This window comes from Oryctolagus cuniculus, chromosome 19 (genome assembly GCF_051225735.1).
Source record: "Oryctolagus cuniculus isolate XC-2025 breed Fujian yellow rabbit chromosome 19, ASM5122573v1, whole genome shotgun sequence".
NCBI classification, from domain to species: Eukaryota; Metazoa; Chordata; class Mammalia; order Lagomorpha; family Leporidae; genus Oryctolagus; species Oryctolagus cuniculus.
The window spans coordinates 6,839,305-6,905,950 of record NC_142885.1 but is presented as its reverse complement, the minus strand read 5'-3'; the positions used below and the strand labels follow the sequence as shown (position 1 = coordinate 6,905,950).

At 60.6% G+C, this 66,646-nt stretch overlaps 4 protein-coding genes and 1 long non-coding RNA gene across 21 annotated transcripts in view; 4 read left to right on the top strand and 1 right to left on the bottom strand.

Annotated features, from left to right (window-relative positions):
• Positions 1-3,624, top strand: part of ZDHHC4 (zDHHC palmitoyltransferase 4) — a 15,795-nt gene extending 12,171 nt beyond the window's left edge. For 6 of the 14 annotated variants that reach the window (XM_070064352.2, XM_070064349.2, XM_070064350.2 and 3 more), the window contains 2 exons: positions 1,310-1,411; positions 3,299-3,624. In XM_070064352.2, coding sequence (XP_069920453.1) covers positions 1,310-1,411; positions 3,299-3,574 — 378 coding nt within the window. In that variant the 3' untranslated portion in view covers positions 3,575-3,624. The remainder of the gene's footprint in view (positions 1-1,309; positions 1,412-3,298) is intronic. The other 8 variants (XM_070064360.2, XM_070064356.2, XM_070064359.2 and 5 more) reach the window with 2 other exon arrangements.
• A 1,360-nt stretch (positions 3,625-4,984) lies between these two features.
• Positions 4,985-20,216, top strand: INTS15 (integrator complex subunit 15). 2 transcript variants are annotated; one of them, XM_002723360.6, is made up of 6 exons: positions 4,985-5,439; positions 5,578-5,799; positions 9,246-9,411; positions 13,907-14,434; positions 16,362-16,401; positions 19,502-20,216. In XM_002723360.6, exons 1-6 carry the CDS (start codon positions 5,248-5,250, stop codon positions 19,701-19,703), a joined length of 1,350 nt encoding a protein of 449 aa, XP_002723406.1. In that variant the 5' UTR covers positions 4,985-5,247; the 3' UTR covers positions 19,704-20,216. The 2 variants fall into 2 exon arrangements, with proteins under 2 accessions (XP_002723406.1, XP_017194899.1); XM_017339410.4 differs by having other exon boundaries at positions 5,104-5,409.
• A 3,148-nt stretch (positions 20,217-23,364) lies between these two features.
• On the bottom strand, positions 23,365-28,223 carry LOC127488726 (uncharacterized). Of its 2 annotated transcripts, none has more exons than XR_011384530.2 (3): positions 28,002-28,223; positions 27,589-27,813; positions 23,365-27,276 (listed from the first exon to the last, which is right to left on the bottom strand). It is a non-coding gene; the product is annotated as an uncharacterized LOC127488726 (long non-coding RNA). The 2 variants fall into 2 exon arrangements; XR_016225779.1 differs by having other exon boundaries at positions 27,589-27,810.
• Positions 28,224-29,031: 808 nt separating this feature from the next.
• ZNF853 (zinc finger protein 853) lies at positions 29,032-33,822 on the top strand. Of its 2 annotated transcripts, none has more exons than XM_002723095.6 (3): positions 29,032-29,568; positions 30,048-30,171; positions 31,614-33,822. In XM_002723095.6, exons 1-3 carry the CDS (start codon positions 29,557-29,559, stop codon positions 33,008-33,010), a joined length of 1,533 nt encoding a protein of 510 aa, XP_002723141.3. In that variant the 5' UTR covers positions 29,032-29,556; the 3' UTR covers positions 33,011-33,822. The 2 variants fall into 2 exon arrangements, with proteins under 2 accessions (XP_002723141.3, XP_051695015.2); XM_051839055.3 differs by having other exon boundaries at positions 29,328-29,568; positions 30,043-30,171.
• Positions 33,823-42,483: 8,661 nt separating this feature from the next.
• On the top strand, positions 42,484-59,308 carry ZNF316 (zinc finger protein 316). The gene is made up of 7 exons (XM_051839050.3): positions 42,484-42,622; positions 45,444-45,586; positions 45,945-46,213; positions 46,413-46,525; positions 47,211-47,337; positions 47,753-47,866; positions 55,633-59,308. Exons 3-7 carry the CDS (start codon positions 45,973-45,975, stop codon positions 57,945-57,947), a joined length of 2,910 nt encoding a protein of 969 aa, XP_051695010.2. The 5' UTR covers positions 42,484-42,622; positions 45,444-45,586; positions 45,945-45,972; the 3' UTR covers positions 57,948-59,308.
• Positions 59,309-66,646: the final 7,338 nt, after the last annotated feature.

Below are 66,646 nucleotides of genomic sequence, written 5' to 3'. Positions count from 1 at the left end.
GATAGTCAAAACAACTGGGACTGGGCCAGGCTCAAGCCAGGAGCCAGGAACTTCTTCTGGGTCTCCCACGTGGGTGCAGGGGCCCAAGCACTTGGGCCATCTTCCACTGCTTTCCCAGGGCATTAGCAGGGAGCTGGATCAGAGGTGGAGCATCCGGGACTCGAACCAGCATCCATGCGGGATGCCAGCCTTGCAGGTGTGACTTAGCCCACTACGCCACAATGCTCGCTCCAGAACTTCATTGTTTTCTAAAGATGTATTTACTTATTTAAAAGGCAGTTAAAGAGAGAAAGAGATGGATGGAAGATATCCATCCGCTGGTTCACTCCCCAAATGGCCACAGCGGCCGGAGCTGGGCCAGGCCAAACCCAGAAACCTGGATCTCCACCTGGGCCTCCCACGTGGGTGGCAGGGCCCCAAGCGCCCAGACCATCTATCACCCCTTTCCCAGGCGTACTAGCAGGGGGCTGGATCAGATGTGGAGCAGTCAGTATTGGAACTGGCCACCCCCGTATGGGACGCTGGAGTTGTAGGTGGCCATTTAAACTGTATTACAGCGCTAGCCCAGAAGTTCTTTTTTTTTTTTTTTTTTTTTTTTTTTTTTTTTTTTTGACAGGCAGAGTGGACAGTGAGTGAGAGACAGAGAGAAAGGTCTTCCTTTTGCCGTTGGTTCACCCTCCAATGGCCGCCGCTGCAGCCGGCGCACCGCGCTGATCCTGGCAGGAGCCAGGAGCCAGGTGCTTTTTCCTGGTCTCCCATGGGGTGCAGGGCCCAAGCACCTGGGCCATCCTCCACTGCACTCCCTGGCCATAGCAGAGAGCTGGCCTGGAAGAGGGGCAACCGGGACAGAATCCGGTGCCCCAACCGGGACTAGAACCCGGTGTGCCGGCGCCGCAAGGTGGAGGATTAGCCTATTGAGCCACGGCGCCGGCTCAGAAGTTCATTTATTAAAAAAAATAAGCTTATCTTTAAATCAACATTTTCATGAACTTTTTTTAAAAAAAGATTTATTTACTTGAAAGAGTGACAGAGAGGGAGGGAGAGAGATCTTCCATGCTCTGGTTCTTCCCAGTTGGCCACCCAGCCTGAGGTGGTGCAGGCCGAGGCCAGGAGCCGGGATGTCCCTCCCAGCTGCATGGCATGGCCGGGCCCCGAGCACGTGAGCCGTCGTCTCCTACCTTCCCAGCACGTCAGCAGCCGGCCGGGTCAGAGGCAGAGCAGGCAGGATGCAGACGAGCGGTCTGTAGGGGCCGCCGGCCGCGTCGCACGTGGCCTCCCAACACCGGCCTCTTTGTTTCTGTGGCTGAAGGCGTCCTGTGTGGATTCCCCGTGTTTTCGGCGGTTGATGAACATGTGGGTGTTTCCTCTTTCTGGCTGTCTTCGCAGGATGCTGCGAACATTCACGTGCAAGGTTCGCCTTTTTGAGTGAGCACGGGGGAGTGGAACTGGTGAATCCCGGTAACTCTGCACAGCCAGAGGGGCTCCGGGCTGTCTGCTGCGCGTCTGTGCCAGCGGGAGCGAGGGCTGCTGTTTCCTCACCTCCTGGACGTGCTTGCCTCACCTCGGTTGCTCATCACAGTCGTTCTGAGGGCATATGAAGCGGTGTTTTATGGTGTTAATCTCTGTGTGCTGTAGAATGTTTTTTCACGTGCTTATTGGCCATTCGTGTGTCTCCTTGGAGAAATGTCTTTTCAAAAGCTTTGCCCAGGGGCCGCCTTTGTGGTGTAAAGCCGGGTAAAAGCTGCCGTCTGCAGCGCCAGCATCCCATATGGGCACCATTTTCAGTCCCGGCTGCTCCACTTCTGATCCAGCTCTCTGCTGTGGCCTGGGAAAGCAGTGGAAGATGGCCCAAGTCCTTGGGCCCCTGCACCCACGTGGGAGACCCAGAAGAAGCTCCTGGCTCCTGGCTTCTGGCTTCAGATCAGCACAGCTCCAGCCTTTGTGGCTGTTTGGGGAGTGAACCAGCAGATGGAGGACTGGAGCTTTCTCTCTCTCTCTCTCTATAACTGTCTTTCAAATAAATAAAATCTTAAACAAACAAACAAAACAACCAAAAACCATTCCCCAGAGGCAGGCATTGCGACACAGCCGGTTACGCTGTCACTTAGAATGCCCACGTCCCTTGCTGGAAGGCCTGGTTCAGGTCCTGGCTGTTCCACGCTTCTAATCCAGCTTCCTGTTACTGCACTCGGGAGGCAGTGGATGATGGCCCAGTGCTTGGGTTCCTGCCACCCATGGGGGAAACCCAGATGGAGCTCTTGGCTTCAGCCTCTCAAAGCCCCAGCTGTTGTGGCCACTTGGGAAGTGAGCACCCGTGGATGGAAGATCTCTCTCTCTCTCTCTCTCTCTCTCTCTCTCTCTCCTTCTCTCTGTCACTCTGCCTTTCATATAAAGAATCTTTGCCCATTTTACAAATTGGGCTTTTTGACTGTTATTGTTCTTTTTTTTTGATTGTTATTGTTCTAAGAGTCTTTAAATATATTCTAGACACTAGACCCTTATCAGCTATATGATTTTTAAATATTTTCTTCTGTGGGTTGTCATTATTTTTTTTAAAAAAGGCATTAATGAGAGAGAGAGAAAGAGAGAGAGAGTGCTCCCATGCACTGGCTGATTCTCCAAATGCCTGCAGTAGCTGGCTGTGTTCAGGCCAGAGCCACTAGCCTGGAACTCAATCCAGGTCTGCCACATGGGAAGCAAAACATCACCTCCTCCCAGGGTCAGCAGTGGCAGGAGCCAGAGCCAGGACTGACTTGGGAACACTGAGGCTAAGATGCCCCCCCACTCTATTTTGTTACGTGAACAAGATCTACATTTGTTTTTCAGAGCTGCCACACCCTGAGTAACTGTTCCCTCTCCTTCCAGTGCAAACTACAAGCTCTAGGGTTATTCCTAGGCTGCTCGCTACAGCTGGTTTTTGTTTAAGATTTATTTATATGAAAGGTAAAAAAGGAGAGAGAAAGAGATTGCTTCTCCATCCCCTGGCTCGCTCCCCAAATGCCCACACGGCTGGGGCTGGTCCAGGAGTCTGGAGTTCCATCTGGCTCTCCCACGTGGGTGGCAGGGGCCCAGGTGCATCAGCAGGGAGCTGGACTGGAAGTGGGCTTGCCCTGGCGCTCTGATGTGGGATGCCGGGGTTGCCGGTGGCAGCCTAGCCGCACGGGGGCCTTGACTCTGGCTGTGATCTGTGTCCAGTGGGTCTGCTGAGGAGCTGGCCTGGTGTGCGTGGGCAGCACCAGGGCTGGTCCTCGGCGTGCTGCGGTCTGGTGCTGATGCGCTGCCTCCTCTTTGCCCCCAGTCCCTGTTCCTGGCCTTCCCGAAGATCGTCCTGCTGCTGGGGCTCGTGGTGGTGCTCAGCATCCTCCTGGGCGGCTACCTGTGCTTTGTGCTGTACCTGGCCGTCACCAACCAGACCACCTTCGAGTGGTTCCGATGGGACTGGGCGCGGCGCCAACACTGCCCCCTTGTGGCCCAGCCCCGAGTCTACCGCAACATTCACCGCCATGGGCTGTGCAGCAACCTCCGGGAGATATTTCTGCCGGTCGTCCCCGACTGTGAGGGAAAGAAGAAATAGGAACGCGAAGAGTATGGCTGCCTTTTAAATATATTGTACTTTTATTTATACATGTGGATACTAATTTTTTAAGCATTTGGTTTCTTTTTTTTTTTTTTTTAAGATTTATTTATTTATTTATTTGAAAGAGTTACAGAAAGGGAGAGAAAGAAGGAGAAAGGCCTTCCATCCGCTGGTTCACTCCCCCAGATGGCCAATACCATCATCCAGGCCTGCCACGTGGGTAGCAGGGGCCCAAGGACTTGGGCTGTTTTCCCAGGCCATTGTCAGGGAACTGGATCGGAAGTGAGGCAGCCAGGAAACGCAGTGGCACCGGAGGGGACGTCGCAGGCGATGGTTTTACCCACCACACAGTGCCGGCCCCTGCCGTGTGTTTCTAAGTGGACCGTGAGTGCACAGGGACGGAATGCTAGCGTTGACTGAGCTGTGGCCAGGTGCTGGGGCGCACATCTCCCTTGCTACGCGGTTGGACCCGGCTCCTCTGAAATCCTGGGTCAGGGGAAGCCAGAGAGGACTTCTCTGAGGTTCTAAGTGATACTGAGGTCACCGTCACCCCCCCCCCCCCCGGCCTCGGCCTCAGCTCCGTCCCAGAGCCTCGCCGCCCTCCCTTCCTGGTCAGTTAGGCCTCTGAAACCGGGGACCGTCCTGCCTGCCCTCCGCTGGCCTCTGCCAGCCACATTCAAGTCTTTGCTGTCCTGTCTAGAAACGCCAGAGCCCACCTGTCAGTTCAGGGAAGAGAGGTTCACGTGACAGCTACGGCTGGCTGTGCCGAAGCCAGGGGCCCACAGCAGGGTACTTGGTCCAGGGCTTCCACGTGGGTGGCAGGGACTCACGTCCTGGAACCACCACGCCTGCCTTCCAGAGTTTGCCTCAGCAGGAAGCTGGCATCCAGGCTTGCCCGTGTGGGCCGTGGGCGTCCCAAGTGGCCCGACATGCACCCCTAAGTGCTGGGGGTGTTAGGGTGGGAGAGTTTGCAGGGGCAGGAAGCAGGAGGGCTGGACCTGTGGAGCTACGAACAGTAACCCCAGCCCTGGAGGAGCCAGCGCCCCGAGACGCCAGCCTCTGGAGAGGAGTGGGGGACAGGGAAGCCGGGGCCTGGATGGGGAGGCTCTGGCCTGTCGCAGCAGCCAGTGGATTCACAGACGCCCTGTCTAGGTTGGACAGCGTGGGTGGGAGGGCACCCAAGCCAAGGCCCTACCCTACCCTACAGCACGGTGAAATGAAACAGGAGGCCTTGATCGCCGTGCACAGGAAGAAGGCGTTCGCCGGTGTGGGGGACTGCAGGCGCGAAGGCGGGATTCGGGCGGGAAGAGCGGGGCCGAGGCGGGGTCTGCCTCCGGCCGCGCGCCCCTCGCCGGCCCGCCGCCAGGGGGCGCCCTGCCGCGGGCGCGCTCGGGCCGCGGGCTGCGCTTGGGCCGTGCGGGCCGCCGTCGCCGCCCCGGCATTCCGTCGGCGTTCGGCTGCGCGGCGTCGGCTCCCGCGGCTCTGGGCGGCGCCGCACTCGGACCCCCGAGCGCCTGCGGGCCGGCGGCGGCCGCGATGGCCCCCTGAGCGGCCCGGGAGCAGGCAGCGGCGGGCGGGCGGCGCCGCGGCGCAGGCCTGGGGCGCGCCTCTTTGTCTCCACAGGCGTCCGCGGGCGGAAGTGGGGCGCGCGGGGCGCGGGGGGCCGCGCCATGAGCGACATCCGCCACTCGCTGCTGCGCCGCGACGCGCTGAGCGCCGCCAAGGAGGTGCTGTACCACCTGGACATCTACTTCAGCAGCCAGCTGCAGAGCGCGCCGCTGCCCATGGTGGACAAGGGCCCCGTGGAGCTGCTGGAGGAGTTCGTGTTCCAGGTGCCCAAGGAGCGCGGCGCGCAGCCCAAGGTGCGGCTCCGCGGGGCGCCCTCGCCACACCGCCCGGGCCCGGGGCTGCCGCGGGGACCCCGGCCCCCAGGGAGGCGGGGCGGGCGCCGCGGGCCGGGCGCGCCGGTCTCAGAGCTTCTCCCGGATTTGTGTTCGCAGAGGCTGAATTCGCTGCAGGAGCTGCAGCTCCTCGAGATCATGTGCAGTTATTTCCAGGAGCAGACCAAGGACTCGGTGCGCCAGATCATCTTCACCTCCCTTTTCAGCCCTCAAGGGAACAAGGCCGACGACAGCCGGATGAGCCTGCTGGGCAAACTGGTCTCCATGGCCGTGGCCGTGTGCCGGGTCCCGGTGCTGGAGTGCGCGGCCTCCTGGCTGCAGGTACCCGCGCTGCCGTGGGGGGGTGGGGGGCTGGCTCCGAGGGTCGCCGGGAGGGGCTTTGGCGTGCCGCTGGTCCCTGGCGGGGTCTCGGCTCAGGTCTGTTAGCGCGCAGTCCCCCGGTCCCAGTTCGTAGGCGGAGCAAAGCCGCTCGTGCGCAGTGGTGAGGGTTTGTGTGTGTGTGTGTTTTCTTCAAACTTTGTAAAAAGTTGTTTGTTTATTTGAAAGGCAGAGGGAGAGCTCTTCCGTCCGCCAGTTCTCTCCCCAGATGAACCTGGACAGCCAGGAGCCCCCATCCCAGGCTCCCACATGGTTGGCAGGGGCCCATTTTCGGCTGCCTTTGCAGAAGCAATGGCAGGAAGTGGAGCAGCCGGGCCGCCGGCATCCCATGTGGGCGCAGGTTCAAGTCCCGGCTGCTCCACTTCCCATCCAGCTCTCTGCTGTGGCCTGGGAAAGCAGTGGAAGATGGCCCAAGTCCTTGGGCCCCTGCACCTGTGTGGGAGACCCCAAGGAAGCTCCTGGCTCCTGGCTTCAGTTGGACCCAGCTCTGGCCATTGCGGCCATCTGGGGAGTGAACCAGTGGACAGAAGACCTCCCTCCCTATCTCTTTTTTTTTTTTTTTTTTTTTTTTTTGACAGGCAGAGTGGACAGTGAGAGAGAGAGACACAGAGAAAAGTCTTGCTTTGCCGTTGGTTCACCCTCCAATAGCCGCCGCGGCCAGTGCGCTGCGGCTGGCGCACCGCGCTGATCCGATGGCAGGAGCCAGGTACTTATCCTGGTCTCCCATGGGGTGCAGGGCCCAAGCACTTGGGCCATCCTCCACTGCTTTCCCAGGCCACAGCAGAGAGCTCGCCTGGAAGAGGGGCAACTGGGACAGAATCCGGCGCCCCAACCGGGACTAGAACCCGGTGTGCCGGCGCCGCAAGGTGGAGGATTAGCCTAGTGAGCTGTGGCGCCGGCCCCTCCCTCTCTCTCTCTCTCTCTCTCTGCCTCTGCCTCTCTGTAACTCTGCCTTTCAGATAATTAAATAAGTCGTTAAAAAATAAACCAGCACTGCGTATGGAATGCTGGCACCACGGCCTGGGAGCTAACCTGCCCTGCCACAGTGCTGGCTCCCTGAGGTTTTATTTATTTATTTATTTTAATGAATAAGAAAAAGGGGGGAAAGAATGGCTTACTTTTCAGGACAAGGAGATAACATTTTTCTGAGTTAAAAATGATGAGGTAGGATTTTGAAAGCATTATGCATGCCGGCTCACAGATGGGACTTTGAACAAAGTTTTGTGTTTGAAAGGCATAGCAGTAGGGGTGGGGAGGGGAGGGTGTCCGTGTCTCATCTGCTGATTTGCTCCCCAGGTGCCTGCAACAGCCCCGGGCTGGGACAGGCTTAAGCCAGAGGCTCTGTCTGGGTCTCCCGTGGGTGGCAGAGACAGGTTCTTGAGCCATCACCTGCTGCCTCCCAGGGTGCGCATTAGCAGGGAGCGGAGGTGAGGCAGAGGCAGGACTCAGCCCCAGGCAGTCGGCCGCAGGATGCCCTTGTCCCGAGTGGCTGCCTAGCCTCCTGTGCCACAGTGCCAGGGCTTTTTGGGAAGATCACTTTTTTGAGAAGATTCATTTTACTTATTTGAAAGGTAGAGTTCTAGAGAGAGAGAGAGATAGAGAGAGAGAGAGGTCTTCCATCCACTGGTTCACTCCCCCAAATGGCCACAGTGACTGGAACTGGGCCAGTCTGAAGCCAGGAGCCAGGAGCTGCTTCTGGGTCTCCCACATGAGTGGCAGGAGCTCAGACACTTGGCCATCTTTTGCGGCTTTCCCAGGCGCATCAACAGGGGCTGGATCAGAAGCGGAGCAGCCGGGACACGCACTGGTGCCCCTATGGGGTGCTGGTGCTGCAGGTAGTGGCTTTCCCTGCTACACCACAGTGCCGGCCCCAGGAAGAGGACTGTATATCAGATTGTGACGGTGCTTACCAGTCACTAGAGGGGTGTTGGGTTCTGGTTAGGTCAGTGAGCGGGTGCGTTGTTTTGCATTCGATCTGCGGTTGTACGGCTGACGGCTCTTTCAACACACGTCAAAGGAAAACACAGAGATTGACGGACGGTTGAGTGCTAGGTGGTATTTTGGGTGGATTTGCTTTGTTTTGCTTTTTTGCTGCCCAAAGTCTGAAAAATTGTTAATCCACCTCTAGTGATCATTAACCAACATTTTTTACTAATCTCATATCAGCCAAGCTAACAGGATTTCCATAGTTTCTTAAGGTTCTTCATTCCCAAGGACTCAGGTCTTTTCTTAAAGATTGGTTCCTATTTTTTAAATTTTGTTCTATTTATTTGAGAGACAGAGCGAGATCTGCCATCTGCTGCTTCACTCACCGAATCAGGAAGCTGGAATAGGGGAGGAGCTAGGACGCAGACCCCGACACCTATGGGGGTACAGGTGTCCCATTGGTGTCTTTTTTTTTATGATTTATGTATTTATTTGAAAGAGTTACACAGAGAGAGGAAGAGACAGAGAGAGGGAGGGAGGGAGGGAGGTCTTCCATCCCACTGGTTCACTCCCCGAAATGGCTGTAACTGCTGGGGCCGAAACCAGGAAACAGGAGCTTCCTCTGGGTCTCCCATGTGGGCACAGGGGCTCAAGCACTGGGTCATCCTTCGCTGATTTCCCAGGGGCCTTAGCAGGCCGCTGGATTGGAAGAGGAGCAGCCACGTCATGAACCAGCACCCATATGGGATGCCGGCATCTCAGGTGGTGCGTTACATGCTGTGCCAAAACACTGCCCCCCACAACCCCTTTTAAAGTTGTATTTAGTTGTTTGAAAGGCAGTTACGGAGAGGAAAGAGGGAGGGAGAGGTAAAGTGACATACAGATACATTGAGTCTGCTGGTTCATTCCTCATTTGGCTGCAACAGCCAGAGCTGGGCCAGGCCAAAGCCAGGAGCCTGTACCTCCATCTGGGCCTCCCATGTGGGTGGCAGGGCCCAGGCCGCCTTTGCCACCTTCCACTGTTTTTGCCAGTGGATTAGCAGGGAGCTGGATCAGAGGTGGAGCTGCCGAGACTCCAGCTGGGGCTCATGTGGGACGCCGGCATTGCAGGCAGCGGCTTTACCCATTGCGTCACGGTGCCAGCCCCAGCAGTGCCAGCCCCAGCAGATGTCTTATGTAAAGGGGGAGATAGTGAGTGTCTCGGGCTACTGAGCCCTGCCCCTGTGGCACGAGAGCAGTCCAGGCAGGGGCAAGCACCTGTGCACGGCCGTGTCTCCGTGAAACTGTTCACAAAAGAGGGTGGTGGGGCGGATTTGTTCTGTGGGCTGTAGGTGGGAGTACTCGGTCAGCGTCCGTTCCACCCTTGGAAGTGGTGGCTCGGCCAGGTCTGGTGGCGCTCACCGTGTACGTCGCTCTGTGGGCTCGGGACACCTGCAGTTACGTGCACTGTGGCTTCTTCCCAGCGAACGCCCGTGGTCTACTGTGTGAGGTTGGCCAAGGCCCTGGTGGACGACTACTGCTGCCTGGTGCCGGGCTCCGTGCAGACGCTGAAGCAGGTCTTCAGTGCCAGCCCTCGCTTCTGCTGCCAGTTCATCACGTCCGTCACCGCTCTCTACGACCTGTCCTCAGGTAAACTGTCGGTTTGTTTTTTAAAGAAGTCACTTACTTTTTTTGAAAGGCAGAATTACAGTGAGTGAGTGAGAGAGAGAGAGATCTTCCAACCAAATGGCCACAGTGGCTAGGACTGGGCCAGGCTGAAACCAGGAGCCTGGAACTCCATCCAGGTCTCCCGTGTTAGGGGTTAGAGATCTAAGCATTTGAGCCGTTTTCCACTGGTTTCCAAGGTGCTTTAGCAGGGAGCTGGGTGGGAAGTGGAGCAGCCGGGACTCGAACCTGTGCCTATGTGGGATGTTGGCCTCTAGGGCAGCGACTTAACCTGGTGTGACAACACCGGCCCCTAGGCAAACTAGTTAATATGTTCTTGTGCTTAAACAAGCTTCAGTTACTTGCCAGTTTCATTATTTTGGGGGGGAGAGTGGAAGGCAGAGAGACAGATCTCCCATCTGCTGATTCACTCGCAAATGCCCACAGTGGCTGAGGCTGGTCTAGGGCTAAAAATGGGAACCAGAAACTCAACCCAGGTCTCCCACATGTGTGGCAGGGACCCCGCTGTGCTCTCAGAGCCTGCATTAGCAGGAAGCTGGCGTCGGGGCTAGGGCCGGGTAGCAGACGCGGGCGCTGTGGTGTGCGCTGTGGCTGTCCTAATCTCTGCCGTAACGGCTGGGCCAGACGCCCGCCCCGCTGGAGCGTTGTTTCCTGCTGAGTACTCCGGTGAGATGTCAAGTGAGCGCATTGGCCTTTTGTCTTCCAAAATGTTTAATCTTAGCTGAAAACGAAAGTGTGTTCTACCTGGACGCATGCTCTCCTTGGTCGTCCCCACTGCCCGAGGCGGACGGTGGGGGCAGCAGGCAGCCCAGAGCGCCAGGTCTGGGGTCTGTCAGGATTGTGCCTCTCCCTGAAGCACGCGGCTGGCTTTGTTACTCCACGATTTTGATTCTGGAAACTTGAGAAAAGGCGTGGGAACACCACAACATCTGCAGGTTCTCCCCTGGATTAGTAATGCTGTGCCCGGTGTTCTTTCTCTTCCTACATACACAGTCACGCACACACACTGTTTCGCCAAGCTGTTGAGAATTTGTTGTTGTCATTTACAAATAGGTAAGAGAGTATCTGCTGAGGGCAGCGTGTTTTTTGTTTGTTTGTTTGTTTGTTTTTTTTTTTTTTTTTGACGGGCAGAGTTAGAAACAGAGAGAAAGATCTTCCTTTCCGTTGGTTCACCCCGCCAAATGGCTGCTATGTCTGGTGCACTGCGCCAATCCGAAGCCAGGAGCCAGGAGCTTCCTCCTGGTCTCCCATGCAGGTGCAGGGCCCAAGCACTTGGGCCATCCTCCACTGCCTTCCCAGGCCACAGCAGAGAGCTAGACTAGAAGAGGAGCGACCGGGACAGAACCAGCACCCCAACCGGGACTAGAACTCGGGGTACTGGCTCTGCAGGCAGAGGATTAGCCTAGTGAGCCGTGGTGCCGGCCAGCATGTTCGTACCCAACGGAGAAATTCTGAATACCGTTGTCTCACATGGACCTGTATTCACAGTTCCCTGATTGTTCGAGAAAGTCTTTTCTAGTCTTTTTTGTACTGTGGAGAATCAGATTTTAGGGTCCAGTGGAATGGTCCTTGTCTCTCTCTCTCTCTGTTGTTTATTCTGTTTCTTTAGATTTATTTCTTTGAAAGGCGAGTGGTGAGATCTTGCATCTGGTGGTTCACTCCCCACAGGGCTGCAGTGGCCAGGGTGGCGCTAAGCTGAAGCCCTGAGCAGAGTCGTCGGAGCCTCCCCTAAGCGGGTAGGATCCCGAGCACTGGGGCCGTTTCCCTCTGCCTTCCCAGGGGCGTTAGCGGGAGCTGGACTGGAAGGGCAGCTGTGGGGATAGAGCCGCCGCTCAGACGTGGGATGCCACATCGCAAGCAGCGGCCTCCCCTGCCGCGCCACAGCACCAGCCCCCGGCTCTGGTGTCTTTAAGTCCAGACCAGCTCCCCGCTGCTGGAAAGAAATCTCGCACGACACGGACTCCTGAGGCTCTCAGGCCTGGCGTTCCGCAGGCGCCCCTCTGTTGGGATTTGTGCCATTATCTCCCCTGCCAGGGTCCGAGGTCAGCCCCTTTGGTGACAGGACCGCAGAGGTGCCGCCGCGTCTTGGGTGCCTTGCGCTAGGAGGCGTGTGCGAGTCGTGTGCAGCAGGATGCCTGCAGAGCTCCGTGGGGCAGCATCGGGTAGAGGCAGCACTTGGCCCACCTCCCTGTCGAGCAGCTGGTCCCTCTGGGCAGACTCCGGTGACACAGACCGGTGGAAGTCAACTTCCACCGGTCTGTGTCACCAAACTGGGGGAAGGGATCGGGACCCGCACCCCCTGTACTCTGCTGCCCGCCTTCCTCTTCCAGGGCTGGGCTCTCAGGAGCGTGGCTTTCAAGTGCCCTGAGCGTGTGTGTCCTCATGGGATCCCACAGCCAGGCGGTGGGCATTTGCCCCGTGGGGACGTCAGGGCCTGATGGGCAGTGCTCTGACCCTGCTCTCCCGCTGTGCCTCAGGTCCCTCCTGCCTTGCCCTTGGCCCTCGCTGCCGGAGACCTGACACGGAGTTTCTCGCGCTGGGCGGAAGCAGATTTGGGAGCCGTCCACAACCGTTTCTGCTTTGTTCAGCCCCAGTGGTGGTCTCCCAGCAGCCCCCTCGTTGTGTTGTAACCTCGAAGGTTAGAAAGCAAGTGCACCCGATGTTGCTGGGCTGGTTCCCAGGAGTGTGCCTGGAGCAGAAGCAGATGCTGGGGCCGGCCTGTCCTGCAGAGGTTTCCTAAGAGCTGTTCCTGGCGGAGAGCAGCACTCAGACCTTTCGTTTTCCAGTAGGAAAGATTTTTTATTTATTTGAGAGGCAGAGTAACAGGTAGAGGGAGAGACAGAGATCTTCCATGTGCTGGTTCACTCCCCGTATGGCCCCATTGGCCAGAGCTGGGCCAATCCGAAGCCAGGAACTAGGAGCTTCATCCGGTCTCCCACATGGGTGCAGGGGCCCAAACACTTGGCCATCTTCCACTGCTTTCCCAGGCCATTAGCAGGGAGCTGGATTGGAAGTGAAGCAGCTAGGACTCGAACCTACAGCTAGGATGCCAGCGCTGCAGGCAGAGGCTTAACTTGCTATCAGCCCCAGTAGGAAAGATTTAAATGAACCCAGTTCTGGGCCACATAGTAGCCTTCCGTGTCACCAGGAATTGGCCTTAACACGGAGGCCAGGTGAATTAGCCTGTGAGCAGGGTTCCTACTCGGGGACGCCACCAGCGTGGCCAGTGGTTCTGAGGGCTCTTGTCTGAGGCCGATGCGCCTCCTGTGGCAACAGCCACAGGACTTCTACCAGGAGAGCGTTCCTGGGAGTCTGTGCCTTCGAAACCTCAGGGAGGAAGACGCTTGCGCAACCACACGGAGCCACCTCCTGCCCGAACAGAGCCGAGAGCACGGATCTCTCAGGGCCGTGCTGGAAATTGGGGATCTGTCACGCACACGCCCGGCCACGTGGGCACACACTGCCTCCGGCTCTCGGATACACCTCGGCGTGGACCTGGTTACACAGGATGGAGGGTTGTGAGCCTCGCGTTACCCAAACAAAAGCAGCTCGGGAATCAAGGGGCTGGAATTGGCAGGTCGAGGTCACGGACCACGGCTGCCACCTGCCGAGCCGTCGGTTCCCGGCCCCAGGCAGGAGCAGCCTCGGTGCTGAAACACGCAGCGGGAGTAACCTCAGGGAGAAAGATCTGACGGGAAGCTTCCTGGGCCTGGTTTTGAGGCACCCATCACCCTGGAAGAGGTTCCGTCAGCCTTAGCTTTCCCGTGTGCTGCGGGCGGGGAGTGGTGCACAGCCCGAGAGACGAGGCTGGGCCCCCACACCCATGCTCATAGCCAGCCTCAGGGCCCTGCCTGCTGATGCCAGCGTGAGCAGCGTGGCCTGGAGGTTTCGAGGCCTACCACATGCCTTTGATGAGTCCGGGGGAGGTTACTTAGTGCCACTGTGCCTCAGTTCCCTTGTTCTTTAGGAGTCAGCGGTGGGGTTGCTTGGGGATTGAGTCAGTGTAGGAGTGAGACCAATGCCCAGGCGGTTGTGAACGCAGAGCAAGCGTCAGCATTTGTTACCGTGTTCTGTTACCGTTGCCTGGGTAGGCAGGGGTCTGGCTGTTGCCAACATGAGAGTCTCCGCCGTGGGCCTGGGGCCGACAGGCGCCTGGCAGGGCCTCGCTGCCCCGAAGGCCCCTGAGCTCTCACCGTCCAGGCAGGAGGCCTGCTCACCAGGAAAGGAGCGAAGTGGTCTTGAACACGAACAGCAGAGCTGAGCTTACGCTGACAACAGGGAAGGCATTCTTTTCGAAGTTCAGTGGAATCCTCGGGAACTGCTGAGCCCCCGTGGCTCCCTGATGGTCCGGGGCCCGGGGAGGTGGCGGGGGCGAGGACGGGAGCCCCCTGAGTGGGGGCGCTGGGAGCACCGCTCCTGTTCTGGCGGGGCCACTTCTCACTTCCCCCATTTTTTGCAGATGACCTCGTCCCACCCATGGACTTGCTTGAAATGATTGTCAGCTGGATTTTTGAGGACCCGAGGTTGATTCTCATCACCTTTTTAAATACCCCGATTGCAGCCAATCTGCCAATAGGATTTTTAGAGCTGACCCCGCTCATCGGGTTGATCCGCTGGTGCGTGAAGGCCCCGCTGGCTTACAAGAGGAAGCGGAAGCCCTCCCTGCCCAACGGCCACGTCAGCAGCAGGGCTGCCAAGGACTCGGGCGCAGGCATGGACAGAGACTGCCACCTCTTGTACTCGAAGCTGCACCTCAGCGTCCTGCAGGTGCTCCTGACGCTGCAGCTGCACCTGACGGAGAAGAACCTGTACGGGCGCCTGGGGCTCATCCTCTTCGACCACATGGTCCCGCTCGTGGAGGAGGTCAGCAGACTGGCCGACGAACTGAACCCCCTCAACGCCTCCCAGGAGATCGAGCTTGCGCTGGACCGGCTGGCGCAGGCTCTGCAGGTGGCCATGGCCTCCGGAGCACTGCTGTGCACGCGAGGTGAGTGGCCGCCCGAGCGGAAGCCACGGGACACCTCCCAGAGTGCCTGTCCCCTGCCCCTCCGCGCTCTCCCGTCAGTCCCGACAGACGGCCTCCTGTTCTCCAGAGAGTGACCTGGCCTCCCTCTCGAGGAGTCTTGTTTCTGCCAGTCCTTTGTTTTCTTTCCTTTTTAAGATCTACTTTTATTTGAAAGGCAGGGTTTCAGAGAGAGATTTTTCCTTCTGCTGGTTCAGTCCCCAGATGGCCGCGGTGGCCGGGGCCAGGCCAGGCCAAAGCCAGGTCTCCCAGTAGGGTGCAGGGGCTCAAGCCCATGGGCCATCTCCTGCTGCTTCCCTGGGCCCATTAGCAGGGAGCTGGTAGGAAATGGAGCAGCCAGATGGGATGCGGGCCCTGCAGGCGGCAGCGTAACCTCCCATGCCACAACGCCAGCCGCTTCTGCAGTCCTTTCTATGGAGGTGCGATTCACAGGTTTCAGTGCAAAGTTTAATACTCAAAAAGTTACTTAACTTTTATGTGTATGTTTGAGAGACAGTTCCTTTCTGCTGGCTCACTCCCCAGCCTGCAGAAAACGGCACTGGGCAGGCCAAAGCCGGGAGATGGGAACTCAACCCAGGGGTCCTGTGTGTACCAGCAGGAAGCCAGGGTGAGGACCGGAGCCGAGGACTGAACCCAGACACCGACATGAAACCAGTTGTCTTCAGCACGGTGCTGAACACCTGCCTTTTCTTTCCTTTCCTTTTTTTTTTTTTTTTTTTTTTCATTTTAATTTGGATTTTATTTTAATCTCTCTGAAAGGCAGAGAGACAGAAGCAGAGGTGGTCCATCTACCGGCTCACTCCTCAGATGCCTGCAGCAGCCCAGACTGGGCCAGGCTGGAAGGAGGTCCTTCCTGGTCTCCTGCCCATGGGCGGCAGGGACCCAAGCGCTTGAGCCGTTGCTTGCTGCCTGCCGGGGTGCGCATTGGCAGGACGGGAGCCGGGACTTGAAGCCAGGGGCTCTGAGGTGGGGTGCGGGCGTCCCAAGTGTTACCCTAACCACGGAACCAGACACTGCCCCGTAAGGTGGTTTTTTGTCCCTCTCCTCAGATTGGTTGATTTTCTCATCTGTTGGAAAGGCAGTGACAGAGATCTTGCATTTGCTGCCCCACTCCCCAGAGGGCTGCAGCAGGTGGTGCTGGGCCAGGCTGAAGCCAGGAGTCTGTGACTCCATCCAGTCCCCCCATGTGGGTGGCAGGGAAGTGTCTGGACCCTCCTCTACTGCCTCCCCAGATGCGTTAGCAGGGCGCTGGATCGGGAGCAGAGCAGCCGGACTTGAATCGGCATCCAGCGTGGGATGTGGGCACCCCAAGCGGAGGCTTTACCCACTGCACCACAGCACCCACCCCTGACCTGTTCGTTTTGATGGGTGTGTGCACCCACACAACGTGCCCTGAGAGTTCCTTATTTCTCTTGTATCTAACGCTTGAACCGTTCCCCAGAGGAAGTGGGTGCTGATGACACGCTCATGTTTGCCACCTTCTTTTCTTTATGTTAAGATTGATTTCTCTATTTGAAAGAGTTACACAGAGAAAGTGATGTGCCATCTGCTGGTTCACTCCCCAGATGGCCACAGCAGCCAGGGCTGGGCCAGGCTGAAGCCAAGAGCCAGGAGTAGGGGCCCAGGCATGTGGGCCATCCTCTGCTGCTTTGCCAGGCGTGTTAGCAGGGAGCTGGATTGGAAGTGGAGCAGCCAGGTCTGGAACTGCCTCCTGTATGGGACGCTGGCGTCACAGGTGGTGGCTTAATCCAGTGTGGCACGGCGCCGGCCCAGAGGAAGCTGCTCTCTGAAGGGCGCTAGGAGAACCGGATGGGCTGCTGCTGCTCGAGCACCCTAGGCAAGCTCGGCCGCGTGCAGGCTCCCCCGTAACTGCACTTCTCCTTGATTGCAGATGACCTGAGGACCCTGTGCTCCAGGCTGCCCCACAACAAGTGAGTGCCCGTCACAACCTCTGTCGCGCTGGCTTTGCCGGGCCTGTGGGGAGCTGCAAGCGGGCGAGGGGCCCTGTGTCCTGGTTTCCTGGGGGAGGCTAGTCTGCAGGGTCTGGAGCTGCAGTCTGAGGCTGCGTGGCCAAGGGAGAGGAAAGCAGGAAGGCGGACCCTCGGGAGGGAGGCACCGTGGAGGCCTGGTCCCGCAGCCAAGTCCAGGGACAAAGCGGTGTGCTCCCCGTGTCGCCAGGCTGGCTGAGCGGCTGGCGTGCTTCCTGCAGCGCTGAGGGCTGTCCGTGACATCCTGGGTCCCTGCTCTTTAGGGAGGCGCTGCACCTCTGTAGGTGGGACCACCCAGGTTCTGAGCGCCTCTGATCGGCTGAGGCACGTGGGTGTTCACGTCTCCCCCTTCCCCGCTGTGTAAACTGGGGGGCACCAGTGTTGCCGGCCTCATGGGTGGTCTGTGCACTTCTCGGCACAGTCCCTGCCTCACAGGACCCCGTAACCCAGTCTGTCCATCGTCCTGGCCTTGCTGCTTCCTGTCTGTGACCTCGGCACGTTCCCTACCTCCTGCTGTCTCCATTTTCTCACCCTAAAAATCAAGAAGATCACAGAACCCACTTCCTGTCCCCCCTGCCTCACCCTACTTCCCACGGGATGAGTTTCGTGAGGGTGAAACCGCAGGAAGCACGTGAAAGGAAGAGTATTAGGTATACATTTAGTGTCTCATAAGTGCTGGCTTCTGTCGCCAGTGCCGTTCTGATAATCCCAGAGTTTGATTTCTACGACTCTGTCCTTAGAAAGGCAGCCAAGAGGTGGCACATGCGCAGGACAAGTTTCAGACAAACGCAGTCTGACCAGTAGCACAGGGGGCCTTGGGGTGGGCTGGGGCCTCTGCAGTCACTGGACCCCGGGCCAGGAAGCGCGGGTGTGGACCGGGCTGATGCAGATGGAAGCAGCGAGTCACCGATCGCGTTCCTGCGCTCTTCGGCTCTTCGCGCCTTTCCTCAGCGGAGCATGCCATGAGGTCGCAGGGCCGGGGCTGGCAGTGTGGACAGGGCGGGGTCGGAGCCAGCTCGCTCCCGCGTGGACGCTGCTGGGGGCGCGGCAGCAGGCAGGACTGGAGGCCAGGTGTGGCTGGGTGCTGACTTACAACAGGCGGAGCGGCGTCCTTGCATCCCGGTGTCCCGGCAGGAGACCCTGTCAGACTGCAGAGAAGGGCAGCCTGGTCGTGTCTGGGTGAACGTGCGGGTGTGGCCATGCGGGCGCAGCCGTGGCTCGGGATGCCGGGTCCACAGGACGGACAGGTCTGGGGCCCTCGCCGGGCCCTTGCCATCTTTCCCTGGCACCTGAGGACCTGCGCAGTCTGAGCTGCACTCACCCCGCCCCCCCCCCCCCGCCCCATTCGCTGGGATCCCTTTGCGATGTTCCCCGTCTGGGCCACAGCCTTGGCTGCGTGTTTTGTGTGCAGTAGCAAGGGATGACTCTGAATCAGTCGTAGTCCCTTCTGGGATGTGTCCCAGGGCCCTGCTGGGCTCGGGGGGCTGTGGCTGTCCCTTTCAGGAAGCTACGGCTGCCTCTGGACAGGCTTCAGGGCCCAGCTCCCAGGGTCAGGCCCAGTGCCGGGGTTTGGGGCGGGCAGGACTAGAGCACCTGGCGTTGCCCCCGGGTTTCCAGCTCCTCTGTGTCCCCTCGTGTTCCTGGCGGGACCGGGAGCGTCTGGAGTTGCTTTCTCTCTGCAAGGGTGCGCAGGTTCAAACACCTGTGCACCTCTGTGGCGCCTCGGGTTCGTGAAGCTCTGATGACCTCTTTACCCAGCGTCGCACAAATTACGAGGCTCGGAAGAGCTGTGGGCCGCTGAAACGCCTCAGCTTCCATCACGCCTCCGTTCGCTGTGCACGAGGCCCTCCTGTGGGCCCTGTGTATGGGAGAGGGTGGAGTCAGTCTGTGGTGGAGCACAGGGTCTACTGAGGGGTGAAGTGGCCCAGAGGGCCACCCCGCTATGGGGCAGGGAGTGAGGAGCGAGCACCGGGGCGGGCTGGGCTCTGGCAGCCGGGGTTTGCTGGTCGGGGAAGCCCGTGTCCACGCTCCTGCTCAGGAGCAGCCGGGCCGAGGTCCTGGAGCAAGGTCAGGACTGGGCTGAGCGCAGCTGTTCACCTGCGGCAGTCACCGAGGGCCCGGAAGACGGGCAGGGGGTCTGTGTCCTGAAGAGGGTGGCTTGGACGTGGTCCGAACAAAGGCCAGGCCTTGGCCAGCTGACTACCTGGGGCTGTGGGAGGGGGTGGTGGGCTCGGGGGAGAGCTGCGGGTGAGGAGGAGGGGCTCTGCTGATCTTCTGGGTCGGGGGCACTCTAAGGAGTCTCAGAAGGTCGCAGCGGTGGAAGGTGACGAGGATTCAGGCCGCAGGAGGACTGGAGCGGTGGGGGCTCTCGTGCTGCCCTGAGCGAGGCCGGGCGTGAGAGGGGCGTTGCCGGGGCCGCGTGGCTGTTCACGGAGACCCCGGGGCCAGGTGGGGTGGGGACGCCGTGGCCCAAGCATGCAAGGCTGTGAGCAGAGGGTTTGCGGCCCCGGGGCGGGGCTCAGAAGAGGGGCCCCCATAGATCAGTAGGGGCGGGCAGCCTGTACCTGATTGCTGGTTTCAGGGTCATTTGAAAGGTCAGCATCTGAGGCTTTGCTTCCATCTGTGAGCAGAGTCAGCCGAAGCGGAACCAAAAGCTGACCTGCCGTGGGCCAGGTTCCTGGGCCAGCTGTGGGGCCCCTGCAGCCAGGGCCCAGCCCGCTCTCTGCCCATCGTCACCGGGGGCCCGGCCTTTCCCTCGCTGGTCCCTCCTCTCTGGCTCTGCCTAGGTCCTGGGCCAAATTCTGATGGCCCGGGTGACCTCAGCCGCCAGCCCCCTCCCCCCGCTGTCCTGGGAACCCACATAGCCCGTGCCTCCACAGGGATCTCTCCTGGCCCCGGGGTGTGTGAGGGGCCCTGGGGCACGTGTGTGCAGGTGGCTGTGAGGGCAGGGCTGGCCCCGGCCCTCCGCCTCGTGTCTGCAGAGGGGCAGGTGTACAGAGCACTCTTGGGCAGGGGTGGTGCTAACCTTTCTGCTTGTTTGCAGCCTGCTCCAGCTGGTCATCTCGGGCCCAGTGCAGCAGTCACCGCATACGGCGCTGCCCCCTGGCTTCTACCCTCACATCCACACGCCCCCGCTGGGCTATGGGGCCGTGCCCGCCCACCCCGCTGCCCACCCCGGCCTTCCCACGCACCCCGGGCACACCTTCATCTCAGGTGTGACATTTCCATTCAGGCCCATCCGCTAAGGCGGACCCCGAGAGCTGCCAAGCGCCGCCAAGCGGCAGCGTGCCTTCTGTGCCTGGGTCGGAGGAAGCTTCCGGAGAAAGGGGAGGACCAAGCCCACAGAAGATGACCTGAGGGGGCAGCCAGGTGGGCCCTCCTCGCCGGCAGAACTGCCTTGGTGCACAGCTTCCAAGCTGCCAGGTGCCTCCTACCTGGTGGCGGGGCAAGAATCCAGATGGGACGGGTGGAGGAAGTGCACAGCCTTTGGCACCGATGCCGAGTCCGTGGGCCTGTGCTCAGACACTCTGAGCCTGTGCCACGAGGAGTGCTGGCACGAGCAGCCGCCTCGGGAACGCGACACGTCCCTGCCAGGAACACCGGCGCCGTCTGCGGCCCCCCGAGCTCGGAGCTGGAGCCCTGGCTGCTCAGGGACACCCGTCGGGATTTCCCCGTCACCTGCGGAAGGAACTGCTCTGTTTTATTGGAGGTCTCTAAATTCTCCTTTCATATGTTCAAATAAATTTTTCTAAACCGTTTCATAGACTCCGTGGAATGAATTTTCACACTGCGTGTGAGCTCAGGGGTTTCGCATGTCTTTCCACAGAAGCCCTGAGTCTGTGCTAGCGCCCAGGGCAGCCCCGTTTGTCCACAGCCCTCAGGAGTGTGCCTGGGAGGCCTGTGCCTGCTGTGAGCTCTCGTTGTGGGAGGAAGGAATGAGCAGCAGCCTTCACACCGGCTCCCTGGGCAGCAGCAAGGTGGCGCCTCCAGGGGGAAGAGTGTCCCATGGGGACGACCTGGTCACCTGGTGCTGTACCCACCGTTGTGGACCGGGCCAGACCAGACCAGGTGGCCTCCCAGAGTCTCCTCAGAGATGGCGTGCGTGTGTGGAGCCTGGAGTTTCAGGCTGCCCTAGGTCAGGAGCGCGAGGTGGGGCAGTGGCATATGAGGCTGTCCTTGCTGGGCAGGGGCCCCATTCCCTTTCTCGGATGTGAGCCCGTGGCTCTTCCAGGGCTGGAGCATCACCCGGGTCCCCTCAGCCTCTGCGAGGAACCTTTGCTTTAAAGATTATTTGCAAGGCAGAGAGAAGACAGAGACAGCTCTTCCATCTGCTGGTTCACTCCCCACATGGCTGCAACGGCCAGAGCTGGGCCTGATCCGAAGCCAGGAGCTTCTTCCAGGTCTCCCACATGGGTGGCAGGGACCCAAGGACTTGGGCCATCTTCCACTGCTTTCCCAGGAAGCTGGATTGGAAGAGGAGCAGCCAGGACTCAAATCAGCACTCAGATGGGATTCCAGCACTGTAGGCGGTAGCTTAACCTGCACCGGCCCCTGGGAATCTTCAAAAATAGTGCTTTAGAGGGCCACAGCTATAAAGGAACATTGCTTTGAGTTTGAGTTCGCTATCCCTGATTGTACATGTTTCCTGTTAAGGTGTAAGCCCGCTGCGGTCAGATCAGGAACTGCAGGGAACCCACAGGGGCCAGCCTGGGCTCAGGTCTGGGCGTTGACCTCTGGTACCAAGGGCTTCAAGACAGACCTGCAGTGCAGCCGCCACCAAGCATCTCCATGAATGCATGAACGCGTTAGCTTAGAAAAAGCGTTGCAGGAAGTAAAGCCGTGGGAGCCACATGGCTCTCGCGGGTCTCTGGGCAGCGTGAGTGACGGCCCACTGAAAACGGGCGTCACAGCCAGCGATGGCTGCCGTTCATCAAGTCTTCTCCCTTACGAACAGTGGAAGTGATGTGTTCGGTCATGACCACGCTAAGTGTTTTACGTACACTGGAAGTGGATAGATGGGGGGAGTGTTGAGTGGTTAATACGCCCACGTCCCACATCACAGTGCCTGGGTTCAGTCTCTGACGCTGGCTCCTGACTCCAGCCTCCGTGCTAACATGCACCCTTGGGAGTCAGCAATGTTGGCTCCTGCCACCTACATGGGGGACGCAGACTGATCTGGCTTCAGCCTGCCCCAGCCCCAGTCATCGTGGGCATCTGGGTAGTGAATCAGCAGGTAGTCTCTCTGCCTCTCAAATAAGTTAATTTAAAAATGTTGGTATATGAGAAAATGTGATATACAAGGTCAATGATGGCTACCCAGCATGCCTAAACGACTACAGGTTAATCCAACGACCAGTCAGGAGATGGGCGGGGGGGGGGGGGGGGGGAGGTTGGCGCAGCAGGCTGAGCCTCCCGCTGTGGCGCTGGGTCAAAGATGTTTGATGCAGGTTTGTTTGTTTTTAAAATTTATTTATTTGAAGGAGTTACACAGACACAGAACTTCCACCCACTAGTTCACTCCCCAGATGGCCACAATGGCCGGGGCATGGGCCTGGACAAAGCCAGGAGCTTCATCCGGGTCTCCCACGTAGGTGCAGGGGCCCAGGGACTTGGGCCATCTTCCGCTGCTTTCCCAGGCGCATTAGCAGGGAGCTGGATGGGAAGTGGAGCATCTGGGACATGGACCAGTGTCCATGTGGGATGCTGGCATTGCAGGCAGTGGCTTTATCCACTATGCCACAATGCCAGCCCCACATACCCAATTCATTTAAATTATAATACAGTAATTTTTTGTATACTCAGGGTGTAATCACCATCATTGTCTGTCTTAGAATTTCTTGTCAGCCCCAAAAGAAACCCCACACCCATTAGCACTCACTGCCCCTTCTGGCGACCACTAACCTTTTTGTCTCCTTGGTGATTGACATTTCCTAGCATTATATGGCTTTGCACTGGCCTTGCTTCACTTAGCATGTCAAGGTTCATCCACGGGATAGCCTGTCCCAATACATGACGCCTAGGACCAGTGTGGTGGTGCTCCCCAAATGGCCACGATGGCTGGAGCTGGGACAATCCAGAGCCAGGAGCCAACCAGGAGACTTCTTGCTGGGTCTCCCATGTGGGTGCAGGGGCCCAAGGACTTGGGCCATCTTCTACTGCTTTCCCAGGAGCATTAGCAGGGAGCTGGATCAGAAGTGGAACAGCTGAGATTCAAACTGGTGCCCACGTGGGATGCCAGTGTGACAAGCAGAGACTTAACCTACTATGCCACAGCGCCGACCCCAAATATATAAATCTTACAAAAAGGATTCTGTTTTGTAATGGCCAAGTGGTTTGTCCATTTAGCAGGTGACAGACATTGGGGTTGTTTGCCCTTTTTGGCTCTTAGGAATACTGCCACTGTAAACACCTGTCGCTCCCCGTCTTCGTGGAGGAACGACACAGGACCCTGCGCTGTTCTTTTGTCTGCTCGGCCCTCCCCGGGTTTGCTGCTGGTTCTTCCCGGGTTGGCTGCCGACCCTTCCACCTCCGTGGAAGGGCAGTTCCCCCTGCCACTTTCCCCACTTCCGCGGGGGAGCGGCACACCGCCGGCCGGCTCTCTCGGGGGCTGCACAGGTGTTCCCTCAGATAGATGTTCCCCTTAGATGTTCCTGGTGCATGCCGTCTCTCTCCTCCTTTATAGTCCTCTTCCACCAATCCCAACTCTGCTACCCACACGCCGAGTACGCTGCTCTCCTCCAATCAGGAGCAGGTCCTGCTGTTTATTGGTTGAACTGGAGGCAGCTGTGTAGAAGCTGTTTCCTCCTCTCCCAGCACCATATTGTGGGAGAGCAGATGCATAGAATAAGTCTTAATTCCAGTAACTTAGTCTAGTCCGGGTTGCTCCCAGTTGCTCCCCACAAACACCCATGTGCAAGTTTTTGTGTGGACGTGTTTTCAGTTCCCTTAGGATGGACACACACACATGGTTGGTAGTTTTGTTTTGACAAGGAAAGTCCAGAAACGACTAACCATCCAGGGTCTCGTCAGCCAGCCACGAACCCACTGCACAACGCCAACCCCTGGGTTTTCTTTTCCTTCCTCCCTCCCTCCCTTCCTTTCTTTCCTTTTCCTTTTTCCAATATAAAAGAGTTTGAAAGAGTTACAGATGGAAGTAAAGAGAGAAGGGGAGAGAGTGTGCTTGCACCCGCTGGTTCCCACCCCCACCCCCCAAATAGCCACAACATAGCCAGGAGCCTGGAACTCCATCCGGCTCTCCCACACGGGTGGCAGGAGACTTGGGCCATTCCCAGGCACATTAGCAGGGAGCCGTGTTGGAAATGGAGCTGCCAGGACTCGAACCAGCAACGATACTGGCTATGGGATGCTGGCATTGCAGGCGGCGTCTTCACCCATGTCACCACAGCGCCCCGCGTTTCCTTCATGAGAGCACATCTGGAGACCACAGTGCTGCAGGTCAGGATAGTGGTGGAGGTTGGGGAACATCGTGTGTACGATACCAAGATTCATGGAGCAATACCACAGAAAGACCTTTGTCCTGCGCTACCTTTGATGGAAGGGGACAGTAGAGATGCCCACATCCCATATCATTGTACCTGGATTCAAGTCCTGGTCCTGGCTCCCGACCATAGCTTCATGTCAACGTGCACCCTGGGAGGCACAGTGATGGCTCAAGTATTTGGGTCCTTGCCACCCACATGGGGAGACCGGGACTGAGTTCCCAGCCTGGCTGCTACAGGAATTTGAGGAGTGAACCAATGAATCATTGCACTCTCTTTCTCTGCCTCTAAAATTTAGAAAAGCAGGGGCCAGCATTGTGGCGTAGCAGGCAAAGCTGCTACCTGCAATGCCAGCATCCCATATGGGCGCAGGTTCGAGTCCCGGCTGCTCCACTTCTGACCCAGCTCCCTGCTGGCCTAGGAAACCAGTGGAAGATGGCTCAAGTACCACGCCCACGTGGAGACCCGGAAGAAGCTCCTAGCTTCAGCCTGGCCCAGTCCCAGCTGTTGCAGCCATCGTGGGAGTGAAACACCCACCCCTACACACAACCAGTCTCCCTCTCTCTTTGTAGCTCTTTCAAATAAATAATCTTTAAAAAAAATAATTTTAAAAAGCCAAAGGAAAAAAATGGGGGAGGATGAAGGGAATATGAATCGAAGGGAAGGAAGACAGAAGGTGAGCAGGACAGCACTGTCTCTGTGGCAGGCACCCCCACTCCCGATGAAGGCCCTGGTGTCCGTGTAGCGCCTCTGGTGGGGCCGTAGGTCTGCTGAAGCCTGGACTGCACCTGCCTCCCGTTCATGCTGGCGAAGTCCTGCGCTCCCTGTACTTTATAAGGAGACGAGGTCATTGCAGATGTGACAAGATTAAAGATGAGGTCAGTAGGCGTTTGGCACAGGGGTTCACATCCTGCTTGGGACCCCACATATCAGAGTGTCTGGGTTCGAGTCCTGGCTCCACTTCTGATTCCAGCTTCCTGCTAACATGGACCCTGGGAGGCAGCGGAAGACGGCTCCAGTACTTGGATCTCTGCCACCCACGAGGGAGACCTGGATTGAGTTCTGGGCTTCTGGTTTCAACCTGGCCCAGCTCCAGCTGTTACAGGCATTCGAGGAGTGAACCAGTAGAGAGGACATTTCTTTCTGTGTCTCTATGTTTGAAATAAATAAGCTTTTGAAAAGACAAGGTCAGAGGCAGCATTGTGGTACCACAGGTTACAAAGCCACCTGCAATGCCTACATCCCATATGATGGCTGGTTCCTATCCAGGCTGATTCACTTCCAATCCGCACGCACCCTGCTAAGGCACCTGGGAAAGCTGCAGAAGATGGCCCCAAAGCGTGGGCCACTGAAACCTACGTGGGAGATCCAGATGGAGTTTTGGACTCCTGGCTTCAGCCTGGCCCTGCCCCAGTCCCAGCCATTGTGGCCATTTGGGGAGCAAACCAGCAGATGGAAGATCTCTCTCTCTCTCTCTCTCTCTCTCTAGCTCTGACTTTCAAATAAATTAAAAAAAAAAAAAACCACAAGATTCTTAGGGTGAGCCTTAACCCCTTATGCTTGGTATTGCTCTACAAAGGGACGGTCTGGACGCAGACACAGCAGGGAGAGGGTCATGTGAGGCTGAAGGCAGGGGTCAGCCAAGGCTTCTCCCAGCCAGGGACGGCCCAGAAGCTGGGGAGAGGCCTGGGACGGGTCCTTCTCTCCTTTAGAATTCCAGGGGGGAGGGCACTCAGGCGTGAACACGAAGAATTTTTAGACATGAGGGGGTGTGAGGCTTCTCTACAGAACTCAAAAGGACATGCGTGTTACGTGTCAACACCCATCTCTGTATGCCGGGAAAGAGAAAGTGAGGTTTGCCAAGACTGGCGCACATAGCTGTGCAGCCCAAAAAGTGCTGGGACCTCCATGTCACCAAGCAAGCTGGCAACCCAGATGGCCCTCGGGTGATGCTGTGCCTGTCTGCAGGTCTGAGCGCCGGGGGAGCCGGTGGTGTGGGTCGGAAAGCCAACAGGCTGGACCCCCAAGCACCCACGTCTGAAGCGTGAGAGGACCCGTGTCCCCACCCGAGTGGTCAGGGCCCAGGAGTTCCCTCTGCCTCTGCCTCCCTGTTGGATTCAGGTCTTTCTTTGGTGGGGTGAGGCCCACCCACAATAAAAAGGGCTGTCTGCTTTATTCAGACCCCTGACTAAAGTGGGAGTCTGTCCAGGACAACGTTGGGCCAAATGTCTGGGCACCCCACGGCCCAATCCCGTCGATACATACGTGAACTACTGCATGGAGGGTTCCCCAATGCACTCGCCATACACCTTTTCCCAGAGGGAAACTAAAGGGTCCACTCCAGCACCACACAGAGCAGGGCAACCAATGCCACCAGCGGCATTTCATCCCAGCGGCTCAGCCCCGTTCCTAACACAGGGGCCAGGGCTCTGCCCTGCACCTTACAGTCACTCTGTGTTCCAGGTGTTGCTGGCTTGCTGCCTCTCGACGCCATCCCCAGCCTTCCACACTCTCCTCCGCACTAGAGCAGGATGGAAGACGGCAAACTACACTTGCCAGACTCCCTTGCTAGCTGGCAGCTGGCTGGATCCTGCTGGCAGGGAGCTTGAGGGTCCGGATGGGAGAGGAAACATTTCCCGCTTCTGGTGGTACCTCCAGAGCTGGCGACTGAACCCGGACTCACAGGTCCTGAGAGGCCACGGCAGCCGCAGTGACCGTGGGTGGCTCGCTGCATCGTCATCGCCGCCTTTAGCTCCGCTAGCCCTGGGGAATACCGCTTCCCTTTCTCCTTGGTGATGCCCTGCCCATTCCCCTGTAGCCAATGTTTGCTTATCAGGTGAGCTCTTCTCCCTCCCTGTCTGCACTTTGTGGGGCTCCGCTAACTCACTGTTGCAAAATCGGGAATGAATTTCCTCCAAGGCAGGAGAGGAGCCAGACGGAGGTGGACCAGCCGCTGCCAAGTGCCTTGGCTCACTCACAGTCCACTGCCCAGAGGACCACGCGGCCCTAATCTCACCATACGGAAGACTGGAAGATACCACGGGGCACCTGCACATCTGGTGAGCCCTGGAGGTCTCTGTCACAATGCGGCCATCCAGAGGGGGCAGAGAGAACAGCCTGACAGGGTGGCCGGGGAGGCCCCGGCTGGCTGGCGAAGGGCTGGGCAGCAGCCATCCAGTTTGGACCCAGACAAAGCAGGTGCCAGAGGGAAGTCCCCAGGAAGCAAAATGCTACGAGATTTCCGAGCGGTCTGGGTGGAAAGTCGGTCCCCGGGTGCTTCCAGAGCCAGCAGAGGAGCCGGAAGTCTCACTCAGGGATTCTGTGAACAGATCAAAGCCGGTGAAAAAAAGGAAAAAAAAAAAAGAGTGATGAACTCCTTTAGGAAAAGAAGTAAACTAATTTAAAAAACCCACTTCTCGGGGCTCAGCAGGGGGTGCTATTTACATAGATGCGGCTGTGGAAACTATAAACAGGGATTAACCAAAACTGCGATAAAACAGCATCACCAGCTGGTTAACTGCGGGGTTAGGGGCACGATCCCCAACCTCACCTTAGCCAGCAGCTCCCAGGCCACACAGTCAGGGGCTCCCGTGACGCACCCAGCTTTGCTCCTTCCCTGGGATGGGCTCACCGAATCCAGAAGAGCACCCTGGCTAGGGCAACCATTTCCCGGCGAAATATGCAGGTCTGGTCCAGCCACGCTCCACGGAGGAAACCAGAGGGTCCGGCTGTGTGTAGGGGGGTGGGGGGTGTTCCTGGTTTTCACCGAGTGGAAGCCAGCGCCTGGGAATCCATCACCACGTGGGAGGCCGGTGCATCTTCATCCGGTTCCATTCCACAGACATTACACACGCTGCTGGGTTGGAGAGGGAAGGAGGAAGGCGCACATGAGAGACAACTGGGTTGCTAGGTCTGAAAAAGGAGAGGCCGGAGGATGGGTACCTGCTGTTGGAAAGAAGCCAGCAGGGGACGGGATTCCAGGAGCCGGTGGAGGGACAGCTCTGCGGGGGCGGGGGGGGGGGTCCCAGGAAGGGACGCACTTACCCTTGGTCCGCTCACATCTCCTTGTCCTCCTTGCCTGCAGGCTGCCGGCTCCAGGGCACAGGTGGAAGGCAGGGATGCGCCTCAAGGTACCCTCGGCTGTTCCAAAGTCAAGTTCTCCCCGCCGCACCTGTTGCCGGGGTGAGCCCCTTCCCGGCCCTCTGCCACCACGGGCAGGCTTTTCAGGCAGGGGCGAGAGGGGAAAGAAAGGCCGACCTTCGGCTCCTGTGGGGGCCAGGGTTGGAGGGGCGCGGGCTGTGACCCCACCTCCCCCACCCATCCCCCATCGCCCCCGGCTTTGGTGGACGGATCTCAGGGGTCTGTGCCCTGAGGGCTACTGCCAAGCAAGAGAGATAGCCAGGTAAGACCTTCCTGGGAGGAGACCCCTGGCGCCGGCAGGCAAAGAGAAAGCAGCCCGTGGGGAAAGGGATCTGCGGGAGCGCGCAGCTGGAGGGGGCCGGACCTGGGACCCCGGGGCGGGGGGGGGCCGGAGGGACGCAGCGGGGGCTCGGAGAGGGACCAACCCAGCTCCATCCGTGCGCCAGGGCCGCCCTCACGGCCTGCTTGATACATTGGGGTCACAGCCTATCCCCAGGGGTGGCGCAAATTCGCCGCCCGTCTGCCCTGGACACACCAGGGATCCAAGATGCGAGCCAAGCGGCGCCCAGGAGGGGCCTCATTAACGGAGTGTCATTCAACTCGGACCCGGGCCAGAGACTTCAGACGCCGTGCCTTGCCTTCCAGGAGAGGTGGCCGGTCCCGCCGGGAGCTCCATACCCGCGCGCGAGGAGCTCCAGTCGCTGGCTGGGGCGCACGCACCGGGGATGCGGCACCGCGCGTTGCGGCCGGCCCTGGACGCGCGCGGGGCTCCGCGTCTTGCGCCCGCGCCCGGGTGCGCGGCCGGCCCGGGAAGGGTTAAGCCCACCGAGCTGGCGGCGGGCGGCCTAGAGCGGCGGCGGCAACGGCGGCGGCGGCGGGGGCCGGGGCGCGGGGGCGCGGCGGGCGCAGGGGCGGGGGACAGGATGCGGATGCCGGGGGGACTTCCTGTGCCGGCCCCGCGCCCCCGCCCCCGGCCCGGCCCGCTGCCCGCACGGACACGCGCGCGGGCGGGCGGGCGAGCGAACGGGGGACCCGGCCCGGCCGCGGCGCCCGCCCCGCGCCCCGGCCCGCCCGGCCCGCCCTGGCAGCCCGCGGGTTGCGGGCACCTGTGGCCGCCCGGACCTCGCACCGTCCGCGTCTGCCCTCAGCCAGGGACCCCCGGCCGCCTTCCCACGGGAGACGGCCAGGGCCCCGCTGCGCACCATGGTCCGGCCGGGCGCGCGCTGAGCCCCCCGCGCCGCCCGGGAGTCTCCGCCAACTTGGGCTCGGGAACTCCGCTCGGCCCCGGGCGACTTCGGCAGCCCTGACGGCGCAGACAGGCCCGCGGGTGGCCCCGCGCCTCCCCGGCTCTTTGTGGATGGAGGCGCCTCCGGACGCAGCGGGCTGAGCACCTGGCCTGCGCCGCGCGGCCCCTGCGGACCACACCTCCCCGGCGCAGGCGCTGCCCCGCGTGCGGGAGATGCGGTACCAGGTGAGGCCCGGGACCGCGGCATCTCTGTCAGGAGGGTTTGAGCGGGATTGCGAGACCTGGAGGCAGCCTGTTTGGGGGGCGCGAGTGGACTGGACATGGGGCCACCTCTCCAGGCGCCAGGCCCCACAGCGGTGCCGTCGTGCAGGGTTATGGTACTCTGGACACCTGTCGTCCTCGCGGCCCAGCTGACACCTGACCCCCATCACCACCACAGCCTGGGAGCTATGGAATCGGACCCAAGGGCTCCCCCAAATGTCCCTTCTGTGACCCCATCCCCCTTCCTCCTGATCCCCGATTCCCAGTGCCCCAATCAGAGAAGCAGCCTTGGCCCTGGGCAGGACCCCAGGGCCAGGCCACCCTGGCCGCTCCTTCCCTAGCTATGGACGCGCTGCCCAGCAGGGGTGGAGCAGCCGGCTCTGGGTGGTCTGAGGCAGAGGTGGGGGGGTCTCTGAACAGCTCTCTTCTTGCTCTCAGCACAGCCGGCTCCTCAGGGTCCTGGTCTGACCGCCAGGATGGAGCTGGGGCCGGCAGCTGCCACCGAGACCTTCGTGCTGGAGTTGCAGTGCCTGGAAGACGGCGGCCCCAGGCCTGACACTCTCACAGGTGAGGGCCCCCAGGGAGGGTCCTTGGACGGCCGGAGGCCCAGGGTGGTGGGTGGCGGCCACTGGCACCAGCTGGCTGCCTTTGTGGAACACAGCCAGATCTGCTAGCAGTCCCGACATCGGCACGCACGCTGGCTGGGACGTGCTGCTGTGTGTCCCCAGCAGCCAGGTGGCCTCCACCGTCCTCCTACCTGGCCCTGGCTCCCGGCTCACTCACTGCACCTTTTTTAAGATGCATTTGTTTAAAATGCTGCAGTGGCTGCTCCGGGAAGCCACAGTGGCTGTATGGGACAGGTTTTCACAGTGGGCTTCATCCCCCGCCTGATGACCCCTGCTGGTGTGTCTTGAAAAAGATGCTCCCTGACACCTTGGCCTCACCCAGGGATTTTAGGAATATTTTCTTCTCAAAGCAAATTGTATCCATGTCGCTATCGGTTGGTTTTGTTAGATTAGGTTAGGTCAGGTCGATACACTCTCTGGAAAAGTGACCAGAGAGCAAATACTGAGAATAGGGCACTCTGGGAAGAAGAGATGTTGAAGTCAGACCTGAACGTGGAGAATTGGGATTTTCTGATAGCGCAGGATGGATAGTTGCAAGAAGCCGAACGTGGGCGTGGTGTGGGAAGGGAGCCATCCCAACAGAGCCACTGCCGGTCGGGGCGGGGCTCACTCCCTGCTCTGGCCTCCCTTTGCGGGAGCGAAGCTGCAGTCTCCCCAGATGTTGAGCGGAGGCGCTGGGTCAGTCCTTCCCACGGCCGAGTGAGGACCGGCAGTGCCGCCAGCCCCTGGCTGTTGCATTCGGAGCTGGATGCGTCCCTGTGGTTTCCTGGCTGCTCTTCCGTTTGCACGCTAACTCCTGACCTGCAGGGAGAGGGCCTTTTCAGGTTCCTGCTGTGCCAGGGACCTTCCTGTCCTGCTGAAGCGGAGGGTGTGGGTGTCCGTCAGCTGTGCCCCAGGGCCGGTGGAGTGACAGCTGCCCACCCACAGCCTCTGCAGATCTGGTGGTCACACCAGCACATCCTAGAGGAGTTCTCCTCTGATGGACAGAGAAGGGGTTGCATTCACTGAAGGTGTGAACTCATCCCAGGGTGACAGTTCACTGCCACCCCCTGGATGGCGACTAAGCATGAGAGACTGCCTGGGGAATGATGTTGGGGAGCCCCAGGCACCCAGTCTGGTGTCACTGCCCAGATCGGAATGTGACGCTTGTGTCCAGGGCGAGGTGACCACCAGGCCCTGAGCCAGCCTCCTTTCTCAGGCATTGTACACTCTACCATGCAACCGTGCTTGCTTGACCTGGCGCCTGCGGGTCCCTGCCGAGAGCAGGTCAGTGCAGCTTTGCGTGGCTGTAGCTGGGCATGGTGAGGGGCAAGTCCTGAGGGTCTGGGCCGGATGGCTGCCTGTAGATCCTTCTCTCCTGGCTTTCTGCCCTTTCCACTACAGGTGGCAGCCATGGGAGTGAGAGTCAGGAGCGGGAAGAGACTCAGGAGGGGAGCAGCAGCCTCCAGCGGCCAGCAGGGGCCAGTGAGATCCCTGAGGAGGCCCAGCCAGGACAACAGCAGCAGCCTGAGAACCCTCTAGTAGGACATCTGCCAGAATTGCACCCACAGCAGCAGCAGCAGCAAGACGGGCGCCAGCAACAGCCGCAAGTGGGAATGCAACCGCTGTTGGGGCAGCAGGCACACTTACAGCAGCACCAGCAGTTATTGCAACAGCAGCAGGAACACGCCCAGCAGCACCGAGTGCACGAGCAGCAGTTATTGCTACACCAGCAGCTGTTGCAACAGCAGCAGGCACAGATGCAGCAGCTGCAGCCCCCTCCACTGCAGCCGGGGGAGGAGGAGGAGGAGGAGGAGGTGGAGCTGGAGCTCATGCCGGTGGACCTGGCTTCGGAGCAGGAGCAGGAGCAGGCGCGGCAGCGGGAGGAGCTGGAGCGGCAGCAGGAGCAGCGGCAGCTGCAGCTCAAACTGCAGGAGCAGCTGCAGCAGCTGGAGCAGCAGCTGGAGCAGCAGCAGCGGTTGGAGCAGCAGCAGCAGCTGGAGCAGCAGGAGGTGCAGCTGGAGCTGACCCCTGTGGAGCTGGGTGCCCAGCCCCAGGAGCTGCAGCTGGAGCTGACCCCCGTGCAGCCCGAGCTGCAACTGGAGCTGGTGCCCGCCGCGGGGGGCGGCGCAGCGGCGGTCCCAGGGGCTCCGGCGGCAGTGGTGGTGGCCCCTCCTGGCTACGTGGTGCTGCAGGAGCTCGTGGTGCTGCCGGCCGTGGCCACGTCGGCCGTCGTGGCCATTCCGGGCCCGGCCGGCAGTGCGGCGCTGACCCCCGCACGGCAGCGGCGGCGGCGGCGTGCCAGAGACCGGCCGACCATCTGCGGGGAGTGTGGCAAGGGCTTCAGCCGCAGCACGGACCTGGTGCGGCACCAGGCCACGCACACCGGCGAGCGGCCGCACCGCTGCGGCGAGTGCGGCAAGGGCTTCTCGCAGCACTCCAACCTGGTGACGCACCAGCGCATCCACACGGGCGAGAAGCCGTACGCCTGCTCCTACTGCGCCAAGCGCTTCAGCGAGAGCTCGGCGCTCGTGCAGCACCAGCGCACGCACACCGGCGAGCGGCCCTACGCCTGCGCCGACTGCGGCAAACGGTTCAGCGTCTCCTCCAACCTGCTGCGCCACCGGCGCACGCACTCGGGCGAGCGCCCCTACGTGTGCGAGGACTGCGGCGAGCGCTTCCGCCACAAGGTGCAGATCCGCCGCCACGAGCGCCAGCTGCACGGAGCGGGCCGCTCGCGGGGCCTTGGCCTGCGCTCGCAGCCGGCGGGGAGCGGGGCATCGGGGGGCAAGGCGCCCTGACGCCCCGACGGCTCGCGGTCTCTGCAAGCTACCCTAGAATGCGTGTCAGTTCCCGGGTTCCCCTGAGAGAAGTACCAAGTTCGTAGCCACGCCTGGAACCACCCAGAGGGCAGGTGCTGGGGAGGGTGGGGGAGCCGAAGCTGATGGTGGGACGCACCTGCAAACACACGAGCCAGGCGCTGTGCTGCAGAACCCAGCAGGTGCACGCAGTTCTGCAGGGCCTGGGAACAGGTGCAAATGCACACTAGGATGTCCGCTCTGGGTGGAAGGTGAGACCTTCCCCGCAGGGGAGCCTAAGGTTCCCGGCTTCTCTTTCTGTTCCCAGGCCCATGGGGCCCCTTAGCATCCTCCAAGGTAATAGCCTGTGGCTGGATCTGTGAGTGCGCGGTCTAAGAGCCGTCCCACCCCCACCACACCCAGCCCAGCCTCCTCAGAGGCCACCCAGGGGCTCACGCTGAAACCCAGGGGCACAGGGCTCTTCTGGCTGTGGCTGGGGAGGGGTCTGTCGGAGCAGACCGTAGTCTAAGGAGAGAATCCGGGGGCAGTAGGAATGGCCTTTATCACGTTGACCAAATCGTCCTGGGCATGGGCTGTTGAACAGCAAGGGCCGCCCCCTGGCTTCAGAGGAGGTGGGGCCCTGCAAGAGGCCACCGCCCCAACCCGCAGCCCCAAGCACTTCCCACGCGTACTGCCTGGTGTCGGGGTCTCACCATCCCCCCCGCCTCCCTGCTGCTCCGCTAACACGGCCTGCCACACTTCACACACGTGTTGGTGAGTGAGAACCGGAAAACGAACAATAAAACAGAAACGCCACATCCTGGCCTCGAGTCGTCTCTGCCTGGTCTCCACGTCCCGCCTCCAGGGTCTTTCCTTCCCGCCCGGGGCCTGTGGCTGGGGTACAGCCCAGACCCGAGCAGCCGGGCGCTCACGGACACCTCAGTGTCGTCCTTGTGTCTCTCCCTCTGTCCACTTTTGCTTCCAGCAGTCCACAACGTCAGCTGTTCTTGGAGGATGCCCTTGGCTGCCGGAGTCCCTGGGACCCTCCCCTGGGAGAGCCAGGTGCTCCCTGTGGGTGCCTTCGCCACAGGAGGGAGGTGGCAGGCCCGGCTGGCTCTCCTGCTTCTGCCCTGGCCGGCCCGAGTGCCTGGGAGTTTGCAGGACAGCCTGTCTGGGCGTTTGCTTCCTGTGTCCCCTGTCCCTGTGTCTTGCTCCGGCACCCCTGGGAATAAGCCCTAAGCAGACTGTTCTTCCTGTGAGATCTGCCTCTCAGGAGCCCGCCTGAAGACTGGCGGTGTGGGCTGTCACGGTGGGATATTGATATGGGTCCCTGTGGGTCCCTGCGAGTGGTGGGCATCTCACACCACCAGACTTGAGGACGCCAAGGCGCCTGTCAGAGCGGGAGCATGACTGCATCTCACCAGAAACGGGCAGGTGGAGACCTGGGAGGCCACTGTCGTCCTCCCCAGTGGGAAATGACCGCTTCCGTCCCAGTTTGCAGGTCCGGGCTGGTTCCCGGGTCTCCTGAGGGAGCGGAGCAGGGGGAACTTGGAACTGGCACTGTGGTGGGGAATGACGCAGGAGCTCCAAGTCGTGGTCTGTCCTGCGGCGCCACAATGCCGGTTCTTCCTGGCAGAACAGGGGTGGACCAGAGATGCTAGCAGGTGGGATACGAGGGAAGGTGTTGCAGACGGAAGTCACGGTGTGCAAGGGCACAGGGCTGGGTAGAGGTGGGCGAGGGGCAGGGAGGGGGAGGTGGGAACCTCCGGTTGGCTGGGAGGTGGGTGCACCGAGAGACCCGGGCAGATTAGAGGTGTGCCAGGCAGGGGCTGGAGTTTGTAGAAGTGCATGGTTTTCTAGCTGGGGATGTGAGTACTTCCTGTTTCCTTCACCTGCACTGTGAGGTGAGTATCTCTTATCTGAGAAGCTCAGGACCAGACGTGTTTAGGATTTTGCATTTTTCCAGCGTTTGAAATATTTGCACTTAGATAATGAGACACCTTGAAGATGGTGTGGATGGGAAGAGAGAGAGAGTGCTTCCATCCACTAGCTCATTCCCCAGATGGCTGCGATGGCCAGGGCTGGGCCAGGCCAGAGCCGGGGGCCACAGAGAGGGCACAGCTCTGGGAAGAGGAGGCACCTGGCTCTCAGCAGCCTGGCTCTCCCAGGGGAAAACACAATGGGAGGGAGAAAGGGCAAGGGGAGGGGGAGGGGACTCACAAAGTTACTAAGAGTGTAACTGGTTTTATTTTTTCATGTCATTATCATATTTGCAAGCTTTTGCAACAGTTAGGGGTAGGTGTGGTTTTTGCAAGGGTGCTGGGGAAGGCTCCAGGTTTGATGCGTTAGGGACTTGGGCGAGGCAGAAGAGTCCACAGGCAAAGTCCTGCCCCCTCCCGCTGATGTGTTTAATTAGAGCAACAGTGGCTGGGCTTTTAAAAAGTGTATTGATTTGGGGCCAGCACCGCGGCTCAATAGGCTAATCCTCCGCCTTGCGGCACCGGCACACTGGGTTCTAGTCCCGGTCAGGGCGCCGGATTCTGTCCCGGTTGCCCCTCTTCCAGGCCAGCTCTCTGCTGTGGCTAGGGAGTGCAGTGGAGGATGGCCCAAGTGCTTGGGCCCTGCACCCCACGGGAGACCAGGAGAAGCACCTGGCTCCTGCCTTCGGATCAGCGCGGTGCGCTGGCCGCAGCGCACCAGCCGGGGCGGCCATTGGAGGGTGAACCAACGGCAAAGGAAGACCTTTCTCTCTGTCTCTCTCTCTCACTATCCACTCTGCCTGTCAAAAAAAAAAGTGTATTGATTTGAAGTAAAAGTGTTTTTAAATTTATTTTCATTTTATTTGACAAGCAGACCAGCAGAGAGAGAAAGGGAGACAGCATCTGCCTGCTCACTCCCCAAATCCAATGGCTGAGACTGCACTGGGGCTGAAGCTGGGTGCTGGCAATGCCATCCAGGTCTCCCGCAGAGGTGAACAGGAACCCTGTTGTCACCCAGAGTGACATCATCCTGCCTCCCTCGGTCTGCCTTAGCCAGCTGGAGTCAGGAGCTAGAAACTGAGCCCAGGAACTCCAATGAAGGATAGAGCTGTCTTTTATCATTATTTATTTAAAGGTGTATTTATTTATTTGAAAGAGTTACAGAGAGGCAGAGGCAGAGAGAGAGAGAGAGAAGTCTTCCACCTGCTGATTCAGTCCCTAAATGGCCACAACGGCCAGAGTTGGGCCGATCCAAAGCCAGGAGCTTCTTCCCTCCCGGTCTCCCACACAGGTGCAGGGGCCCAAGCACTTGGGCCATCTTCTACTGCTTTCCCAGGCCATAGCAGAGAGCTGGATCAGAGGTGGAGCAGTGGGACTTGAACTGGAGCCCATATAGGGTGCTGGAGCTGCAGGTGGAGGCTTAGCCCACTATGCCACAGCGCCAGCCCCCCAGTGCCTTCTGTTTCAGCTGACTATGGCTGTGTAAGGAGCTACCCCCCAAACCCCGGCTTAAAACAACAGGTACTGTGTTCTCACGGGTCTGCACGTTGCCCAGGTCCAGCTTGGTGGTTCCTCGGCTCCATGTGACATTAGCTGGGGCTGTGTCCCCTGAGGACCCGGTGTACAGTGACATCTGTTCATCATAGATGACTCTGGTGGTCACCAGGGAGCTCAGTGGGGCTCCCCTCTCCGTGTGGCCTGGGCACCTCTCAGAAGAGGGGCTGAGGAAGCAACTCTCCTTCTGTGGTCCAGCCTTGGCAGGTGTGTAAGGTCACTTCTGCCACATCTCAGTTATAAACTAAGTCCCAGCGCCAGCCCAGTCCTAGCACTCAGTGGCAGGAATAGAAAATGATTTTCTGCCTTTTTTTTTTTTTTAGACAACCAGTCTTTCGGAGATGGAGCCAGGCGGGGTAGAGAGGTATATTCATACAGCAGAACTCAGCAGGAGCCCCCGTCCTGGTTCCTGGCCTGCCTACCTGCCTGGCACCTGCTGGGATGCTCGTCTACACCTCAGCCGCCTGTGGCTCCCCGACAGGGAACGGGCTGTGGCAGGAGAGAGCATCGGGGGGCACGAGGGATTCTGTGAGGCCCAGGATGGCCCCGGTGGGAGCATCGGCCCAGATCCACCCCCGCACATGCTGCCCCCAGGGACTGGCCTCTCGGCTGGGTAGAGCTCATTCCCACTCAGCTCTTAGGACCTACTCAGCCCTTGCCCCCTGCATGAAGCCCTCCTGGGCTCCTGCCGAGCTCCCACGCCAGGAACTGGCCAAGGAGCCTAGCACAGAAGGGTGCAGACCCATTTCCCCGCCCCTCGGCTGCATGCCACCATAAAGAAAATCAGAAGCAGACAGGTGCAAAAGCAGGTTTTATCCAGCAGCTATTGCGACGGTTCCATGGAGAACTGGGCTTGCTATGGACACAACATGGACAAATGGGCATTTATAGCCACGTAGGTGGGGGTGGGTGTTTAGTGGCTGGAAGAATACTAAGTGTGTGTGGGGGGGTTCTGGTTAAGCAGACCCAGCAGGATTCTCGGTGAAGGCAGGCCAGGTATCTCAGGCCGGGGGAGACAGGACTGGATCAGATATTGAGGGTGCGGATTCCGGCTGAACCGACTGGACAGGACGTCTGCTGTCACTGGGCAGTGCCAACGGGGGCAGGGGAGCTCAGAGGTTGCAGCTGAGCTGGGGAGAGGAAGAGGCTGAACTCCAGGCCAGCAGAGAGAGAACTCCTGTCCTTAGCCCCTCATGCAGGCCCAACCCCACCCACGCCTGCTTCCCTGCAGTTGGTTGCAAGGACCTGTGTGGCCCCTTTAAAAAAAATTTTTTTATAATAACCGATCCACACTGGGTTTTTTTTTTTTTAATGCTTGATTCTTATTTGAAAGAGAGAGAGAAACAGATCTTCCATCCTCTGGCTCACTCCCCAAATGGCTACAACGACCCAGGCTGGGCCAGGCTGAATCCAGGAGCCAGGAACTCCATCAGGGCTTCCCACGTGGGTGGCAGGGATCTAAGCACTTGGGCCGTCCTCTGCTGCTTCCCCAGGAGCATTAGCAGGCAGCTGGATCAGAAGCAGAGCCGCCGGGACTGACCTCTGCTCTGCTATGGAATACTGGGGTTGCAGGCAGAGGCTTAACCTGTTGCGTTGGGGGTCTCTCACGTGGCCACTTTTGTCCTCTGACTGCACCCAGGTTGGAGAGAGTGACCTGCTCCTCTCTCTGTCCCTGATGCCGCAGCCTCAATGAGCCCTCACTCCCAGCATGCCCTGGGGCTGGCTGGGCTGGACACTGCCCCCCAGGGAACATGGGCATCCCAGGGAGGGGCTCTCTCTGGGAGGACAGTGGGCAGAAGATATTCTCTTTTCCCACTGTGGTGTCGGAGGTCACAGAATCAGGCCACAGGATCCATCCTCCCACAAGCGTGGATGGCCAGGTTCTTGATGAACTGTGTACAGTTCCCAGTTCCACAGCTTAACCTGGCTCACCTCCACCTGGCTCACCTTGGCAGCACTTGGAGGGTGCCCTGCACCCACCTGACTCAGGGCTCTGGGGCTCGCTCACTGCCCCCAGACCAGTCGGCCACACAGCATGGAACTCAAGCTGAGACAGGAGGGGCTGCTGTTTCTCTCTGGGCCCAGCCCACCTGTGTCAGCTACCCCTCAGTGCCCCGGGGTGGGGCGAGTGGCTGTGTCCACTATGGGGTCTGTTGTGTTCCTGCTCTCTAGGGGTGCACAGGCTGGGGTGGGCTGCTAAGCTCCCATTCCCTGGCCTGCGGCTGGGCAGCAGGTGCCCAGTCCCCAGCAGGGCCAGCTGCCTGTCTCTGTCCCTCCCCAGGATGCCTGGAGCCCTTGGCAAGCGAGGTAGGGGGTGTTGTCTGCTTCCAGTGCTGGGTGTGGGTATCCCCGAGTTCTCTTGCCTGAAGCTCCTTGGATTTCCTGTCTATCAGACGCCCCGCAGGGAGGAGGGCCATTGGCAGGATTTGGTCATTATCTGGATCACAATCCTTGATGTCAAAGTGGCCCCAGTGCCACCCCATCCCCAGCCACCTGTTCCATGGATAACTCCTCGTGTCTACCTTTATGACTGTTTATAACCAACGTCTGAGCTTTCAACGCTCAGCTGCTGGCCCCTGGGCTGTGCTGGGTTGTGGTGGGCCTTCTGCTCTGGCTGGTCCCCTTCTTGCTGACACCCCTCCCCCTGCACAGCCTGGGACCCCAGTTGAAAGCTGGGATTGCCTGAGTTTTTTTCTTTTTTCAAGATTTACTTACTTATTTGAAAGTCAGAGTTACAGAAAGAGAGGGAGAGACCGAGATCTTCCATCTGCCGCTTCACTCCCCAGATGGCCACAATGGCCAGAGCTGGGCCAGGCTGAAGTCGGGAGCCAGGAACCTCACCCAGGTCTCTCACATGGGCGGCAGGTTCTCAGACACTTGGGCCATCGTCCACTGCTTTTCCCAGGCCATTTGCAGAGAGCTGGATTAGCAGTGGAGCGGCCGGGACTCAAACCAGCACCCATATGGGATGCTAGGTTTCAGACAGCTGCTTCACCTGCTATGCCACAGTGCCAGCTCCCTGAGCTATATTTTTTCATAATAAAAATATTTGTTTGAAGAGCAATGTGACAAAGAGATAGCTTCCATCTGCTGGTTCACTCCTTTAATAGCTGCAATGACCTAGCCTGGGCCAGGCTGCAGCCAGGAGCCAGGAACTCCATGTTGGTCTCCCACATGGGTGGGACTTGGACCATTTTCTGCTGCCTTTGCTGGCACGCTAACAGGGAGCTGGATCAGAAGTGGAGCAGGTGGGACTCAGACCATCACTCTGATGCAGGGGTGGGTATGCACCCCAATACCAGCCCCAGGGCCGGAGTTCTTCAGAGAACTGGGGAGTGAGTTCAGGCCTTAGCGGAGCACAGGAATGCGTCATGTACGAACACAGGCCCTACTGGGAATGATGGAATAGCAATGTGTATATACATGTGGCTAGAAATCCTGGGGTAATAGGCTACAGGCCTTGGAGGGAAGGTGGGCTATAGTTCTGGTCCCCAAGAAGCCACAGGAAATGGTGGCCAGAGAGGGTCAATGGCCAGGACATGCCTGGGACCACGACACTCAGGAAACTGGCCACATCGCACCTTCAGGAGTGTCCTGCTGCCCCAAAGCATCACAAGACGGATGTGCAGAAAAGGGGAGAGGTGAGCATGGACCCTGGGTTCCCCCACGAGAAGGGGCCAGCCAGGCTGGGGCCCTGCCGTGGTCCAGCCAAGGCAGCCGGTCCTGACCCCTGGCAGCTCTCCGGGCTTGGGTGGCCAGAGGCTCAGACCCTGGTGACTTCCAGCACTGTCCTGAGCAGGTACAAAGGTGATCACTGGCCTGGGGTGCCGGGGGTGGGGGATTGTGTGCTGAGGCTCAGCCAATCCAAGGCCCTTGGCAAGACCCACACCCCAGCATGGGCCGGTGGAGGCAGACCTGATGGGAGGAGTCGGGTGGAGTGGGACTGCATCCTATGCCTCCTAGCAAGCAGTGGAGGTTTGGTTTTCTCAGAACAGTGGTGGACCCACCTGAGCACACCTGGCTCTGGGAGTCTCAGGTGTGGAGCAGGGGAGGGCACCTCGGGGGCGGCAGAGCCTTGTCCCTGTTGCGGCCATGCCGTGACCTTGGCTCCTGAGCAAGGGCTTTGGGGCCTCTGCCTGTCACGGGGCAGCAGCAGGGAGAGCTGGCCCTCAGGGGTGGTGAGTGGGGGAAGCCTGGTGGTCCCTGCAGAGAAGGAAGGAGAGAAATCAAGTCTTGGATTAGGGACCAGGTGAGGACAGGCCAAGGGGAGGTGCTAGGGTGGTGCGGGGTCCTCGCCCAACCAGGTGGGGTTCTGAGGCCAGGGTGGAGACGCTGATTCGGGTTGTCCTCTACCTGCCTCTGGGCCCTGGGAGACCGACCCCTGAGGACCCCCACCCCCCTGACGTTCCTTATTACAGGCAGATTTGACCAGAGGGCAGCACAGACAGGTGACGCCAGGGCGCTTACCCCAGCCCGGCCCTGCCATAGCACAACTCCCACCTGCTGGACCCCATCTCCCGTCCTCCACCTTCCAGTCGCTTCCATCGACCTGGCTGGCACTGTTCCTGGCTGTCAATCACCCCTCAGTCAGAGGCCTTCCTTGGAGCCACCTGTGACGAACGTTACTTCCTGCTGCACCTGTCAGGTAGGGTGGGGGAAAGGCCGAAGCTAGGAATCCAGGATTCAAAAGCTCAGATAGATAGCCCCAGGACCAGATGGGACCTCGCTCGGGAGGTGGGCTCGGAGAATGGCACAGCCCACGGAGGTCAGTCCCTCCTCAGGTCTTCCCTCCTGGTGCCCTACACATCTAGGACTTCGTGTTGGTAGACTTCTGATTTTTCAATTTTCTAAACATAAGTTAATTATTAACTAAGAGATATATAAGAACAGTAAGAGATAGGGGTCGGCGTCTGCAATGCCAGTATCCCATACGGGTTCCGGTTCTCATGTGCCTGGGAAAAGCAGTCAAAGATGGCCCAAGTCCTTGGACCCCCACCACCCACGTGGGAGTCCCTGGCTCCTGGCTTCCGCCTGGCCCAATCCTGGGGAGTGAACCAGCAGATGGAAGCTCGCTCACTCTGTGTGTGTGTGTGACTCTTTCAAATAAAATCCTAACCAAACCAACCAACAAACGAAACAAGAAGCAAGCACAATTACTCTGATGGTTGGATTCAGCCCTTGGCTCCAGCCAAGTTCTGGGCAGAGAGGAGGTGTGCCAGGCCGGTGTGAAGCCACCTCCTTGGGGTTGCCGCCCTGTCCGGAGGGTCCAAGGCAGAGGGATGCCCCAGAAAAGAGCTGAGAACAACGGTACACGCAGGGTGGGGGCCCGGTGCTCAGCAGCAGACCCCAGCCGCGCGCCTGGGGGTGCAGGCAGACAGGTTCCCACCACCCCCTCACTTCTGTCTCAACCCGCAGAGCCCTTCCCCTCCGCGGTCCGACGCCTGCCTAAGACCCCACCTCCAGCGCGAGCTCCGCAACTCCAGGCCCCGGCTGCCCCCCAGCCCCCGACTCAGCCCCCAGGACCTGCACGGGACCTGCACGCCCCGGCGGCCCCTGGCGAAGCTGCAGGCGTCTGGCCGCACCTGCACCCTCACCTGCGACCGATCGCTCCCCTCACCGCCCACCCAGGCACGGCCAAGCTACACACGCCGGCTGGACCCGCCCACGGGTCCCAGTGGGGGTCTGCATCTCCCTCCGCTGCCCCGGGGGCCGGTCCCTGAGGACGGGCGGGATGCGGCCGGAGCCGGACCCGCCTCTCCGCAGGCTCTCCCCGGACACCGCTGAACTCCCGGGACGCCTCGGGGTGGGCGCAGGGTCGTGGCGGGGTCCAGAGTCCAAGGAACCCCGTCCCGGCTGAGCAGACGACCACCCCCGCCCAGCCCGAGCACCCCCAGCTCGGCCGCGTGACCGGAAGTTCCCCCCCGTGGGTGCGGGCGGGGCGGGGCCGGCCAGCGGCACTTCCGGTGCCCACGCGCCGCCGCCGCCGCCGCGCAGCTCCCGGGCCGTCACTTTGTGTAGCGCGGGGCCCCTCAGCGGCCCGCAGGCCACGGCCCGGCCTGGCCCGGCTTGCTCGGCGCGCGCGGTGAGTGGGGCGCGCGTGGCCGGGGCGGCGGCGCGGGAGGCAGGTGCGGGGCGGGCCCGGCCGACCCTCGACGCTGGGCGCGGGAGGCCGCGGCGCGCGGCGGGGTCGGGGCCTGGCAGGACCACAGCCCCGCGCGGGCCGGGCTTTGGGAGGCGGCGCCCACGCCCCGCGCGCCTCGTGGACCGCCTACGCGGGGCCAGCGCGTCCACACCGGGCTGGGAGCCCTGGGGCCGGGCCGGCCCCGCCGCGAGGAGTGGGCGGGCCGCGGGGACCACGCGCGACGCCCCGGGAGGTGTCGGTCACCTCCTCCTTGGCCGCAGGGGAAGGTGCAGGAGCGTGGCCGCCCCTCGGGACACACCCATCCAGGAGGGGCTGTCGCCGTGGGTGGTGGAGGGCGATAAACCCCTGGAGGGAGGTGGGAGGGGGGGTCTGGGCTTGGCGCCCCCACCACCTGCTTTGTGACCTTGGAGGGGGTAGTCTCGTCCAAGGCGTCCCTTCTCAGCGCTGGGCAGCCCTGCTGGGTCTTCTGCGTGGAGGTGCCTGGGTAACCCATCACTGGGGTTGGTGGGGCCTCGCTGCTCCCTGGGGCAGCAGGGGTGGGAGAGGGGCCGCCTTTGGTGGAGGTACCAGGAGGGTCCGGGCCCCCAGCTCTGCCTGTGTGGAGAGCCCTTGGCAGTTGATTGGATCCAACAAGTGTTGGCAGGCCTGGGGAGCTGGCTGGGGCGGTGGTGAGGAGGTTGCCATGGGACATCCCGGAAGGCACAGACCCAGGAGGGTGGGGGGAGCGAAATCCACGGAGGGACAGCGGGGGTGGTGGTGGTCAGGGAAGGAGGCCTCCCTGGGGGACGTGAGGTCAGGGTGGCCACCCGCAGGAAGAGGGGACTGGGTACAAGTGTACCCACCGCCTGCATCCCCACTTCTTGGCCTTCCCTGGACTTGGGGTTTGCGTTGAGTTTCTGACATTCTCAAACACTGCCGCGGAAGCGCCTGTAGGGTTACACCCTGGAGTGCCGGGGCCCAGCAGGAATGCACGTCTATGGTGACCCAGGGTTTTGTGTACGCGGAGCTGCGTGCCTGACCTGACCTCTGTGGCCTCAGACCTGCAGCTGGTGCTGCAGGGGTGGTGAGCCAAGTGGGTCTCTGGGGGGCTCGGGACGTTGGGCCTCGGGCAGCAGACGGCCCAGGGCCCGAGCTGACCTGCTCCCGGTCTTCTCTACTGACTCCCGGGTCTGTGCCACTCTGCTGGCCTCTGGTGACCCCTGGGGGCTGAGAGGGAGGCTTGGAAGAACACTTTTCCCGGCGTCGTCTTCGGAGGCACAGACTCTCCACTGCTTCTCGATGCTGTGGTCAGCCTGTTGTGGACTGTCAACGGCAGTGGGGAAAAAAAAATCTCATGTCCACTGCGGTGACCTGTAGGTGCCTGGGTAACCCATCACTGGGGTTGGTGAGCCATTTTTAAAGTAAGCGTTGGCATGTTTACTTGGCGGGGGCATTCAGACTGGAGCAGAGAAGGGTCCAGAAGGATCCGAGAAAACATTCTGGTGCTGTGAGCGCACAGCACAGGGAGCCGTGGGGAAGGGGCTGGGGTGGGGAAGGGGCTGCCTCAAGGAAGAAGAAAGGGGAGGGAGTGCCGGGGAGGGAGAATGGCATGAGCAAAGGTCCTGGGGTAGGGCCGGCGCCGCGGCTCACTAGGCTAATCCTCCGCCTTGCGGCGGCGGCACACCGGGTTCTAGTCCCGGTCGGGGCGCCGGATTCTGTCCCGGTTGCCCCTCTTCCAGGCCAGCTCTCTGCTGTGGCCAGGGAGTGCAGTGGAGGATGGCCCAGGTGCTTGGGCCCTGCACCCCATGGGAGACCAGGAAAAGCACCTGGCTCCTGGCTCCTGCCATCGGGTCAGCGCAGTGCGCCGGCCGCGGCGCGCTGGCCGGGGCGGCCATTGGAGGGTGAACCAACGGCAAAGGAAGACCTTTCTCTCTGTCTCTCTCTCTCACTGTCCACTCTGCCTGTCAAAAAAAAAAAAAAAAAAAAGGTCCTGGGGTAGGACAGGCAGGGAGCCGCCGCCATGACACTCTTCTGTCGGGTCTTCCCGGATGGCAGCTTGGCCTGTGGGAGTCTGAAGTTGCTGCTGCCCCAGGTGGTGGCCAGGCAGGAGACAGCTGGGCTCGGCATGAACGTGCAGCCGGAGGCACAAGCGACAAAGCCGGGGCTTGGAGGCGGCTCGGGCGGCACCGGAGCTGCTTCTGTCCGGCAGGCATCTGCACTCACCGGAGAGCTGTGGCGGCTGGGGAGGGAGGGAGGCCTCTGGGGAGCCAGGCTGGCTGCGGGGCTCCAGGGTTCGCACCTGCAGCCCCAGGATTCTGGGGTGGGCTTGGCTGGCTTTGGAAATGGGCTCGTTCAGGTCTGAGACACTGGCGAGGTGGGTGCTGGGGACGGCCCTCCAGAGCCTCAGAAGCAGACCCATCAGCAACTCCACGGGGCAGGGGAAGGCTGTGTAGCTGGCAGGGAGGAGGCGGCCCCAGGCCTGCACGTGCCCATCCCACTTGGGTCCACAGCCCTGGGCCCTGGGCTGGCCAGCAGGGTGGCTGGGTCCCCCTCTGAGTCCCTGTGGTTGGCGCGTGGGACCCTGGGAGCCCCTGGGGCTTCACTTCAGCCCTTAGGGTCCTCTGATCACCACAGGTAAAGTTGTGCCACCTGTGCTGGTATGGCAGGGAGCCAGGGTCCCGTGACCTGCTGAGCTTTCCCCGCGTGCCCTGAACTGAGCAGGGGCCCAGAGCAGACGGGAGGGAGCTGCCCGCTCATGGCCTCTTCTCGCCCTGTCTGGCAGGAAGGAACCTGCTCTGGTCTCATCTTTGACCTCAAGAGACCCTCGTCTTGAAGCCTCCCCATCCCGCGCTGAGCTTCCCAAATGCCGCCAGCCTGAGGCCTCCCAGGAGCCCTTCGCCCTGGTCCATGTGTGTTGAGGCCTGGGTAAGCATCTCTGTTCTCTGGACCGAGTGGGCCGTGCCAGCCCTGGCCGCTGTGTCGCTCAGACTCAGTGCCGCCCCTTGAGGATGGAGACTTGGGGATTCATACCCCACGCACCCCAGAGAGAACAGCTCCTCCCAGGCGTGAGGCGAGAGAGCTGAGGCCACGTCCCAGGGCACATGGGGATGGGCTCTCGGTGTGGAGGTGGGAAGAGCCCCCCGCCCTGCCTCAGCCCCAGGGTCTTCAGTCCCAGGTGGCAGGATGAGTCCTGCCTCCCTCCCAAGCCCATGGGAGCCACTGGGGGGCCCTGTGTCGCCGGCAGCACCCATCAGCACCCCATCACCAGGCCCGTGTGTTTCAGGCCAAGCGCAGGCTCGCACCCCAGGACGATGGCCGCCCTTCACACCACTCCCGAAGCCCCAGCCGCCCAGCTGCAGAGGGCAGAGGACGGGGCGGAGTGCCATCCTGACCAGGAGGAGGAGGAGGACGAGGACGAGGAAGAGGACGAGGAAGAGGAGGACGAGGAGGACGTGGAGGAGGTGCTGGCAGAGGAGCGGAGCTCGGCAGCGGGCAACCGAGAGCAGCCTGGCCGTGGTGGTGATGCCAGGTCCTCAGTTCTTCAGGGGGAGGGTAAGAAAAGGAGCCAGCCCCCCCGGGAGGAAGTGAGGGGAACCTGGCTGGGACATGGCCAGGCCAGGCCGACGGAGCTGGCTGGGCACCAGGGCCCCGGTTTTGAAATGAGGCAGCACCCTGGAGCCCTGGCCCTGCTGGCTGGCTGGCTAGGCTGGGTGCTGGCGGGCAGCTGCCCCTGAGAGATCTTTCCCCTCAGCCCTGCAGGCCCCCCGGGGTCCAGCGGCTCCTGGGGATGAGGACCTGGAGGACGAAGAGGAGGAGGAGGAGGAGGAGGATGACGAGGATGGTTTCCCGACAGCCGAGTCTCAGGTGAACCGCTCTTCCTTGTTTGGCGCTCAGGTAGTCTGGGCAGGGATTCCCCATGGAGCCTCGGCCCCTGCCGTCGCGGAGGCCTGTGTGGGCAGTCGGCACTGGCATCCTCGGGCCAGGCCGGGCTCTGAGTCGGGATGGGCTGCGGGAAGCCCCAGGCCCAGGGTCAGGCTCTGCTTTCCTGGGGCTGACCCTGCCAAGGCCCCTGGGTTGTCCTGATGCTCGTGGCTGCTGGCCACTCAGCTGCACTGTGTACAGTGAAGTCAGAGGCCCAGCTCCCCCCCGGGCCAGGCTGCTCCCCAGGGCCTGCCTGCTGCTGCCCGGTCAGATCGGGCTTCTGTGCCCCCAGGGAGTTCATCAATGGCACCGTCCACCCGGGAGGGGGCCCTCCTGCTGCTGCGTTGGCTGTGGCACTTGCCTGGGCCACACTGAGGAGCAGGAGGGGTACAGGCTTGGGCCTTGTTGTCTCCCGACCTGGCCTTGGACGAGCTGGGCTGTCCACGCTCCCTCAGCCCAAGCCCCTGCCTCCGGGGCTGTGGCCGGGCCTGAAGCCCCCAGTCCCATTGGCCACGTGTAGACCGTTTGCTAATGGGGCACGGGGCGTTGCAGGGTCTCCGCGTGTCCTCACTGACTGTGCCTGCGCCCCTGGGGCGGCTGAGGGCAGTGTTGGCTTCTGTGTTTCCAGGGGCTGGTGACCTTTGAGGATGTGGCTGTGTACTTCTCCCTCGAGGAGTGGGCGAGGCTGGACGCAAGTCAGCGGGGCCTCTACCAGGAGGTCATGCAGGAGAACTATGGGATCCTGGTGTCCCTGGGTAAGGGGTGCAGGGGCCACCGGGGGCCCCAGGGTCTTAGAGAGGGTGGGTGCTAGAGCTAGCCCACTCCCAGAGGGGACCTGGGACCTCCCTACTTTCAGGGTGGGCCCCATGTGGCCCGGCCACGCCCAGAGCCAGGTGGGCACGTCCGTGGAGCTGCCGGTCCAGCTCTGGTCTGGGTGCTGTGCAGTCTCCAGAAGCCTCCAGGGTGAGGAGGGAGGTGAGGCGTGAGCCTCCCTCCGGTGAAGGTGTGGGGAGGGGCTTGGCAGGAGGGCGCAGGCTCCCGGGGAGGGGCCAGGTGAGGGGGGCTGGCCCCGGGAAGGGTGGGAGAGGAGAGGAAGCAGGCACGGGTGGGGACAGCAGGGGTCCGCTGTGACGGCCGCCCAGCAGCTGCTGCTGCTCTTCCTCCGGGCAGGCTACCCCATCCCCAAGCCGGATCTGATCTTTCGGCTGGAGCAAGGGGAAGAACCGTGGGTCCCAGATAGCCCCCGGCCTGACGAGGGAGACATCGTCACTGGCGTCTACACAGGTGAGCATGCGAAGGATGTTTTTTAAAGAATTTATTTATGTATTTGAAAGGCAGAGCTGCAGGGGGAGAGAGAGAGACAGAGACAGAGATCTTCCATCCCCGATTCACTCCCCAAATGGCCAGAGCTGAGCTAATCGAGAGCCAGGAGCCAGGAGCTTCTTCCATGTCTCCCACGTGGATGAAAGGGGCCCAGGCACTTGGGCCATCTCCTGCTTTCCCCAGGTGCATTAGCAGGGAGCTGGATTGGAAGTGGAGCAGCTGGGACCTGAACCGGCGCCCCTATGGGATGCCGGCTGCACAGGCGGCAGCTTTACCAGCTGTGCCACTGCGCCGGCCTCGAGATGCAATTTTGTGGGGTTTGTGCCAATGGTTTCTTGGAGCAGCTGTCAGACTGTGGCCTCCACCTGGGCTCTCTGCAGACACGGGTCCTGTCCCTCCACGTGCTGCCTGTCACAGTCTCAGTGCTGGCAGACTGGGGCACAGGCCCAGTGGTGCAGACAGGCCGGCCATCGGTGCTAAGCCCGGCCTTCACCTTGTAGCTCCTCTTGGGCCTGGCTCTGTAGAAGCCTGTGGCTGAGAGATTCTCAGAGGACCCTAAAAATGATTGTCCGTCCCCACTGTGAAGTCGGGGGTTCTTTTTGTGGGGGGAGGGCCGGTTGTCCACTTGTGGCTTAGAGCCAGGGCGAGGCCGCAGGGGCCCGAGCTGTGCGGTGGCGGAGCGTGTGCGCCCTCTGAGCCAGTCCTCGGCTCCTGCAGCCCTTGGGCCCTCTCAGTCTCCTCTGCGCTCCCCAGGAGGCCCCGGGGCAAGCCTCTGACCTGTGGGCAGGTGGGGGCTTTCTGGAGAAGAGGTTTGGGAGTGATGTGTACAGAGGCATCTGGGGTGAGTTTCTCTGGGGGCTTTGGGGCTCGCTGTTAAGTCTGAGCCCCCCTTTATGACCTGGAGTAGGAGGAATGGGGGTGCAGCCCGTGGGCCGGCTGCAGGCCTTGGTCTCGAGTCGCTCGGCGCTGCCCGGTGCGCCACAGGCTCAGGGACCCCCTCGGAGTGTTTGGAGCGGGAGGGCTCTTAGGGGCCAGAGACGCTGATGCCGCCTCCAGGTGAGGCTGGGGTGCCGGTGATGTTTCTCAGAGCACCTCAGGAGGTACGCCCTGTTTGTAGTGGGCTCACCCAGGGAAGCCAGGGGGAGGGGGACCTGGGTCTCGGCCGGCCGAGCTCCTGCTGTGTGGTCGAGCCCTGCCTGTTTTCCACGCCTCGTGGGGTGTCCTGGAGCTGAGCCCGAGGCAGTGCCACGGGCCTGCTGCGTCTGGCTGGGGACTGCGAGCTCCCTGAGGGGCCAGCTGGCCCTGCGCCCCCAGCTGGGCTTCCCCTGTGCCAGTCACAGTCTTGGGGCTGGCGAGGCTGGCGTGCACCCGGAGCAGGCAGAGACTCGGGGGTGTGCTGGAAGGGGATGCAGCTGCAGAGGCTGGGGCAGCTGGAGCCATGCGAGCCCCTGGGGCGTCCTTGGCTGCGAGGCCCCTCCCCCACTGCGCCCTGTGTCTGTGCGTTCCTTTCTGTTCAGCTGAGGCCCATGAGTATACAGGGGCTGGGGGACAGGCGTGCACTGTGCCGAGGCTGGTGGGGTAGCCTCGCTACATGCAGGGGTATCCCTGCCTCGCACTCCCTGATGACCGACTCAGCCGCATTCCGCCACTCAGCTGCCAGCGCCTCCTGGATGCCCCCGGCAGCCCCTTGCTGCCCCTGGCCCACTGGTGCTTGTTCCCCGCTCACTGCTGCGACCCTCCCCCTCCTTAGCTGGCTGGGATGGCAGGGTCTCTGCTCCTTGTGAGTGCCCCTGGCCAGTCCCGCCCCAGGTTGATCTCTGCTCACTGCTCGCCTCCAGCTCCTGGCCAGGGCTTTAAGTGCCGCGTCCCTCCTTGTGCGCCCAGCCCAGCCCTGGTCTTGTCTTCCTGGCTGCGTCCTTGACATCCCCGCCGCCCCCTGCTGCGTGCCAGAGCAGCCCGTGTCCCTGCCCTTCCCGCCCCACGGCCCGGTCTGGCATCAGGCTGTCAGGCCCATGGCCAGGTACCCCTGCGCTGTCAGCCGCCTTGCCCTGGAGGGGCTTCCTTATGTGAGGCCCCTCTCACCTCCTCCCTCCCACCTGCCTCAGGGCCTTTGTGCTTGCTCGCGCTCTGCTGGGGATGGGTGTGCCCCCCCTGCGGCCTGCTCAGGTCCTGGGTCTCCGTGGGCGGCTCAGGTCCTGGGTCTCCGTGGAGTCACGCATTCTCTGTCTTGACTTCAGGAGCTGCAGCCTGCGTGTGGTCACTCCAGGATAGTCACGGCATCTGCCGCTCTCGCTGCAGCCAGAAGGGAGCCGGCCTCCGCGGTTGCCTCCTGGGCTCCTGCCCTTGCCCCCAGCAGAGTTGCGCTCTGTAAGAGCAGGCACGGGTCATGTTCGCTCTGCTCCCGCATGGCGCACCAGGCTGTGCGGGCAGGAGGAGCCTGGTGCCGCACTGCGACTCCCGCTCGCCTGCTGCCGCTCTTCTGAAAGTAGAGGACGCTCGGGGTCCAGCCCGCTTAGTCAAGGGCGTGAGGCCCCGCCGGTCAGTAGCCAGCCCAGCCAGGAATGGGGCGACGGCTGCTCGGGAGCGGCTGGCACCAGCCTGCTGCCCTGGCTCTCACAGACAGCCCGAGGCGCCCCTTCGCTGTGCCGTGCCCAGAGGGGACCTTGTATGTCACCAGGTCCTCCTCTTCTCATCCTGGCCCGGGACAGGGCGTTTGGGTCCTGAATCGTCCTTGTGCTTGGGAGGGGAGGGGGAAGCCTTATGTGGCAGAGCAGTGGGGTGAGGACTGACAGGTGGGTGGGTGCATGTGGCGGGGCGGGTCCTGGACTCTCCTTCCTGCGTGGTCAGTGGGTGGTGTTCACCGCACAGCACACAGAGGAGGCCCTTCGGAGGTGACTGCCAGTGACAAGAGGCAGGTCCTTCACACAGCCCTGCCCACCTGGCGGGAAGGGACGGCCACTGAAGCCGGTGGATTTGGGCGTGGCTCCCTTGTATACTTGGTCTCTCGGTGACTTCCCCGTGGGGGAAGGGGCTCTCAGCCCATCTGGAGTTTCTGTGTGGAAGGAGGAAATTCCCTGGGGAGGCCTGGGGACGGGTGTGGACTCTACACTGAGAACGGACTTCAGAGCCTGCACCTGGGGCTGGGCAGACTCAGAGCTCCGACTGCCAAGCAGGTGGAGGGTGCTCAGGCGTTGTAGATGGCGGCAGCACAGTTCCCGGGCTGTGTCCCGGTGGGCTGAGCATCGCGTAGCCACCCCAAGGGAATGCCATGGGCCCCACCCACAGGCAGGGCACTCGCAGGAGGTGGCTGGGTGCTGGGCCATTGGGGCCACCAGCTGGAGTGGAACCGGTCTGCAGAGGGCCCCTCCCACAGCCCTGTCCACCTTCGTGGCGACTTCCGGGCTGCGGGCACCACCTTGTATTCGGAGGTCCCTGTGCATCGGTGCCTCTACCCCTGCCCCGCCCCACACCGAGCCTCGATTCTGCATCAGCTGCTGGCAACCAGGAGACCCTGGTGTGAGCTGGGGTACGCCCTCCCCCACCCCGCCCCTTCCTGGGCACAGAGGTGGCCTCCAGAACAGAACCCACCTGCCCCAGGGCCGTCTCTGGTGAGCGGTTGGGCCTGACGGTGGGAAGGGGTGTGGCCTAGGGAAGGGCGTGGCCTAGCGTTTGAGGGATGAGAAGCAGGGAGCACCCGGGGTCCCCAGCTGGGCGCTGGGCTGGCCTCGGAGACTGCGGGGGCCCAGTGGGCGGCACCCGGTCCTGGTGATGACAGCGATCATTGGCTACTGAGTCCAGGCAGCACCGGCACGAAGGGATCCCACGTGGTTAGAAACCCGCCTTCCAGCTGGGGACACTGGAGGTAGACAAGGTCCCACGTCCAGAGAGCGGTGGGAGTGGGGTTTGGGCCCCAGTGGGCTCGTAGCATTGGGCGCCCTCGCGCGGAAGCTGAGGGAGAAGCGGCGGAGGGCCCGGCCCAGGCCGTCCTTGCAGGGCTGCACAGAGCCCACTGGGCACGCGGGTTTGGGGGAGCCCCTGCCTGTGCAGCCCTGCTCCCATCAGAGGGGCTGAGACGGCGTCGGCATCCGCGGAGGACAGCCGAAGCAGTCTTCCCGGAGACACCTGTGGCCCTGAGGGTTTTCTGGTTTTTCTTGTCCAAAATTGTTATTGATTTGGAAAGCTGAGACAGAGAGCTTCCGTCCACGGGTTCACGCCTCAGGTGCCCACAACAGCCAGGGCTGGGCCAGGCTGAAGCCAGGAGCCCGGAACTCCATCCGGATCTCCCACGTGGGTGGCAGTGGCCCACGTACCTGAGCCGTCACCTGCTGCCTCTCAGGGTGCACATCAGCAGGAAGCTGGGGTCGGAGCGGAGCCAGGACTGGAGCCTTCGTGCTCCGATGTGGGATCTGGGCGTCCTAGTTGTGTCTGAACCGCTGCCCCCTGTGCCTGCCCTCGCTCCCGAGGGTTTAATCCACGTACTTGGCACCTTGTTTGTTTGGACTCTGCCTCCCCCCGACTCCTCCATAGCAGATCAGAACCGCGTGTCGTACCAGGGTCTCCCTGTGCCTGACTCGGACACAGGCTGTGACAGTGACCTTGTGGCGAAGCCCAGGTTTCCCCTCTGCAGGCAGAGCTGGGAGCCCTGGTCCTGCTGCTGCCTTGTATCTGTAACTCCCTGGGGCCTGCAGGATCTTCCTGGAGGCCTGGCTGACTGTTGCTAAGGCCAAGTCCTTGAAGCAGATGCTGGGCACAGGGGGCTGAATTCCAGCTCCCACCCAAAGCCTGCCTCCCTGCACCCCGAAGCGTGGCGTGACAGTTGAGTTTGAGCCACTGGCCCACTGTCCGTTTGCTTTTTGCCCCTCCTGTCCAGTGTCCTGGCTGCCCTTGGCTGGGTCTGAAGGGTGGAGCTGATGAGTTCTCATTTTAGGTCTAAAACGACATCGCCCCTGGGAATGCCATCCGCGGAACAGCTGGTAGTGGTGGGCCACTTTGGCTGCAGGGGACAAGCCAGGCCTGGCCTCGGCACGCTCATCTCCCCTGGGGTCTTTTCTGGGATCTGGTCTGACTGTCCAGGGACCAGGGTGCCCCACCCAGTATCCTGGGGGCCCCGCCCCACACTTATTCTCCTTGTGGGACAAGCGGCCACTTGTGCTCCAGAACTAGCGGCTGAGGTCCCCCAGGTCTCTCAGACTGGTCCACGCTACACAGCCCTCAAGGGTGGGGTGGGGCTGGGGTGACCTTTCCCACCCTCTCAAACCCCACCTACATCCGAGGCTACCTGGTGGCAGGCCTCTGAGAGTGATGACCCAGCTGCTGCGGCCCAGCCCTTGGCCCGGCCCTGAGGAGCACGGAGTCACCTGCCCCACTGGAGAAGCCCACCTGCTCCGTGCTGTGAATGCCCCTGCCCGAGGGTCTCCTCAGGGCTCATCCAGGCCAAGGAAAATCCTTTGATCATCAGCCCAGCCTCCCGGATGAGGGGCGGGGGAGTTGGTATGGAGCAGACGGGCATCCAGTGAGGAGGACCCAGGCCTCCCTGCCACTCGAGGGCCACAGCGCTTCCCATCACTCATTGCAGCTGTAGGCAGCGCTTGCGGTAACTCAGCTTAGTAAAGAAGCGAGTGTTTTTAAAAAGTTGGGTTTTTTTTTTTTAATGATTTATTGATTTGAAAGGCAGTTACGGGGCGGGGGAGGGAGGAAGGGGGAGAGATCTTTTATCCCCTGGTTTACTTTCCAAATGGCCGCAATGGCTGGATCTGGGCCAGACCAAAGCCAGGAGCCTGGAGTTACTGCTGAGTCTCCCATGTGGGTGGCAGGGACCCAAGCACTTGGGCCATCCTCTGCTGCTTTCCCAGGAACATTAGCAGGGAGCTGGATCAGAAGTGGAGCAGCTGGGACTCGAACTGGTGTCCATATGGGGGGGGGGGTGCCAGCACTGCAGGGGGTGCCTTAGCCAGCTACACCACAGTGCCAGCCTCTAGAGACTTTTTATTATTATTATTATTTCTTATTTGAAAGGCAAAATGATAAAGGTAGGGAGAAAGACTGTGCTTTTATCTGCTAGTTTCCTTCCCAGATGCATGCAACAGCCAGGGCTGAAGCCAGGAGCTCCGCCCCGGCCCCCATGTGGGTGGGGGGGACTCAGGGACCTGCACCATCCTCTGCTGCCTCCCAGGGTGTGGGTTAGCAGGGAGCCCAAGCACCCAGGACTTGAGCCAGGTGCTCTGCTATGGACGTGAATGTCCCGAGCGTGGCTCAGTCCACTGCGCCACAAGGCCTGCCCCGATGGGGAGCTTTTTATTTAAAGGTAATTAGTAAAGGGATGAGCACCCAGAAGGTATCACACACTGTGAAAAGGGCTGGCCTGGTGGCACAGCGGGTTACGCCACTGCTTACGACACCAGCATCCCATATTGGAATGCCCCAGCTGCCCTGCTTCTAGTCCAGCTTCCTGCTAATGAGCCTGGGCAAGCAGTGGACAGGGCCCCAGTGCGGAGGTCTCGGGAGACCTGGATGGAGTTCCTGACTCCTGGCTTTGGTCCAACCCAGCCCGTCATCACAGCCATTTGGGGAGTGAAGCCTGCTCAATCTCTCTCTGCCTTTCAAATAAAATAATTTAAAAAATAGCACGACTCACTTTCTTACCCTCTTACACAGCACGTATCTTCCTCCCAGCGCGAGTCAGGCTGCGTAGCTGTGTGTGTGGCTTCGCTTCCCTGGGCACTGCACTGTGTCGGTGCGTGCCTCCAGGCGCCCACGTAGAATGTCAGGACGTGGGCTGTGTGTGGGGCCCAGCCGCCCGGCAGCGTGTGGTGCTGGGCCCTGGGAGCCAGCCCTCCCTTGAAGGTGGTCCAAGCTCATGCAGCCAGAGGACTGGAGTGGAGGGGAGAGCCCCGTCCCTGTTGTGAGAGCTTGGATCTCTGGGTGCTGGGGTTCTGAGGTGGCCAGAGCGCAGGTGCTTTCTCTGTGTAAGTGCCTGCCCCGTCAGCAGCACTTGAGTGTCAAGATGGCAGGTCTGTGGGTGGATCCCATGTCTGTGCTGCCCACACAGCCCCCTTGGGGGGGCAGAAGGGAGAGGCCAGGGTGGACAGGAAGGCTGAGACTCAGGGGCTTGGCCTTTCGTTCGGGGAAGGTGCTCCCAGCTCACCCACACTCAGCACGGTGGGACAGAAGGGCCATGCTGGTGGCAGCTTAGGGAGAAAGCCAGAGAAGGGGTCGGAAACCTGGGGCACAGCACTGGAGCCTGGCCAGATCAGTGGCAGCGTCAGCCCCTGGCCAGGCCAGCCTTCCACCTCCCCTGTGCATGTAAGAGGGAGCCCCTGACTGCTGCGGAGAGCGGGAGGGAGGCCGAGCGAGGCTCCCGGGCTCATAAAAGCAGGTTCTGGGTCGCAGGCAAGGCTGTGCTAAGCTGGTGGGAGAGGCGGGGTCCTCTGGAGACTAACAGGCTTCTGGCCCCGCCCCTCTTCCTGGTCACCCGACCCTGATGGAGCCTTAGACCTGGGTCTCAGCCAGACCCCCAGACAAGCTGTCCCCCGGGAGCTGGTGACCTGGAACAGGTGTTAGGGGCCAGTCCTAGAAGAAAAGGGCAGGCCTCGGTTAGTTAGGGTGGCTGCGGGCCTGCGCAGCCCCGCTCGCGCGAATGGAGGTGCCCGTGCGGCCTTGGGCGGAGGTCCCCCGAGCCAGCCAGAGCGTCGCTGACCTTCGTTCTGGCCTGCCTTTGTTGCCTCCAGGAGCCTGGTTCTGGGCCGACGACATGGAGGACCACGAGGAGGAAGATGATGAGGACTTCCTGGCGGAGGTGGCTGAGGAGGAGAACGAGCCCCCGGGGCTGTGGTCAGCGGCCTATGGCGTGGGGGACGTGCCTGGGACTTGGGGTCCGGATGACTCGGATTCGGCGCAGACTCCCGAGAGGTGGGGGCCTGACCCCGGCGACGTGGGTGTCCTGGCTGAGGGGTCGGAAGCTAAGCCTTTCCTGGCTGGCCGGGACCCCGGCGCGAACCTGTTGGCACCCTGGGCGTTCCCGGCAGCGGTGGCAGCCCAGGCCGGTAGGCCGGAGACCACGTGCGACGTGTGCGGCAAGGTGTTCCCGCACCGGTCGCGGCTGGCCAAGCACCAGCGCTACCACGCCGCCGTCAAGCCTTTCGGCTGCGACGAGTGTGGCAAGGGCTTCGTGTACCGCTCGCATCTGGCCATCCACCAGCGCACGCACACCGGCGAGAAGCCCTTCCCGTGCCCGGACTGTGGCAAGCGCTTCGTCTACAAGTCGCACCTGGTCACGCACCGGCGCATCCACACCGGCGAGCGGCCCTACCGCTGCGCCTTCTGCGGCGCGGGCTTCGGGCGCCGCTCCTACTTGGTAACGCACCAGCGCACGCACACGGGCGAGCGGCCCTACCCGTGCCCGCACTGCGGCCGCAGCTTCAGCCAGAGCTCGGCGCTCGCGCGACACCAGGCGGTGCACACAGCTGACCGGCCGCACTGCTGCCCGGACTGCGGCCAGGCCTTCCGCCTGCGCGCCGACTTCCAGCGCCACCGGCGTGGTGGCGGCTGTGCCGAGCCCGGCGGCGAAGGCCCTCGGCGGGAGCCCCGTGAAACCACAGCCACGGCGGGTCCCAGGGAAGCCGAGGCCAGGCCCGAGGGGTCTGAGGAGCCCGAGGCTGCTGAGGCGGAAGGAGAGCGGGAGGCTGAGGCCAGAGAGGCGGAGGAGACGCCCACCCCCATGAGCAAGGAGGACCGCGAGCGGGACAGGCGGTTCCCCAACCTGGGCAATGGCCTGGGTGAGGGCGAAGGCCCTTCCTCGCACCCACTTGGCTTCCACTTCCCTGTGCACCCCAAGTCCTGGCTCCACCCGGACGGCTTCCCGATCCTGGGCCTCCCAAACTTCGGGGAGCGGGTTCCGGCCGACGGGCGTCCCATGCCGGGACCCCTTGGGGGCCCCCTCTCCCTGGTGGAGGGCGCGGGGCTGGCCTGCGACCCCTTCGGCGGAGCCGGGGCCGGGAGCGTTGGCAGTGGCCTGCGTGCGTTCGGGCCCGCGGTCGGGGGACTGCTGTCCGAGCCCGCGCCCGCCGCGCTGGCGGAGGAGGAGAGTCCGTGGATCTGCTCGGACTGCGGCAAGACGTTCGGGCGCCGAGCCGCGCTGGCCAAGCACCAGCGCTACCACGCGGGCGAGCGGCCGCACCGCTGCGCAGACTGTGGCAAGAGCTTCGTGTACGGCTCCCACCTGGCGCGCCACCGGCGCACCCACACGGGCGAGCGGCCCTTCCCGTGCCCCGAGTGCGGTGCGCGCTTCGCCCGCGGCTCGCACCTGGCGGCGCACGTGCGCGGCCACACCGGCGAGAAGCCCTTCGTGTGCGGGGTGTGCGGCGCAGGCTTCAGCCGCCGCGCGCACTTGACGGCGCACGGGCGTGCGCACACCGGGGAGCGGCCCTATGCGTGCGGCGAGTGCGGACGCCGCTTTGGGCAGAGCGCGGCACTGACGCGGCACCAGTGGGCGCACGCCGAGGAGAAGCCGCACCGCTGCCCCGACTGCGGCAAGGGCTTTGGCCACAGCTCGGACTTCAAGCGGCACCGGCGCACGCACACGGGCGAGAAGCCCTTCCGTTGCGCCGACTGCGGCCGTGGCTTCGCGCAGCGCTCCAACCTGGCCAAGCACCGGCGCGGCCACACCGGCGAGCGGCCCTTCCCGTGCCCCGAGTGCGGCAAGCGCTTCTCGCAGCGCTCGGTGCTGGTGACGCACCAGCGCACGCACACGGGCGAGCGGCCCTACGCCTGCGCCAACTGTGGCCGCCGCTTCTCGCAGAGCTCCCACCTGCTCACCCACATGAAGACGCACCGCGGCGCGGCAGGCGCGCCTGGGCAGGCGGCGACGGCTCCCGCGCCCAAGGCCGAGGCTCCCGCCAAGGCGCCTCCCGGTACGGGCGTGAGCAGTGGGTCAGGGGAGCGTGGCAGCGCCCTGCTGGAGTTCGCGGGTGGCACGAGCTTCGGTTCGGAGCCCTCGCCTGCGTTCGCGGGGCCGTCGGGCACCTACGAGGAACGCGTCCTGTGAGGAGCCCGAGGCCGTCGGGAGCGCAGTCCACAAGGGTCACCGGGGCAGCTCGGGTGCAGGCCGCTGCGCACTGGCGCCTGGCTCCCTTGGCCTCGGGAGGCTGAGGGTCCCGGTGCTGGGTGCGGTGCCTTCCTTCAGCTCCTGCCCCCGCCCCACGGCCGCGGGGATTTCTCACGGCTGGGGCCGCCCCACGTGCGCGGGGGCAGGCGGCACTATTTATTGTACTGAACGCCGGCTTGGGCGGCCCGCGGAACAAGTGACTGACGAGTGTGCGACTGTGGCGGGGCAGGGGAGGCCGGGGCAGTCCAGAGAGTGCGTGACTGTGTGGCGAGGGGAAGCCTGGCAGGTTTCCGGAGGAAGGGGCCCCCTTGCCCTGGCGGAAGAGAGGCGCGAGGGAAGGCGTTTATCGTGGCCGTTACTGGTGGACGCTTGTTTCCATCTCGGGTTCCCTGAAGAGAGCGGGAGGAGGAAAAGGAAGCCAGAATCCAAGCCCATGCAGGGGCAGGCAGTCGCAGGCATCCCTGGGGGGCCCCCACACCCTGCTTCTGCGCCCAGGTCAGCCGGGCGCTAGCTGGTCAAGCCTCAGCGTCCTCCGAGTCCCCTGGGCCTCCCGTCCCCGGCAGCCGGACGCGGCCTACCCAGATACCACCGGGCGCCCAGAGCAGCAGGTGGGTGCGCCCGGCCCTGCCCGGCCACTCCCAGAGTCCTTCAGGGTACAGCAGCTGAGGTTGGAGGAAGGATCTTCCCTGCCTTCCGAGAGGGCAGCGGGTTCCTTGAACTCTTGCTGCATTTGCGTTCAGATCCCCCTCGTACGGTCGTCAGGGGTGGGGGCGGTTTGTGCAGCGGTGGGGACTGAGCCCCGGGGTTCGGTGATACAGCAGGCACCCAGCTGTGTGTATTCCCTCTCCCCGCCCCCGCACCCTCTGGACTGGACAGCTGAATCCTGATTCGCGGGGGGTCCCTTGCGTCACATCTTTTGGGCCAATGCGAGTGGGGCTGGGAAACCTAACTGCATTCCCTTGTAGACCCTAGTTCTGTTTAGCGTAGACATGGCCTCGGGGGCTGGGCCCACAGCCAGGCTGCTGGGGGCTGGGGTGGGGTAGGAGGCTCGGTGTGGACCGTTGGTGGGTGGGAGGAGGGCCAGGGTGGTGGTGGTAAGACTTAGCCCAGCTGGTGAGGTCGTGGGGCAGGGTGGTGAGGAGGGCCCTGCCGCGGCTTCTCTCCCCGCCAGGTTTCTCCTCTCCTTGGACCCTGTGAACCTCGAAGGGCCGTGGGCTGGAGGGGCCTGGGCGGTCCCAGCCGCGGCTGCCCTGCCTGCAGCTGTGGGCAGGACCTAGCTTTAATAAAGAGTGGAGAAGCGAGCTCTCGTGTGGCTCTGTCCTGTTGCCGTCCCTCCCCACCCACCCTCACCAGGAGGCTGCACAAGGCCTCAGGCCCACCTCCCTTTCTGCAGATGCGGTAGGAATTTTCTAGAACTAGACTGGTCCTAGGACAGCCGACGAGGAGGTGGCCCCCTGTGCGTCCTGAGTCTGCCCACCTCTCAGCTCCCCACGTTGTCGCCCGTTCTCCTACTCGGGCAGCACTGCGTTTAGGCCAACCTTGCCGTGCTCTGAGAGGGACTGGGTCACCTGCCAGGTGGTCCAGGCACAGTCTTGGGCCTCTGAGGCCCCAACACCATGTGGGTCTACCCAAGGGCCTGCCTGCTGCAATACCAGGGCCGCCAAACATCCGCCTCTACACTGGTTTATTGGCTTTTTGTGTTCTGGCATGGCCTTCCCTATAGGGTGGCAACAGTGGACAAGAGAGCGAGTTGTCTTCTCAGGGGCTGATTCGGAGGCATCAGAACAGGGCAGCCCAGTGTTTCCGTTTAAAACAAAGCCACCAGGCTCTGCAGCAGCCGGCAGACACCAAGACCTGGGTAAGGCCTTGGGGGGGGGTCCCCCTGGCCACTCAGGAAAGCTGCAAGATCCTCAGGGAGAGCTCACGGTTGGTTGCCCAGCTGAATACTGGCTTATTTTGGTGGTGGTGGGGGCACCCATCCTAGAGTCATACAAAGAGAGTGGGTGCATTGCCCGGTGAGCTGTGGAATGTGACCCACTGGGTGCAGCACCCAGAGGGCACCCGGCCCTGCACACCTGGCTCCCCTCCTCCGACCTTTTTCATGGTCATTTTTCTCTCTTCCCTCTCTGATTCCTTTCTCTGTCTTTTCACATCTCTGCACACATTCCCTTCTCTTTGTTCAGTGGTCGGCTACATGTGGAATATAGTGTTTTGCAACCCTTTGGTTGTACTTGTTAAATGAAGCTTTGTGATCTTTGCTCATTATTTTTTTCCTGGCTGTGATAGGCAGGCCAGTTGTGGACCTTCCACTGTTACAAAGCAGTCCTGTCCACCTTGACCACCTACAGAGTCCTCCCACACCGACTGCCCGGCACAGCTCTGTGGGCGCAGACGCCTTTATAAAGGTTTATTATATTTAAAAGGCAGACTTAGAGGGGCCGGCGCTGTGGTGCAGTGGGTTAACACACTGGCCTGAAGCACCAGCATCCCATAAGGGTGCCAGTTCTAGTCCTGGCTGCTCCTCTTTCAATCCAGCTCTCTGCTATGACCTGGAAAAGCAGCAGAAGATGGCCAAGTCCTTGGGACCCTGTGCCCATGTGGGAGACCCAGAAGAAGCTCCTGGCTCCTGGCTTTGGATTGGCGCAGCTCCAGCTGTTGTGGCCATCTGGGGAGTGAACCAGTGGATGGAAGACCTCTCTCTCTGTCTTTACCTCTCTCTGTAACTCTTTCAAATAAATAAAATAAATCTTAAAAAAAAAAAACTTCCCTATGCACACCAGCTGAGGAAGTGTATTTTAAAAAAAAGAAAGGCAGACTTAGAGGGAGAGACAGAGAGAGTGCGAGAGAGCATGAGCTTCCATCCTCTGGTTCACTCCCCAGATGGCTGCAATGGCAGGGGCTTCTTCCAGGTCTCCCACGTGCGTGCAGGGGTCCAAGCACTTGGGCCATCTTCCACTGCTCTCCCAAGCCCTAAGCAGAGAGCTGGATTGGAAGAGGAGCATCTGGAACACAAACTGGTGCCCATATGGGACGCTGGTCCTGCAGGTGGAGGCTTAGCCTACTATGCCACAGCACCGGCCCCATACATATTATTTTAAATTTTTAAAATTATTTGAGAGGCACGGAGAAAGTGTGCTCTCCTTGCTGACTCCTTCCTCAGATGCCCGCAGGCTGGAGCCAGGAACTCCATCTGGGTCTCCCACGTGGGCAGCAGGAACTCAAGTACTTGAGCCATCCCTGCTGCCTCCCTGGGTCTAATATGAGCAGGAAGCTGGAGTCGGGAACCGGAGCCAGGAACTGAACCCAGATACTTTGCTACCGGATGGAGCTGCCTTAACCAGTGTCCTCCTGCCGGACCAAAACGCACTCCCTCGGCTGCTGTTTTAACCTTTGCTTTGTTCTTCACCTTGCACAGGTGAGTGGCTTGCATTTCTGTGTCTTTTTAACATGGAATTAAGTTATTTTTTTGTCCTGCCACAGCTCCCAGTGGGCCCTCAATCAGATCAGGGGCTGGCAGGAAGTCACATGTTTTGTTCATGAATTCAGCAAAATCCCTGCGCCCTTCCCCTGGGCGGAGTACCCACTGTGGGTTCTGCAGCGTGGCCGGGTTGGTGGCATGTTAATGGCCTCCATGGCCCAGCCCGATAAAGCGTTCCAGTCCTCTAACTCATCGGCTTGGAGTGCGTCCCACTGGGCACCCGTGGAGAGAGGTCCATTTTATGTTCCTGTGACCTGGGGTATGTGTGTGGGAGTGTGCACAGACACACATTTAGTAAACCAACACTTTACTGCATTTTTCATTCTGCTCACTTGATGCTATCTCAGCCCACGGCGGCTCTCACGTGCTGTGAGAGCCACGGTTTGAATTCTTGTAGATTCCCCTGGTAGTCAAAAAGAGGGACAGAGATCCTCACCTCTCAGGGCAAAGGAATGTCAAAGAATTTCCTGGCCACTGTTTTTAGCTTTTATTACCTATTTCCATTTTATTTGAAAGATTTAGAGACAGAGATCTTCCATCCACTGGTTCACTTTCTTTTTTTTCTTTTTTTTTTTTAAAAAGATTTATTTATTTATTGAAAGAGTTATACAGAGGGAGAAGGAGAGAGAGAGAGAGATCTTCCACGGCTGGTTCACTCCCCAGATGGCCGCAACAGCTGGAACTGTGCCAATCTGAAGCTAGGAGCCAGGAGCTTCTTCCGGGTCTCCCATGCGGGTGCCAGGGCCCAAGGACTTGAGCCATCTTCTACTGCTTTCCCAGGCCATAGCAGAGAGCTGGACAGGAAATAGAGTAGCTGGGACCCAAACTGCCACCCATTTGGGATACCGGCATTGCAGATGGTGGCTTTACAGGCTACACCACAGTACCGGCCCCAGGTTCAATTTCTAAATGCCCGCAATGACCAGGGCTGGGCCAAGCTAAAGCCGGGGTCAGGAACCAGCAACTCCATCTGGGTCTCCCATGTGGGTGGCAAGGACCCAAATACTTGAGCTGTTGTCACCTGCCGCCTTTCCAGGGTGTGCATTAGCAGGAAGCTGGATTTGGGAGCAGAGCTGGGACTCCATGTGGGGTGTGCGTGTCCCTTGTGGCAATCTGTCATGCTTAGATGCGTGTTGCCTTCATGTGGGATTTGAGGGTTCCTTCAGCAGAATGGCCACACACACACCCACACACACACACCCGCCCCGAGAGTGCCGCTCCTTCCTCCTACTCCACGGAAGAGGATCCACCGGAACCCACCTGACACTCGACGGAAGCCACCAAAAGTGGCAGAGGAAATGGAAGAGGACTTCAGAGGTTTAAAAATTAGCTTCTTCCGAGACTCATGAAGACACTGCATGTGCAAAATAAGGACTGGGGCAGGCGTTGTGGCACCGCGGGGCAAGGCACCACGTGGGACGCTTGCATCCCGTAACTGGAGTGCTGGCTTGCATCCCGGTTCCTCCACTTCTGATCCAGCTCCCTGCTAATGCACCTGGGAAGGCAACAGATGATGGCCCAAGTACTTGGGTCCCCGCCAACAACACAGGGGCAACCTGGATGGAGTTTCTGGCTCCTGGCCTTGGCCTAGCCCAGCCTTGGCAGTTGTGGGCATTTAGAAAGTGAGACATCAGATGGAAGATTCTCTCTCTCTCTCTCATAAATAAATAAATAAATATTTAAGAACTGGATGTTGGGGCCGACGCCGCAGCTCACTAGGCTAATCCTCTGCCTAGCGGCGCCGGCACACCGGGTTCTAGTCCCGGTCAGGGCGCCAGATTCTGTCCTGGTTGCCCCTCTTCCAGGCCAGCTCTCTGCTGTGGCCAGGGAGTGCAGTGGAGGATGGCCCAAGTGCTTGGGCCCTGCACCCCATGGGAGACCAGGAGAAGCACCTGGCTCCTGCCATTGGATCAACGCAGTGCACTGGCCACAGCACGGCGGCGGCGGCCATTGGAGGGTGAACCAACGGCAAAGGAAGACCTTTCTCTCTGTCTCTCTCTCTCACTGTCCACTCTGCCTGTGGAAAAAAAAAAAAAAAGTAGAGTTTAATTTTTTTTTTAATTGAGTTGCAAGAGCAACAGAGAGACAGGGAGAGAGAGATCTTCCATTGCTGGTTCACTTCCCAAATGGCTGCAACAGCCAGGGCTGGGCCAGGCCGAAGCCAGGAGCCAGGAACTCAAAAACCAGGCTTCCCACGTGGGTGGCAGGGGTCCCAGCACTTGGGCCATCTCCCACTGCTTTCCCAGGATCAGAAGTGGAGCAGTGGGGACTTGACCCGGATAGGGGCACACGCACTACAAACAGTGGCCTGCTCTGCTGTGCCACCATGCTGGCCCTAGTAAACATTCTTAAAGAAACATAAAACAACACCATTTTGCACTTAAAATGACTAACTAATTGTTTGGTATCGCTGAGTCTTCAATGTTCTTATGTCCCTGTCTCTTAAGGATGGATGTGTGTTAATGTTCGCTTCAACCTGTTGTTTAAATTAGGACAGATAAGACCCACACATTGCGATCTGTTGATGTCTTTTAAATCTCTTATAATTACCCTGGAATTTCTTTATTGGAGATACTAGATCCTTTGTCCTGTTGGGGTTTCTGGATCACGTTCAATGTGGTGTCACTTGAAAAAAAAAAATTTTTTTTTTTTTGACAGGCAGAGTTAGACAGTGAGAGAGAGAGACAGAGAGAAAGGTCTTCCTTCCATTGGTTCACCCTCCAATGGCCGCCACGGCCGGTGCACCGTGCTCATCTGATGGCAGGAGCCAGGTGCTTCTCCTGGTCTCCCATGGGGTGCAGGGCCCAAGCACTTGGGCCATCCTCCACTGTACTCCCTGGCCACAGCAGAGAGCTGGACTGGAAGAGGGGTAACTGGGACAGAACCGGCGCCCCGACCAGGACTAGAACCCGTAGTACCGGTGCCGCAGGTGGAGGATTAGCCTAGTGAGCCACGGCGCCGGCCGTCACTTGACATTTTTAAAAATTTATTTTCATTTTATCTGGAAGGCAGAGAAACAGACAGATGCTGTCTTTCACCTGCTGGTTTACTCCCCAAATACTCACAAGAGCCAGGGCTGGGTCAGGCTGCAGCCAGGAGCACAAAGCTTAATCCAGCTCTCCCAAGTAGGCGGTAGGGACTCAAGTACTTCAGCCACCACCTGCCGCCTCCAGGGTGCCCATTAGCAGGAGATCTGGGAGCAGGTGCCCAAGCAGCACCTCAGCTGCTGGGCCGGACGCCTCCTCCCTGTGCTGCCATTCACACGGCCTCTTGTTTTTTTTTTTTTTTTTTTTTGACGGGCAGAGTGGACAGTGAGAGAGAAGAGACAGAGAGAAAGGTCTTCCTTTGCTGTTGGTTCACCCTCCAATGGCCGCTGCGGCCGGCACACCGCACTGATCCGATGGCAGGAGCCAGGTGCTTCTCCTGGTCTCCCATGGGGTGCAGGGCCCAAGCACTTGGGCCATCCTCCACTGTACTCCCTGGCCACAGCAGAGAGCTGGACTGGAAGAGGGGTAACTGGGACAGAACCGGCGCCCCGACCAGGACTAGAACCCGTAGTACCGGTGCCGCAGGTGGAGGATTAGCCTAGTGAGCCACGGCGCCGGCCGTCACTTGACATTTTTAAAAATTTATTTTCATTTTATCTGGAAGGCAGAGAAACAGACAGATGCTGTCTTTCACCTGCTGGTTTACTCCCCAAATACTCACAAGAGCCAGGGCTGGGTCAGGCTGCAGCCAGGAGCACAAAGCTTAATCCAGCTCTCCCAAGTAGGCGGTAGGGACTCAAGTACTTCAGCCACCACCTGCCGCCTCCAGGGTGCCCATTAGCAGGAGATCTGGGAGCAGGTGCCCAAGCAGCACCTCAGCTGCTGGGCCGGACGCCTCCTCCCTGTGCTGCCATTCACACGGCCTCTTGTTTTTTTTTTTTTTTTTTTTTTTTTTTTTTTTTTTTTTTGACGGGCAGAGTGGACAGTGAGAGAGAGAGACAGAGAGAAAGGTCTTCCTTTGCTGTTGGTTCACCCTCCAATGGCCGCTGCGGCCGGCACACCGCACTGATCCGATGGCAGGAGCCAGGTGCTTCTCCTGGTCTCCCATGGGGTGCAGGGCCCAAGCACTTGGGCCATCCTCCACTGCACTCCCTGGCCACAGCAGAGAGCTGGCCTGGAAGAGGGGAAACCGGGACAGAATGCGGCTCCCCGACCGGGACTAGAACCCGGTGTGCCGGTGCCGCAAGGCGGAGGATGAGCCTAGTGAGCCGCGGCGCCGGCCCCACATGGCCTCTTGTGCCCTAAGCTCCCTGGGACTCCACCCTGCCTCACTGACGGTGGCGTGTGCTGTGTCGGGGACACATGCATGTTGGGATGTCTCTCTGGCTGGGACATGAGCACCCTAGGGGATCGTAGCTGCAAGATGGGAACGGTTCATCCCTTCTCTCTCATTTAGAACTTGCAACATTTGGTTTCGAAGGTTACCAGCTCCAGTCGAGCGGTCAGTTCCGTAGTCTGAGTCAGGGCTTTCAGAGGGAACAAAATCCAGAATTTTCCACCCGAGGGCCATTCCCTTTTTCCTCTGTGGGGAAATTCTGTGTCAGGGCCTGCCTCTTCTCGTGGCTTCTGTGGGTTTAGATTCACCTTTGATGTTCAGGTACTGCTTTTTAAATTCTGCCCCCCTCCCCTTTGTTTCTTTTTCAATCACTTTTTTTTTAAAAAAAGATTTATTTATTTGAAAGGCAGAAGGCCGGCGCCGTGGCTCAATAGGCTAATCCTCCACCTGCGGCGCCAGCACACCGGGTTCTAGTCCTGGTTGGGGCGCCGATTCTGTCCCAGTTACCCCTCTTCCAGCTCTCTGCTGTGGCCCGGGAGGGCAGTGGAGAATGGCCCAAGTGCTTGGGCCCTGCACCCCATGGGAGACCAGGAGAAACACCTGGCTCCTGCCATCGGATCAGCGTGGTGTGCCAGCTGTGGCAGCCATTGGAGGGTGAACCAACAGCAAAAGGAAGACCTTTCTCTGTCTTTCTCTCTCTCACTGTCCACTCTGCCTGTCAAAAAAAAAAAAAAAAAAAAAAAAAAAAAAAAAAAAGGCAGAGTTACAGAGAGATACAGAGAGAGAGATTGAGATCTTTGATCCACAAGTTCACTGTCCAGGTGGTCATAGCTGTGCC

Bases quoted from the DNA above. Each gene is read 5' to 3' on its own strand.
- ZNF316 (XM_051839050.3), top strand. From the start codon at position 45,973: ATGGCCGCCCTTCACACCACTCCCGAAGCCCCAGCCGCCCAGCTGCAG. The intron at 46,526-47,210 runs GTGAACCGCTCT...CTGTGTTTCCAG, and splicing joins TCCCGACAGCCGAGTCTCAG to GGGCTGGTGACCTTTGAGGA. The intron at 47,867-55,632 runs GTGAGCATGCGA...TGTTGCCTCCAG, and splicing joins CGTCACTGGCGTCTACACAG to GAGCCTGGTTCTGGGCCGAC.
- INTS15 (XM_002723360.6), top strand. From the start codon at position 5,248: ATGAGCGACATCCGCCACTCGCTGCTGCGCCGCGACGCGCTGAGCGCC. The intron at 5,440-5,577 runs GTGCGGCTCCGC...TTGTGTTCGCAG, and splicing joins AGCGCGGCGCGCAGCCCAAG to AGGCTGAATTCGCTGCAGGA. The intron at 5,800-9,245 runs GTACCCGCGCTG...GCTTCTTCCCAG, and splicing joins GCGCGGCCTCCTGGCTGCAG to CGAACGCCCGTGGTCTACTG.
- ZNF853 (XM_002723095.6), top strand. The intron at 30,172-31,613 runs GTGAGGGCCCCC...TTTCCACTACAG, and splicing joins CAGGCCTGACACTCTCACAG to GTGGCAGCCATGGGAGTGAG.